General features: G+C 40.1%; 1 pseudogene; it reads right to left on the bottom strand.

Annotated features, from left to right (window-relative positions):
* Nucleotides 1–37,718: 37,718 nt before the first annotated feature.
* Nucleotides 37,719–65,071, bottom strand: LOC103659041 (annotated as a pseudogene).
* Between the last annotated feature and the right edge of the window lie 7,018 nt (nt 65,072–72,089).

Raw genomic sequence — 72,089 nt, 5'->3', positions numbered from 1 at the left:
GCGCCCGCTGGTAAATATTCTGGTTTCTTTCTTTTTCATGGCCGGTCAAACTCAAATTTAATGAGTTTCAGTGATCAGTTTTGTTTTGTTGGGGCCACCAAAAGGAGAAGTCGGTGGGGGGGGGGGAAGAGCACATAAGGGAGAATGAGTGAGCAAAGACACTACCGTGGAAATAATGAGAGTAAGGCTGTGAACGTTAACATGCGTCTTTTGTTTCTAATCCTCTGTCCTCTCTCACCCTGCCTACGCTTGTGGGATATTTATAATGAGGTTAGAAATCTTAGTCTCTTGTTTGTTAGGATGTAAACTTAAGATTTCCTCGTGCAATAGATAACTGCTGGATTGCTACAACTGGATTTCTGCTCAGCCTCAATGCTACAAGGAGACACACAGAGCTAGGGACAGCAAACAGCTTCTTCTCACGGACTCCTAGGTCACATGTGTCTTGGTGCCACTTTCTCGTTCACTGATGAAGGGTCCTAGTTATCAGTAGCACGCTCTTGCGCTTCCGACAGGATCTCACTGAACTCACAGATGGACGGCCTCACGTGGGTGTGGACGGTCACCTGAGGCTTACGCCTGGGCCGCCCAGAGGGGGCACACCCACTTTCCTCCAGAAGGCCACACGTCCTGGTGCCCATTCTAATCGCATGTAAATAACCAGGAGCTGTAGCCAGAACAGGGCTCCTCGAGCTTTTTTGAAAGGCCAGATAGGACATATTTTAGGTTTTGCAGGTAGTATCGTCTCTGTTGGAACTCTTCACCTTTGCCGTTGAAGCACAAAAACAGCGCTGGGTAATAGAGAAACAAGTGGGTATGGCTGCGTCCTGATAAAATTTATTTATGGACACTGACATTGGAATTTTATATAACTTTCACATCTCATAAAATATTCTTCTGAGTTTTTTCAGCCATTTACAAATGTAAAAACGGTTCTTGGTTTGTAGGTAGTACAGAAACGGGGTGGGCTGGGTTTGACCTGCAGATCGTAAACTGCTGGATGTGAACTAGAACGTTATTCCTTGCTCTGCTAAGGATGCATGCGCTGCGAATTAAGTGGCTTCAAACAGCAACTATTTATTTATCTAGTTTACCATTCATTGTTTGGCAGTTTGGGATGGGCTCAACTGGGTGGTTCTGGTTTTTTGTTTGTAGCTTGCATTTATTTTACTACCCCGTCGGAAAAGCTAGGCATCTCTTTTGTTGCTGTTGTTGTTTTCGTTTTTAAAAATTTTATTAATTTCTTGGGACGCCTGGGTGGCTCAGTCGGTTAAGCGTCTGCTGTTGGCTCAGGTCATGATCCCAGGGTCCTGGGATCGAGTCCTGCGTCAGGCTCTTTGCTTGGCAGGGAGCCTACTTCTCTCTCTGCTTGCCGCTCCCCCTGCTTGTGCTTGCTTGCTCTCTCTTTCTGACAAAAAAATAAATAAAATCTAAAAAAAATTTATTTCTTTTTAAAATTGTAAATCCAGTGTAGCTAACATACAGCATTATATTTGTTTCAGATGTATAATATAGTGATTCAACAATTCCACGTATCAATGGGGTGGTTCTCGACTAGTTTCATGCAAGCGTCTGTGGTCAGCTTTTGGTCATCTAGTTGATTCTGCTTGTTGGGGTTCCTGGCTGTTGGCTGAGTGACCAAGTTGACTGGGCAAGTGTCTTTCATCACCCCGCAGGCTAGTCTGTGCTCATTGACATGGTGGTTCTAAGAGCAGCCAAAACATGCAAACTGCATTGTATGAGGACTTTTCAAGGTTCTGTTGATTCCATTTTACTCTTGTCTCAAACAAGTCCCATGGCCAAGTCCAGTGTGGTAGGGGACTAAGGTTTGGATACAGGCAACTGTGACAAATTAGAGTTTATTAGTGCCACAACCTACCACCAAAGGCCTCTGCCCTGATGAATTCTATCTCTCCCACACATGAAATCTGTTCTCTCCCTCCTAAGCGGCCCTAAATTTCATCTAGTCATAACGTCAGGTTCAAAGTCTAGGACTTCCTGATATATAATCATGTCCGGAAGTGACTCTTTGGGTGCAACTTCTCTTGATCCCATGGCACTAAAAAGATGAGTTGCAACATACAGTGAGAAGAATATGATAATTATAGTAGAGGGAATCATTTGAAAGGGGAAGAATGGGAGACACTTAGCAGTTACTTGACCATAGACATTCTGAAACCTGGCCAGGCATCTGTTGGCAGACTCCCGTACTCCAGGGTCCTCCTCCTCGATGAGGGGGAGACTCTGCTTCCTGGGAGTATCTGTCCAGGGTATTGTTGTCCACAGCTCTCTGGGAGTGGTACCCTAGTCCATTGTTTGTCACAGTTTTGGGCTTGGTCCTCCCAGTTGTCATCCTTACTAGTAAGATACTGCTTGTGTGTGCAGCCGAACAACTTCCTTAGCCTTCTTCCTGCCTGTAGAGGGTTGGGGGCCCGGAGGCTTCTTTTTGTTTTGAGCTGACCTGGTCTCTTTCAATCCAAGATGGTAGTGCCTTTCCCAGTACAGTTAAATCCAACATGTGGAGAGCTTTCTATGACTCTGATTCTGGTCCAGAAACTATATCCACAAGCTGCTTTTTACTTGAGGGTGTCAGTCTGCTGGGGAAAATATCCTTACAGATTTTAAAAGCCGTTTTTTGTTTGCGTGTGTCTACTCTGCATGTCCTTCAACTTTTAGAGTTTCTAACAAAGGGACTTAATCTTTACCCTGAAGCCATTTATTACTTTGACAATTTTTCCTGACTGGGGAGATTGGAGATTAGGCACAGTTTACTCCCTAGCACGTCCAGGATCCTCTGTTTTTGCCCTCAGTTCTGCTTACAAACAGAATTTTTTGAGCTCATCTTTCCTAAGAAACCCATTGACAAGTTTAATTTTCTGTGAGGCACTCTCCCTATCCAAGTCCAGTTTGTTAGTTATAGGTAGCATGTTTACTAATTATTGCAGAACTACCTAACCAATGTCGCTATTTTTCCGGCCTGCCAAAGCAGTTTCCTTGTTGTTTGGTAGCGTCTGCCAACAGTAGGGTCCGTTTTCCCAGGCCTCAGAGTTTCTCTACAGCTTTTCCAGCCTCCACCAGCCATCAATTCCAAAGCCAATGCCTCCTATTTTTGGTTTTTGTTACAGAAACACCCCACTTCTGAGTATCAACTTCTTTCTCAGTTACAGTTGTTGCAAAATGAAGCATCCCAAAACTTAGGGGTTTAAAACAATCATTTGTGTCACTTATGACACATGTGTGTTGGGAAATTTGAGCTGAACTCAGGGCAGAGATTCCGTGGTCTTGGCGGGGCTCACTTATGTGTCTATGGTCTCTGACAATTAGAGAAGAGGCCTGACTTCCGATGTTGGCTCGCTACTGAGAGGGCCACAGGGGACAGGGCCAAATGTCTCTCATGATCAAGCTGGCCAACCTGGGCTTGCTCACATGGCGGTGCTGGCTGGGTCTCCAAGATCAGCCAGAGAAGGCAAGCTCCAATGTGCAAGCCCTTTTAAAGTCTCTCTCTGTCATGTTTGCTGTTGTCACATCGTTTAAAGCAAATCATACGGCCAAGTCCAGACCAGAGTGAATGTGGGAAGGAATTATCCAAAAGCTTACGTTGAGGGAGGTGATGAATTCAGAAAGGTGTGAACAAATCTGGGGCATTACTGCAACAATCTGCCAGCCCTTTGCTAAACAGAGTAGACTATGATCTGACACACAGAAAGCCCGCCAAGTTTCTAGAGGAGTTATTCTAGCAAAAGACCTGCCCGCTTGCCAAAAAACGTCACCAAGTTTGATCAAATTGCAAGTTTTGAGTGACTGGTTATGCAGCTAGCTGATACAAACAGGGGAAATCCAAGTTATGGCTCTAAATTTGGTAAATGGAACTTGCCCAGTATCAGGGCTCCCTAGATTTCTGACATGTGCTTTCAGAGCTTGAGCACCAAAAATGCACGTGATGGAAAGAAAAAACGGTTCTGATGGTAGGCAAACACGGGAAAATAACAAAATTTAATATCTAACATTTAGAGGGTGTTGATTATGTGCTGGACACTATGCTAGTAGTTTGTCATGGATTATGCCTTTATCTCTTTTAAAAACAGAGAAATTAGGAAAGAAAACCCCAGAAAAACTAGCATTAAGAGAATCTAAAAATTTATGGTTTAGATCTAGGGAGCTTGACCTGCTCTGTATAATGCAAAAGCATTACATTGTAGTGTTGCTAAGGATGAACGGATCTCTTTTCAAACATTGCTGGTTGGAGGTTGAAGTTTATAGTACAGCGTAGACTTTGGGGTTTTTGGTCACTTGTCCAGTTTCCTAGTTGCATATATATTACTGTTTGGGATCGTTTCATAGTTTCCATCTTTGTCATGATAGCAGCTCACACTGAAGTCTTTTCCCCTGGCCTTTACAAGTAGAACATCCTAGTATAATAATTGGCTCTCAGGAAGAGAGCGTATATTTTGATTTCCTTTGCATAGTTCCCATCTGTTCTTTATTGACCCCAAAGTTCAAAAGAAGGAAAAAAACACAGAGATTTTTCTAGAATAAAAGATTTGTTTTTCATGGTTATGGCAATTTAGAGTATTTTGGAACACCTGTATACACTTCGTCTAGATTTTCCCTTTATGAATATTTTCTCACATTTGTTTTATGTCTTCATGAATATGTATACATTATCTCAATTGATCTATCATGCTGAATTTTTGGAAAGTAAGTTGCAGACATCATGACTGTTCCTCCCTAAATACTTATAACATATGTCCTCACAGTCTCCTACATTAATTTAATACAGATTAATGATCAATTTTGTAATTGTAATTTAATTTAATATAGTCTAATCATCAAACTCAGGAACTTTAACATTAATACAACACAAATTACCTAATATACAGTCTGTGTTTGGATCTTTCCAGTTGTCCTAATAATGTCCTTTAGAAGAAAACAAATAAAACCTTTTATTTCCTATCCAGGCATCATTTCGGAATCACTCAGTGTTTCGTTATTGTGTCTCTTTAGTCTCCTTTAATCTGGACTAGCCGATCAAGATCTTTGTTTCTTCATGACATTTTGAAAAGAACAGGTCGGTTATTTTGTATGACATCCCTACATTTGTGTTTGTTTCCTCCTGATTAGATTCAGGTTATGCATTTTTGTCAGGAGTACTCACTGCGCTATGTTGTGTCCTCAAACCTGTCATGCCATGTCGCACAGCGTCAGTGGGTCCCATTATCGGTGACACTAACTTTACTGCTTTCTTCAGCAAGTGTCTGCTACTCTCTCTAGAGATATCATTCCCTTTGGTAATTAATAGGTAAACCAAGAGGAGATACTTAGAGTCTGTTCCCCAACTAACTTTCGCCCGGAGGTCATAATGTTTACCAATAATTTTTGCCTAAATTAATTATTACTCTGTTTGCTACCAAATTTTTTTTTTTAAATTTTGGTTAAGCAGCAATCTTTACCAGTGATTTTTTGTTTAAGTGTAAAAAGGGGATTATCCTAGGGGATTAATACATCTGTAAACAACTAGAAGGGTGCAATATTATTATAGGTGATTAATCTGGAAAGGCAAAAGCGGAGACCAACCCCTCTGAAGAACAAAGATACTGCAGCAAATGCTCTGTGTTTTTCATCAAGCAGCAGGATGGTAATAAGTGAGATATGAAGTAAGATGCGCACATGAACCGTTTCCCCTGCATAATCTCACACCGCTTTGCATTTATACACAATCATGCACAGTAATAATCAGGAAAATGTTTGGAATGCACACGCACAAAAAAGCTTGGCACCAATATAACAGAAGAGAAATAGGAAAACAAGGGAACAGGTGAGGCATTTAAGATTAGAAAATGTTTGTGTAAAATTTCTAAAGCAACTGATAAATTATGCTACTCCTAGTACTAGTTTTTCTTTCTCCATATCTGGCTAATTTTATTAATATACTATAGCTTCTGATTATTCTCAGTTGCATCTAGTGAATTTAAAAAAGAACAACCCTGCGATAAAGTATCTATCATGTCTTGCTGAATAAAATGTGTATTTTGTACGACCTGAGATTGAAGGCTTTCTAAGCTTCTTGGAGTTTTAAATCAGACAACCCCCCACTTCCTGTGGACACAGTTGCTTATTTGTCATTTTGAGTTTGATTTATCTCAAGCAGCAGCTAAAACTGTATTAAAATCTTCTGTTAAGCATGTAAAACTCTACATATAGAGAGCCAGTAAGTTAAACATCTCTAATAAAAGACAGCTGCGTTCTCATTGGAAGCTAAAATAGGATAGAAAGAGATTTGTTTCTGTGAAGGATGATATGAAAAGTACGAGAACCTAGGTGTCTTCTCTTTACAAAATGGCGCTGATATATAAGGCAATAAAAATATTTTTAATGATTTTTTTAAAGTGCACATAAAGTAACCAGGGAATCTGTGTATTCAGCTATTGATCAGTTTAGTGATGGGCTGAAAAAAATCAGTGAATTCACGAGTGCCCTCTGCTTTATTCATTATTTCGCCACGTTGTATTTTTTCCTTTTTGTTTGTATCTTTGAGAGTAACCCAGAATATGAAGTTATAGAATGTTGATGGTTTAATAATAATTGTTTCCATACAATTTCTGAGATTGTTTTCAGCCTCTCGACATTTTTGTGTTGCTCATTTATGAGTACATTTTTAATTTTTAAAATTATATTAGGTAATTTAAATATGAATATTGAATTTTAGCCTTAAAAATATGTAAAAAAAAAAAATGCAACCAAAGAGAATGGCCCATACATACTACAGTCAATATAAGATATCTAATTAGGTGTCTTGTAAATACTTCTTCATATTTATACCATAATGTACATGAAAGGAAACATGACTTCCTGTTAAGAAACTTCAGTCCAGATTAGGACAGCATGGTCTCTGGAATTCTGGTTTCATTTGCCTGATTATGGTGGTGCACTGAAATTCTAGGATTCATTCATTCATTCATTCATTCATTCATTCATTCATCTAGAGCATTTATTTAGTGCTGGCACATGGAGATTGTTCAATTAACAGTCATTATAATATTTTTCATTTTTTAAAAAAGATTTTATATATTTATTTGATAGAGCACAAGCAGGGGGGAGGCAGAGGGAGAAGCAGGCTCCGGCTGAGCAGGGAGCCAGTTGCAGGGCTTGATCCCAGGACCCTGGGATCATGACCTGAGCCGAAGGCAGACGTTTAACCCACTGAGCCACCCAAGTGCCCTTTAAAAGTGCCCTTTAAGGTTTTTTTTTTTTTTTTTTTTTTGAGAGAGAGAGTGGGAACAGGAAGGGGGGCAGAGTGGGGTGGGAAGTGGCAGAGGGAGAGAGAGAGAGAAAGCATCTCAAGCAGACTCTGCGCTGAATGTGGAGCCTGACTCTGGGCTGGATCTTATGACCCTGAGATCATGACCTGAGCTGAAATCAAGTGTTGGACATTTACCGACTAAGCCACCTGAGGGCCCCTGTTTTTAATGTTTTATTTATCTCCACACATGTCCACACACATATTGCTAACATGGACTCCTCGTAGACTGAGATTTAAATTCTATTTTTATAATATATGCAGTATGGTTTCATGTGTATGTCATGCTTTTAAGAAATCTTTGAGAGTGTTCTATGAGCTGGGCACTGTACCAGGCTCCAGAAATACATCCGCGGATAAGGTGGGTAGATTCTCAGCCTTCACAGAGCTTATATCTTTGTGGCAGAGATAGAAAGGAAGTAAACAACATAATCAGAAATTTTGATGAGTGCCACAAAGGAAAAGTGCCCAGAGTCATTGTTCTTGGCAATTAAGTGTGTGTGCACGTGCCCTTGTGTGTTTGTGTGTCTGTATATGAATGTATGTTTTCTGTATGTGTGTGTGTATGTGTTTAGGTATGTGACACCATAGGTGGAGTGGTCAGGGAAAGTCCTCCTTGGAGGGCATGATACAGTCGTGAAGAATGAGAAGAAATCAAACATGTAGAAAAGGCTTGGGACGTTATTCCAGAAACAGTCTTCAGAGTTTATTATGACTTTTAAGATAATTTTAAATTTGAAAATAACAAAAAGCTCGTCTAGTCCACCCAGGGCCCCCAGAGCTCAAGCTACTTGCCTGAAGTTGCATTAGCCAAGCCCAGAGCTCGGGGATGGCTGCCCTCCTTAAAACAGAGTCAATTAGATACGTAGAGACATAAAAGCAGAAAATGATCATGTGGGGTATTAAGGGAATGGAGTTGGAAGCTTAGAAAAACAGATCTCTTGCATCTTCACATTTTCCATTTCATCTAAACTCAGTGAAGAGTTTAAAATTGAATATAGGTAAGTTGGCTAAAAAACTATAATTCTGAGTCATCAACAGCATATCTGAAAGGAGCAACACAGCCCAGCCTGGCAGCTCCTATTTTTCAGATTAGAAATTAACTGCTATGTTGTCAGGATGAAATGGTATGTTTTATTATTGAAAAGGCAGCTCTATTAGCTACTTTGGGCCACAAGGGCCCATTTATTTAATTACTTCTCTAGGACACTAAGTGGATCCCTAGTGACCAGGCCAAATTATTGCACCTTAAACGGTGAGTGACACATTCACTTTGGTGGATAGTAGGTTTCCCTTCCTTTATTTTTTCACTAAATATAAGAAGAATTAGAGGAATCCATTTCTTTTCACCTCTCCTGAAGATAGTTTTAGAGCCAGAAGCACTTTTTATTCACTTTTATTTATTTTTATTTTTTATGTTTATTATTATTATTTTAAAGATTTATTCATTTATTTTAGAGAGAGAGGGAGAGAGAGAGAGAGTGAGTGGGGTGGGGGGAGAGGCAGACGGAGAGAGAGAATCCAAAGCAGACTCCCTACCGAGTGTGGAGCCCAACACCAGGCTCGATCCCATAACCCCAAGACCATGACTGAAACGACTGAGCCACCCATGCCCCACTAGTAGTATTTTTAAGTAAGCTCAACACTCTACGTGAGGATTGAACTTACAACCCTGAGATCAAGAGTCACATGCTCTACAGGCAGAGCCAGCCAGGTGCCCCCCTTCTTTAAATTCATGTTTAACAAAATAATATAATAGATACAGAAATGAAAAGTAAAATAAATCTTCTAACCAAGGAACACAGGACTTGTTTTAGATTCCTTTAAAAATTTTTCAAAATAGATTTTATTTTATAAAGCAGTTTTAGGTTCACAGTACAACTGGGGGGAAGGTACAGAGATTTCTCATAGATTCTGCCCCTTCCTCCAGGCTCCCCCACGGCCAACGTCTTCTGCCAGAGTCATCCATTTGCTATTGTTGATGAACCTACTTTGACACATGATTGTTACTGTAGGTCCAGAGTTTCAATTAGGGTTCACTCTTGGTGCTGTGCAGGCTGGGGGTTTTGGCAAATGTATCATGACATGTACCTACCATTAGAATATACTTAATAGTTTCACTGCCCTAAAATCCTCTGTGCTCTGCCTATTCATCCCTCCCTGTCCCATAACCTCTGGTATCCACTGACCTTTTTTACTGCCTCCAGGATTTTGCCTTTCCTACAAATGTCATAGAGTTGGAATCATATAGTACGTAGCCTTTTCAGATTGGCTTCTTTCCCTTAGCACTATACACTTAAGGTAACTCCATTTCTTTTCATGCCTTCATAGGTCATCTCTTTTTAGCATTATCTGTATTCCATTGTCTGGGTATAAAATTCCTTTTTTAGAGCTCAAAGCTTTTTTTTTTTTTTTTAAGGATTTTATTTATTTATATTTAGAGCACACAAATGAAGGGGGGACTTTGGGGGGAGAGAAGCGAAGGAGGAGGGAGAGGGGGAGAGAATCTGAAGCAGACTGCACGCCCAGCACTGAGCCCCACGGGGGTTCCATTCCACGACCAGGAGATCATGACCTGAGCTGAAACCAAGAGTTGAATGCTTACCTGACAGCCACCCGGGTGCCCCTAGAGCTCAAAACTTAATAGAGATTTTAAATGAAAAGATTTAAAACCAGAGAAGGAAAAAAAAGTTAAAATTATTATTTGAAGTTATTTTTTACAATACGGCATGAAAGAGTAGTCATATTCTTGTAATTCAATATGTAAGAATATATAAATATAAGTACTGTTTTGTGGAATGTTGTTCCTTTGTTGACAAAGTTAAGGAAATGCTAAAATCTCAATAGAGTCAACGAGGAAAGGACAAATAAAAGTTAAGACATCTAATAATGTAAATATAGGTCATGGGTAAATATCATAGTAGAAAAAAATCTATATCTTGAGGATATTTAGTTGTAGCAGCAGACAGCTTTTCAAGCAGATTTTTTTTTTCAGATTTTTTATGGGTGTGGTTGATATTTAAGCTTTGCTAGCCTAGCATCAAACACCTCTTACTGATGGATTATGAATTTCATCCTTTAATTTTTGACTTTTTTTTTTTTAAAGATTTTATTTATTTATTTGACAGAGATAGAGACAGCCAGTGAGAGAGGGAACACAAGCAGGGGGAGTGGGAGAGGAAGAAGCAGGCTCATAGCGGAGGAGCCTGATGTGGGGCTCGATCCCATAACGCCGGGATCATGCCCTGAGCCGAAGGCAGATGCTTAACGACTGAGCCACCCAGGCGCCCCTAATTTTTGACTCTTAATTTAACATGCTATAAAACAGTGACAATTCTAATCCTTTGAAGTGAATTTTCATTGGTACTCACTTTGTTTGGGATAAGAAAAGTTTTTCATAGCATCTTTCTTAAGAGATATGAAAGCTTTTCAGACCTTGCTAATTTCGAGAACTTTCCTAAATGGTAATTTGGAGATATTTATCACAATTCCTACCGGGTGAGTGAAAAAACATATACACAGACTGTAAGCCAAACTCTTGGAAGTTAATTCATAAATCAGCAGGGATAAGTGAAAACAGAAATTCTGTGTTTTCACTCTTGGGGTATCATGTTTTGCCTTATAAACTTTCCCTTGTTGATTTTAGTCATGTAGCAAATTGGCATGATTTGTACTTTATTACATCATAATGTATAACAACTTAGGTAACCGTATAAATTCTATTTCATTTTCTATCTTTAACCCCACTCCCCAATGGTGGAATGAAGGTGATTAGGTATAGTGCTTATGATTAAGAGGCCTGGTTTGGAAGCACAGACACGGGCTGAAGTCTTGACTCTGAAATTTACTGAGTGTGATCTTGGGAAGATAACTTCAATCTGTCTCATCTGTAAAAAAGAAATGAGAGAGAGAGAGAGAGAGATACATCTATATCATATAATACCTACATACTAAGAGTTTTTTAATGGCAATAAGACCAAATATTAACTAAGGTAGAAAGTTGTTCTTCTTGTTTTATCGATCATAGGTTCCTCCAACAATAGGAATTTAAACTTTACCTTAAATTATTTAAATGTGTATTTTCCTGTTATTTTTGGACTGAAAGAAAATTCCTTCTTGAGCTTTTTCTCTCATGTGCAGATTTTTGAGGTTTCATCTGTTATAATGGGACTGGCACATAAAAACACGTGGGGGTGGGGAAAAAACACCTTTGTGCTTCTAATATTATATTCAAGGAATCTAAGTTTTTGTATTGAAAAGGTGCCTTTGTTTGCTCATGATCATGGAATAATCAACATTTTAACTTGAGTATGTGTAGAAGCATCCAAAGTTTAGAACATACATGTTGTAACTTACATACTTGCTGCTTGATGGGCTCCAGCTAAAATTATGATTCAAGTAAAATGGGCCACAACTGTTAATTATTTTAAATATTGGAGTCAAACAGAAAGCCCTGGTCTATGTGACAAAAATTGTTGTGTTAATTCTGACACCACACTGGGTTTTTTTTTTTTTTTTTTAAGTTGGAAACAAAGCCTACCTCTGTACCACAAAACACACTGATGTTCTACTTATAATAATATATGAACCTAAAGGCAGGACTGACACCTTCCACTGTCATTGCCTACAAACGCAGTGACTGCTTCTTGAGCTGGTTTCATCATTCCTCTATAAATGAGTGCCCTCAGGATGCTGGTCTGTTGTACGTTGTCCAAAGGTTCTAGGAAGACACTTCACTGATGTGTTTCTTTAAAATACATCTTAGTTGTTTGATAACATAATTTAGATTTCATTGGTTGGAGAAGAGGAGCAGTCCGTTGTGGGGAGACCTCTTTGGGGACATGACGATTAAAACTGAGATGTAAAATTTGAAAAGAAATTAATCAGTCCAAGAACGAGGAGAAGAGCAATTCAGGCAGAGAGAATAGCATGGTTTATGACCCTGAGGCAGAAAAAGATTGACATATTTAAGGATATGGATAAAAGCCAGAAATACTGGCCCCTTTGACCAGGGCAAGACATGAGCCTGCCTGGTTCATGGTAGGCTATTTGCCTGGGCCTTGAAAAGCCATGATTTGGCTTATATGCGGACCTGCTTGGAAGAGGAAGATTTGTGTGCTTAGAAGACAATTGATACATGCTCTGTTCCATCGCATTTGACTCTGGGATTTCTGCTCGTAAGGGATTTCTTTTCTTTTCTTTTTTTAAAGATTTTATTTATTTATTTGACAGAGAGACAGCCAGCGAGAGGGAACACAAGCAGGGGGAGAGGGAGAGGAAGAAGCAGGCTCCCAGCGGAGGAGCCCAATGTGGGGCTCGATCCCAGAACACTGGGATCACGCCCTGAGCTGAAGGCAGACACTTAACGACTGAGCCACCCAGGCACCCCTCTTAAGGGATTTCTGCTTGGAATCGGACTGGCTTATGTGCCAGTCCCATTATAACAGAATGACTTTGTGATCCTAATAACCACTTCCTGGGGTCCACCAGTGATGCTTTTCTCTTTAGTGGCACAGGAATTTGAGGCACAGAATGAAAAGTTAGAGTACCGTGAAGAGGCCATTGATCCAACTGTAGGCTTCCTTCCTTTTGCATAAAGAACGACAGAAAAAAATCTCTCTTTGGAATAGCAGTTGAACTTGAGAGGAAACTTGTATTCAGTTCTTTGCGGTCTTCTAAATATTGCCAACCAGCCATGGCCTTGAACAGAGGCACAGATGATCTAGGTTGTGAGCATATCTGTGAAATCAAACACTGAACCGTGGAAGCCACATGCCCCCAGGAGGAAGTTAGGGCTCTATTATAGGGCACTCAACTCTTTCACAGTAAGGAAATGTAACTCCCAACCCAAACCCAAATACTGTCATGGAAGTTAGTCATAGATCATAGACTACAAATCCCAGAAAAAAGCTAAAAGATGGCAAAATCCAAATCCCCTCGTTTTGTAGATACGGAGTCCCAGAGAGGTGAAGTGACTATCTATGGATAGACATGAAATGACTTGCTTAAGGTCACACAGATAGTTAGAAATGAGCTAGGTTTAGAAGAAAGTGCCCTAATTTCTTTCTTTCTTTTTTTTTTTTTTTAAGATTTTATTTATTTATTTGAGAGAGAGCGAGCACACAGGTGCGGGGTGGGGGGGGGGAGGCAGAGGGAGAAGCAGGTTCCCTGCTGAGCAGGGAGCCTGACATGGGGATGGATCCCAGGATCTTGAGATCGTGACCTGAGCCGATGGCAGATGCTTAACCAATTGAGCTGCCCAGGTGCCCCTCAAGTGCCCTAATTTCTAATCCAATGCCTTTCTCACTAGGACTTACCCCCAAATAACCAAATTCTTATATCAACATTAAAAAAGAAAAAAAATATTTAATACAGAACAAAAAGATTCGTAAGATTATATCTAACCTCAGGTACATTGTTAAAAAGTTACCATTTTGAATACCTGCAATGCAGTTTGTAGCCACTGATGCCAGGCTCCAAATTTTGAAAGTACTGGCCATATCACAGTGATTGCCATGAGTATTTTCTCATAAAATAGAGGATTGCGTATGTTCTGTGACCAGATCTGTACCTTTCCTACGCACCGCACCTAGTCCTTTACTCCTCTTCACGCTCACTCTTATGCCTCTGGTCTCATCAATTTTCTCCTTTGAGAAGGAAAGAAATTCTGTCATTGTTTATCCTATGATGAATTTTGGACTCGTAATTCAGCCTTTTACTGATTTTAGAGATGTATGAACTCTTGAAATAAAACCCACATCCGGAAACTCCACAGAATCTAATTTCAAGAGAACTGGTTATATGGAAGTGTCTTAGCCTTATGGATCATTATGTGTAAAGAACATGGCCTAACCGTATTTTTCATCCAGCCGTTGTTTTTAAAATTTCGGAAATGGACCGGCCATCGGATATGTTTAGCAAACAAATACATTTAAGGTCAAGGAAGGAAATTGAAGCTGGATGATCTTGTTACACTTAGCAATCCATCTTTAGTCGGATTTAGTCCTATTATGTAGCCATTACATGTGCAGTTTTAATGAAGGGAGGACATCACTCACTTCCCAATTGGGCCCAGCGGGAAGATCTGCCCATTTGTTCCCACGGACCGGAGGGTGTATTTGAGGTACAAGCACTCGACAGTTGAGGGGGTTTGCTTCAAAGTGACTTTGACTCTGAACTTCTTCCTTCTGCTGCTTCTGTCCAGGGCAGGGGTTATTTGGAAGTAGTAAAACAAACACACCAGGAAACATGCTCGTGAATATGGTATTAATTAATATTTTCTAACTTCGTGTGGCAAATCCTGACTTCAGATAAATGCAAATCTCTACGCATCTCAGTGTCTTCAGCATATTTTATGCAAATAGTTGTTAAGAATAAAAATTCTAATTTCAAATGAAGAAAATTCATGACATGCATCTTGGCTTGTGGTTTAATCACTGTGTACCCAGGAAGGTATCGACAGTTGTCCCGTGGAAGCTATTAAAGTTGCTGTCCAAGGTTAAATGAAATTGCAGTTTATCAGAGCAGCATTGAGAAAATAAGGGAATCTGTTCATGGCTCTTGATTAATGCCAAGCGTGATCAACACAAGGGGGTTCATTAAGCTATACATCATGTGGGTAATTTCACATGTCATTGTGCTCGCTGTCTGCTTCGAGTGTGCACGGCCCCGAGTTTCAAAGTTGTATCTCTGATGCCCCCGAGTTCTCCCCGGAAGCATCCCTCTTCTTTTGCTGTACATTTTCCATGATGCATCCTTATTTTCTTTTTTGACATGGTAAGCATTTCATATACATTACTTAATATATTTTGGGACAAAAGTATATCTTGGCTTTTTAATGGGTTTCCTTCACACTATATATAATAAAAACTTATTAGGAAACTCTTTTGAATTTTCTTTTCCCTCAATCATATATATGCCTTGAAGTCTGATGTGACATGGAAAAAGCTTTTGAAACCATTAATTCAATCCATGTTATTTTTTAATATTCTAATTTATGTGTTGTAGTTAAAATATCACATGTTTCAGTGGTTTATTTTTCAATGACCTTAATTTTACTGGATGTGATGAAGGCTTTATCTGAAACTATAGGCACTGTGATTTTGGCTTCTAGTTTTACTTAACTTTTTCCTTTGTTACTTTACAAAATTAATGTTGCCAATGTTATTAATATTGAATGGAATTTGACAGCTTATTAAAGAAACAAATTTTGTGAAAGAATGAAAAATTATGATTTATCATTCCACATTATTTGTTATCTAATATATGGAATTCAATATAATCATGCTTTATCACTCTCACTTAAAAGTAGACTCTCCCAGTCACTGAAGATTTATGAGATGGAATGAACTAGAGGCCGAGATCTCAGCCTTAACATCAATGGTTGTTGCAAGGAAGGACATAGCAGAGGAAATATGACCACTGTTGAATGCAGTCTTAATATTCAAATTTTTGAGTAGGAATTTAGACAGTAAGTTCCATGTCATGTGTCTTTTAGAATCCTGTGAGTGCATATGCCAATTGGTAAAATGGGGAGGTATAATTAATAATTAATAATAATTAATAAATAATTATAATAAATAATATAATTAATAATAAAATGGGGAGAGTCCTAAAACTTCCTAAAATATCCCAGTATGACAATTGTATACTGATGACCATGGCTTGAACTTGGCTAATGTCCTATTAATTTGGAATCCTTCAGGGTTTGTTTAAAAATGGACTCCCATATGGTATCGTAATGCTTTTTAACAGTTAAGACCTAAATACACATATGAAAAAAACTTCCGTCACTGATGTGCAAAATACTGAGCTTTTTTGTTGGGGGTGATAACCTTGGGATCTCCCATTCTTGGGAGAAGATTAGAATGCCATTTAAGAGCTGGAGAAATCAAGTGCTAGCTTTTAAAGATACACCTGAATAATGGAATGTTATTTTCATGTCCATTTTTTTTTTGGGGGGGGTGGGTTCCTAATGCAATATCTACACTATCCTCAATGTGAACTGTCTGATTATTTAAACTGGGTGTTTGAAAATGTATTTTAATTGGGTCTAAGATCAAATTAGAATGGTATCTAGTGAATACCGAACATTTTCAAAAGCAACGCAACATAGAGTGTTTTCCTTCCTGGTATGTAAAGTAGGAAGGATGTGTTGTCACTCGCCAGCTTTCGTTCACAAGTTCCAGTCCCTGTGAGATGGTTCTCCCCTAAAAAATACTGCTAAGGTCATTCATATAGTCAAGGTCTTCTCGAACACTTAAAAAAAAAAAGTACTGACTGTTTTCTGCTTCCATTAATTGGCAAGGGTTTATTTACAAGACAATAATTAATTATACCTCTGGGAAGCTCAAGAGTCAACATGAATCAAAGCAGTCTTGGTAAGGAACATGGAAGTCTCACGTAATTAAGCAGGGCACTGGAGACCAATTGTTTATAGAATGATTTTGCTGGAGCTAATTGACACTAATTATTTAATCTGATTTTCTTCTTCCTAGTTACTCTTCTATAGAGTCACTGCTTTCTGCTAATGATGCGCAGGCAGCCCTCAAGGTGCTCTATGCCGCCGCTCAGGGTAGCCAGCCTTCTGTGTAGGAATGTGATATTGCTCAGATCCTTTCCTGGCAGGCTACAGAGTGTTGTATGAACAACCACGTAAGAAATCAACGGATGATCCATGGTGAAATCCTTCTCAGGCAGTCATTTGTATGGATGGCTGTTATCGCTCCCTCATATTAGAATAGTTCAGTTTTTACTCAGATTTGAGTTAAATTCATTAAAAAAAAAGTCTATGCCGTGAACTCACAGTTTCCACACAATATTTTTATGCATGAGATGAGGTGAAGACTGGAGTATGATTGAAAAGAAAAGCAGAACGTTTATGCAGCTGCTTAAATAAAAAGAAATATTCCAATTGAGCATATGGTGAAACTTAGGGTACCAATTACATGCAAACATGCTGCTTTCTAGACAGGACCTACGCTGATGGGTAAACGAAGGCTTGGGAGGCAGGCTGGCTAACTAGGAAGGGGGCAGCATGAATTGCATTTTCCAGGACCAGTGTCTCTGTGGTTTCTGCTCCTGGGCAGCTCCCTCCTCTGAACGTCCTTGTTCCCTGACAGCATTCCAAGTTAAGATAATCAAAGATGGGCATTAATTTCCTGGTTGTATATTTTGATTCATTAGCTTCTGAATCCTCCACCATATTTAGCTGTTGTATTTTGTGCAAGACGCAGGTTCTAACTAACCTTCTGTCTAAGAAATGAGGAGAAATGGAATCTCTGCCCCGTTTGTAGTACTGTGAAGGATTATAGGTTTATTTTTGGATCCCTGTTACCCATATCATCCTCTCTGGGTACACCTCCCATCCACCTTTCTGGTGATGTCCTAATCTAGTCCGTACTGGTCTCTTTCCTAAATCATTCTCTCCTCCCACTCTATTTTCTTTTCCTGTCATTAAAAGTTACATGTTCTGCAATGTATCCCTCAGTCTCCCCATCCTCTCTTTTCCAGAGTGACAGGTAGCTAAGGGGTCCGTGGTTGAGTTTAACATGCTCATTTCCCCATATCATTGCCTGTTTCGGATTTTATCAATACTTTGTTCATTGTAGAGTACCCTAAAGAACTTAGCATAGTGGGAGGATTTAGACATGAAAAGAAATATTTGGGGATATTGTGACGAGTGTAGCGGCAGCTTGTAGAATTCAGAGTGTGAGGACAGGCAGCCAATCTGAGGGTCAGTTAAAGCACCTAGAAGGTTGTGGAGTAGTCAGTCCCCCCGCCTGCAGCAAAGAATTCAGTCAGCATGGTTGAAATTCATCCCTGAGTTAAGTACCTAAATCAGCCAGAGACCTCAAAGGCAGTTCTTTTTTTAGAAAATATTATGAGATACAATAATTGCCCTTATTTTATGCCAGGCATGATTCTAATTGCTTTCCATGCTTTCCTCGGTGAATCTTCCCAAAAATCATATGCAGAAAACAATGTTTATGTATTTATTTATCTCCATTCTGCGGGTGAGGAAGCTGAGGCATTGAGGTTATGTAACTGGCCCACGTTCACATGACTGCTGAGTAGTGGAGATGAGCTTCAGCGGAAGTGCTCTGACCCCACAGCTGAGCTCCTAACCCTGGTAACCGAAGGGGACTGGCTGATGTTTTATTCCTGTGTCTTCGGTCAGCGTGGTTCTCAATCCTGGCTTTTCATTATGATCCCTGGAGGGGCATTTTAAAAGAAAACTTCATCTCTGGGGGGCGGGGCCTGGGAAGGGGCGCTTTTCCCAAGCACCCCCTGTGATTCTGATGTGCAGCCAACCCTTGAATTCCTGTTCCAGGCCCTGAAGTGGGAGCCGTTTTCCACCCACCTCCTGACTGCGCTTTGCCCACAGTTTCTCAAGGTTGTGAAAGCATGCCAACGGTCCTTTGGCAGGAAGCAGTTCCTCAGGTAGCCGTTCTCAGCACCGAAGAGTCAAACTCAATAGATCCCAGGTCTCTACATTTGTAAATAGATCAAATTGTGATAATGGTTGACCCAGACAGTTGCACACAGAGAGCTTCCTGAATGCCTCTTCCGTTCCACCACGGCTGTAATTTCAACATTTCTCCTATAGGTTATCTACATTTTAGATCTGACTGATTGTGTTTTGTTGTTTAGCATACTTTCTATTCCTTGTATTTCCTGTAAATGGTTTTTAAGATTTAGACTCTTGATGACATAAGGACTCCAATTATTTGCAAGCATGCTTCATAAATATTTGTTTTTCCTGTTGCAACGGAGGAGCATACATAATACCTAGTCCTTCTGCTTTTAAGGATGGTGAGAATGATCAGGGAAGTCAAATGTTGCCACTCTGAAACCTGCATTATCAAGTTTCCCATCAACCTTTTACCTAATGGCTTTTCGCCATTGAAGATTGTTGCAAGATTAGTTATCTCATCAGAAGTTGCAAAATGCTCATATCCTAAGTCCACCATTCCTTTTGCAATTACTAGCCACATTTCTTCTATAGATAGAACTTTTGCTCATCTGAAATCAATTTGTACGGTAAAATGCTTGATTTTTTTGCCTATCCATTTTCAGAGTAATGAATTTGGTGTCCTGATAATCTTGAAAGGAAATACGCTTTTTGTTGTTGTTAGCATTATAAACTTACAGCTTTCAATGCACTGTTGTGGTAATTCTTGATAATTACATTGTCCTATGTTCAGCTGGAAGAACCACCTCAAGTTGGGACTCTATTAGACACTGTATAGCAATCGGATAGCCTAGGCACATTCTTTGTTATTTCTGCTCTAGCCGCAGAATCAGCCCTGGCTCCCTTTCTGTGGGAAATGGTATTTAAAGGTCCTAATCTGGGCCTTAGGGGTGCTTATTGCTCCTGGCTTATCACTGGCTCTGAATCTTTTTGTTGGGCAGATATGATACAGTTTTAAGAAAGAGAAAAATAAATTATGAACATTCACTCATATTTCCAATCCCAAAACAAAATTACACATTTTTAAAAATTTAATACTCTTGATTTTATATTTGTATCTCTTTTCTCTTAACTGAAAATCTGGCTTCCCAATAGTGTTAACATAATCCATGATCATTTATTTGCTTTGTCCTTCTCTTTTTCTCTCCATTTGTATATGAATATGGATGTTTACATGTGTGTGAATATATATATGATGTTTTTACCAACAGCTCTTTGTAAGAGACTCTTAAACTGAAAGCAGTTTCCTATTTCACTGTGGTTCCTTTTGTCTTTTTGATCTGTACTGCTAGAACTGTATAGTCAAATTCTTTGTTTTAAAGTCATTTGAAATAATCTGGTTATGCCTCCAAATTAATAAATGGCTGTTTGCAATTTTAAAGGATTCCCCTTTTAAAAAATCATTTTAAATTATGTAAAACAGTTACATAGTTCCCGAGTCAAAACCGTAGAACAACTCAGAGAGGTCTGACTTTTGTCTTAGTCCTCTTCTTTTTCTTCCTTTCCCAGGTGGGTATTTTTGTTTTTTGGGTTATCCTTCCATGGTTTCTTTAGCAAATACACACACACACACACACACACACACACACACACACACGATAGAGTGCCCCTCTCTTCTTACACAGAGGTAGCCTGTAACGGGCATCTCCTTCCATCTCCTGCTCGTTTATCTAATGATATACCCGGGGCTCCTTTGCTCGCCTACCGTGTTTAGGGGTCTGTCTTGTCACTTGTCATAGGTGTATCGTATGGGTTTAGGGGTCTGTCTTGTCATTTGTCATAGGTGTATCGTGCGGGCGGCTACATCAGGTTGCTAGGTCTCCTAGTTCCTTTTTTTTCCTTTTAAGTTCTCAGTTTATTAATCCTCTCACGAAGACTCTGCAAGCCACCACAGAGAAAGTCACTGCAGAATCTTTACTCCTTCTGTTGTCCTATCTCCAGCTCACTTCTTGCCAGCACCAACAGTGGCTTTTGCAATCCCCCTGAGTTTCTTCATTCTGTTCTTGCATTCCTTTCACTGTTTTCTTGAGGTCCTTTTCTTCTCATACAGGCCATGTCTTGCAAGTCTATGTTTGGGTTCGTTTTTCTTTGCCCTATGCAAGGAATCCTAAATCATGCCCAAGCCAGTTGTCTTGCCACAACCAAATGGGTTCTGAATTCAAATACAAAGATGACATCTGGTGTGGTCTTGTACATTTTGGCTAGTTTTTCCCAAATTTCTGTTTTAGGTACTGTTGCCTTTCTGGAGTGCAGAACATCAATGACCATTAGTTTCCACTGAAGTGGTTGGCTGGTCATGAGCTTCCTGGTCCAGAGAGTTACTGTGGTGTTCGTGATGGCAGCTGAGTTTCGAGCAGCCGGGGAAGAAGAGGGCTCTCCTAGTCCTTTTTAGTTCCAACATGATTTCTTATAGTCGATTCTCTTAGCCTCTGGAGGACTCCAGTCTTTTTGGCCCACCGCCCCATTTCTTGTCCGTGTGGCCTTCAGCCCCTGGCCGTGCTTAGCATAGGCAGTCACTAAATGTTGGGTGACCATAATACAAACAACGATGAGGTCTCTTTCATTTTACTTACAGAGAATCCCTAAAGTTAAGACCCACCTTTTCTTTCTTGATTTGCCCCCTTGTTTTTCAGCCAGGTTGACCTTAAAATAATCTTATCTTTTCCTGCTCTAAATCTGCCTCTTTCTGAATCCACTTTCTCTTTGATCTCCCCTCCTCATGGGCCTAACATATCTGATCCTGCCTCCCCATAGTCCTGGATGGCAATAGATTTCAGGATGTGGAGATTTTTCTATCTTACAGGTTCTCTTACTTCTCCAGAATCACCCCTCTCAGGAACTCATCCATTCTCAGTTACAACAAAGGCTATCTTTAAAAAAAAATTCTTTTTGTTTACTTATACTCTACTTCATTCCAGAGGGGATTCTAGGCCCTTAACTGTGACTATATTAGTTATTTAGTGTCTGACCAGAGCATTGGAGAAAGGTTTTCAAGTATGGGCATAAAAACTCCTACGTATATACCAGACAAACCTTTCAGAAGCATTCTGATATTGAAATAAGTGCTAAAATATTGTGTGTGTTATTACTAAATTAAAAAGTCATGTTCAGGGGAAAAAAAGTCACGTTCAATAGCGCAGATAATCATAGCATGTGGCTTCTAAAATTTTACATGCCACTTTATAGGAATGTGATTCCTAAGGTTAATCAGAAGCTCCTGCAGGCTGTCTTTATCTTATCATGGTTGCTAATCCATCTGAGTTTGGGAGTGTGAATTATCTCAAAAGCTAAACTTTAACTGAATTCTCCAGTGGATTTATAGAAGACATTCTTGAGAGTAATTGAAATTTATAAAGAAGCTGTTTTTCTTTGGTGGATATAGAGAAATGAAAGGTGAAAATACATTTGCCTTATTTCCCTGGGCAAAGGGAATTTAAGAAATCACCAATTTAAGAATAATTGCTCACATTTTCTCCTAAGTTTTTTATTCTGGATATAAATGTAATACATGCTCAGATTATGAAATATAGATCTTTCCCTAAACAACTGTGATAAGCACTATTAATATTTTGATATATTTCTTTCCAGGATTTTTCTAAATATAAAACAAATTTCTGTAATTTAAAATGCAGTTGAAATTATATTACATGTAGTCTTTTCTATCCTTCTTTTCTTCACTTTCCATTATGTTTATTCAGCATGTTTAAGCCAAATCATTAAAAATTCTTTGTAATATAATTTTAATACTTTTATAGTATTCCATTGTACAGAAATTGCGAAATTTATGCAATTGTTCCTCTGTCATCTCACAATTTTTAAAAATATAAGCCGTTGTTTACATATTAGGTCATTTCCTCACGCTGTACTCCAGAAGTGAAATTACTGAGGACCAGCCTGCTCAGTGTTTGCTATGTCATCCCTACTCTTCATCAAGATGGTCCAGTCCGTCAGGAAGTAAAGGAGATAGAACTTTTGTCCTGATATCAATCACGATACGTAGAATGCCTGTCAAGAAGAGCTGTCATTAGTTAATGAGAGCATCCCTCAGCATGAGTAGATTTGAGCCCCAGCCCGTCCCAGATGGCTTGGCACGGAACAGTGCAAGGACACTGAGGAGAGGACGGGATCGCTGGGTTCTAGTCTCAGCTTTTCCACAGTCGGCTTGTATGACCTCAGCAGCATTAACACCCCTATGCCTCAGTGCCCTAGTCTACAGAGTGAGGGAAATGTACTATATTTACTAAAGATTCTGCTAGTTCCCAGATTCCCTGATTTTATGTTTGGAAGTTTAAGGTGACCTACACAGGTCCAAAGGCTACTGTCTAAAGATGTGGCCGGTTGGCTTCCTCTTGTCGGTATGCCATCAAAGCCATCCTTTATTAGCAAATGAGGAGAGCACAGCTTGACTTGTACTTTGGCTCAGTCCTACTTGTTCTAGTTCATGCAGCTTATTTGAGGAAGTACCAAGTTACCTGACAGTCCTGTTAGAGTCTGCCTCTTACCCCCTGGCAAAGCCTTTGATTTACATATCACAGTCTTCAAGAAAAGTTCTAGAGGCAATTATCTGGAAGTTTCTGCTCACTAATAACTCAGACCTTTCATCTGCCAATGTAAGGAGACATGCAGATCAGGAGTGTCAACTCTCCACTAAAGCCCACTACTTGTCATCCGTCCTCTGACAAATGACACCTAGTAGAAAAAAGACAAATTTACTTTAAGAAGTTGAAAATGTCCCTTGAAGCCTGAGGTAGAGGAATAAAGTATTAATTTGCCATTGATCTTCAGCCTAAGGTAAGGGTTTACAGAGCGGCAGTTGTAGCCAACTTATCACGTGGCTATGACACTGGGGAACTGCCAACAACATCTCTTCTAAGAACAAGAGCAGTACTCACCAAGCCATCCACGCTCACCCTCAAATGGAAAGGAATGGCCGCTGACAGAAGGATCTCAGAGCACAGATTGTTACACGGCAGTGGTTCTCAAATTTTAGCATGCACGAGAGCCATGTGTGAAAACAGGAATTGCTGGACCTTATCTCCAGTGCTTGATTTAGTGGGTCTAGGATGGGGCACAAGAATTTGTATTTCTTGCAAATTCCCAGATAGGCTGATAGTGCTGGTCCAAAGACCACACTTTGAGAATCAGTGGCCTCCTGGATTTGAAGCACACTTCATTGTAATTACACTGGTTCCTTCCATTTGAATGGAAGGTGAGGTTGCGATACCGATGTGAGATCCTTTTATAAGGAGAGGTGAAGGGTAGTAGCTACAGGTGGGGCTGTCTACAGAGGCTAACCCACGGAGAGTCCAGGTAGTAAAATAGAGAATATGGAAGCTAGAGTGTAACGGCTGAGGGTGTTCCTAGCGGAATTTGGCTGTCAGAGATGAGTAGCTAAGCCTAGAGAAGAAGCCACATGGTAAGGAGCTTAACTGGCAGCAAAATTGCCTCTTTACAGAATAACAATCCAGAGATCAGTTACACATTGAACTAGTCAATTATCAGCTTCTATCGGTTTACACCTTTCTCGATCAGTAAGATTACACCTAGTTTTCTCTGAAAATAGGAATAATAGTGATAGATTACTAATAGAGTAGGCTATTATGGAATATTGGCTAATAGGAAACATCTCCTTTTCTTGCATTTTTTTTCCACAGAAGAATTTTTCACATTTAAATGATCTGCATCTTCAAGTACTTGCCACTTACAAAGGGAGTTCGATATACCACAGCTCCCAGGAATCTGGACAGGAAGAACTCTACTTTATAGTTATTGTCTCCTAGAGGCACTCCTTCTTGTCCAAGTTTCAGCCAGAGAATCAATGGGGAGCAAACCAGGATCAATTTTAATTGATTGTTCAGGTTTTTAAATAATTGGCATTCTTCCTTAATGCTTGACAGAATAACAACTAGATTCTGATGCCCTGTAATTTTAACTCCCATTTTAAATGCATATTACTGTATAGCAACTATTGTACCTACAAACAGCACACTGCCCTCACGGTATGTCAGAGGAAATAGCTGAGCAGAATAAAGGAGAAATGGGGCAAAATTCACACATACACAAACACGTAGGCTCCAGCTGTCACGGTTTTGGTCAAGATGTCCATTTCTGAAAACAAACTTTTACAAATGTTAAATTGATATGCTTTCATTTCCTCCTAAACTCACATTTGTGAACTTCTCCAAGATTATGTCAAGAGATTAATCGTTCCAAAACAGGAGAGAACAGGATTAGGAAGAGTCTTGAAAACCAGGTTTGAGGGCGCATGGGTGGCTCAGTCGTTAAGCATCTGCGTTTGGCTCAGGGCGTGATCCCAGAGTCCTGGGATCAAGCCCCATATCAGGCTCCTCCACTGGGAGCCTGCTTCTTCCTCTCCCACTCCCCCTGCCTGTGTTCCCTCTCTCGCTGGCTGTCTCTCTTTCCATCAAATAAATAAATAAAATCTTAAAAAAAAATAACTTAAAAAAAAAAAACAGGTTTGGACACTAGCACACATTGGAAATCTAGCAGATGTGGAAGGCAACCCACCTAACGCCTATTCCCCCCTTCTCATCTTGCTAATAGAATCTAGACATTGGGGCAGCCATTGTCCCTAGCCTCAAGGGAGACAGAACATTAGTATTTATATTTATTATATATCATATACATTATTATATATTAATATTTGTAAAAGCTCAGCAGCAGCTATGGATGAGAATACTTGGTTTAAAGTTTGAAATCACTGAATTTTAAAACAAATTGCTTATAATTCCCCTTCACACTTTTTTGATATAAGAATATTTAAAGACAAAATAAGGAAACTATGGGGGCGCCTGGGTGGCACAGCGGTTGAGCGTCTGCCTTTGGCTCAGGGCGTGATCCCGGCGATCTGGGATCGAGCCCCACATCAGGCTCTTCCGCTATGAGCCTGCTTCTTCCTCTCCCACTCCCCCTGCTTGTGTTCCCTCTCTTGCTGGCTGTCTCTATCTCTGTCAAATAAATAAATAAATAAAATCTTTTTTAAAAAATAAGGAAACTATGATTCCCCTGTACTTGTGGTGTATAGAATTAGAAAACATGTGGACCTGCCTAAATATTCATTTTTGAGCCCTGTCATAGCTATTTTCCATACACTCTCATTGAATTCTTACAACACTATGGAAAAGTACAATTAATATGCCCATTTTATAGATGAGAATATTGAGGCTAGGCTGGGAGGTAGTCAGTGGAGTCAAATCCAGATGTTTTGGGCTCCAAGCTTCATAATCTTTCCACTCTACTGCTTTTCAAAGGTTTCTCTTGGGGTCCCTGGCTGGCACAGTCAGAAGAACATATGACTCTTGATCTCAGGACTGTGAGTTAGAATTCTACGATGGGTGTAGAGACTAGTTAAATAAATATTAAAAAAAAAAAAAAGCTGTCTCTTTTCATTTACTTCCCAGTAGCTGGTTCCTATTCCTTGCTTATCTAGTACAAATCCAAGACAGTAACTTGGCATTTCTGACTCTCCACTCCAATGCTCTGGCTCCTAAATTTAGGATTCAGTCCAGTCATGACCCAGTCCTTTTGGACTACTTTTTAGGATCCAGACTGTGTCTCTAAGTTCAAGTCCTGCTGCCCACACCCTTCTACTCCTAGGAGCCTTCCAGTGCCGCCAGTCCTGGAGGAACAACAGAGATTGCTTTGAGCTTCTTGATAATGCACTTTTAGAAGATGCTTTCCACTTGTGCAAATATTTGCTGTGAATCCTCAGGAGTTAAATTCCTCTGCACATTATGTCTCAGTCGACTTTGGGATGGTAATGATCAGAATTAGCTATCTACCCTCCGCTGTCTGGATAAAAATCAGGTGTCAATTTTAGTGATACCTTTCTTGTAATGAACTGTAACTGTTTTGTTTTTAAGATTTTATTTATTTATTTTAAAGAAAGCATGCAAGCAGGGGGAGGAGCAGAGGGAGAGGGAGAGAGAGAATCCCAAGCAGACTCTATGCCGAGCGTGGAGCCTGACGAGGGGCTCGATCTCGTGATCCTGAGAACAGGAGTCGGATGTTTAACCACCTAAGCCACTGAGGTGTCCCCGAACTGTAACTGTTAATGCATCTTGCAAGAGAGCCTAAGGTCTGAATTCCTTCTTTCACCACCAGTGGCCAAACAGCCTTAAGTAATTTGTCATCGTTAGTGTTTTGCTTGGCTGTCAACCAAATATTCTTTACCCGTAATCAGTGTATATTTTTTTGGAAGAAAATTCTTGAGCCTATATAAACTGACTTGATTTATTTTGTTTCTGATATTTCTCTTACTTTACTCCTGTTTCAGTCTGTTGCATCTAAGCTGTTGAATTCGATTAAGAAGGCCCATTTTTCCAAATGACCAAAGTAGTTGTGAAAAATATCACTGTTAACTTTCTGAATAATATAGCACCTCAATTCATGTTGGTTCGCACTCACTGAACATGCCATTTTTTTTACTGTGTAAATATGACAGAGGTATATTGATCTCATCTCTTAAGTGCTTAATCAAACTCTATTAATACTGTTGGCCATAAACCATCAGAAAGACGTGGCTTTGAAATGTTTGCATCTATGAATCAAACTTAAATGAAATAATTTATCATAAGACTATTTTTCCAGGGCCTAAGGGGAGTTGATCCTAGATTTTTCGTGCTGTGTTATTAACTTGCATGTTGGCTTTGTCTAATTCTATGAAAAGTATGCTGATTTATTAGAATGCTCATTCTACGGTAAACTGTAATTGGATGCTCTTGAAAGAATGAGTTTCATTGATCTAGTCAATGACCACAGATATTACTGAAGTAAACCTCTTAACAGTGTTGGGGCGTATTTTGGCCATGATCAATGTTTCTGAATCTTCCCTTGTATTTTTGTTGTTGTTGTTGTTTTGTTTTATTTAGCACTATCTACACTGATTTAAATCTGCAGCAACTGTTAAGGGCTAAATTTATCTTGACACAAAGTTTCATTACTTTTCTGGAGCTGCAAACTTTTCTTTGTTTATTATAGATTAAAAATCTTCCCTGACAGCTTTGAAAATAATCTATTTGTACTTATGTCAATATGCATCAATGGTTGACAGTAAGTGAAAAATTAAAAACATTGCCCTTAAACAATTAAACTGAGTTTCTTTCTTTTTCTCCTTCCTCCTTTCCTCCCTCCCTCTCCTTCCTTCCTCCCTCCCTCTCCTTCCTTCCTTCCTTCCTTCCTTCCTTCCTTCCTTCCTTCCTTCCTTCCTTCCTAAAGATTGCAAGTGTCTACCTTGGTGGTTTCTAAAGAAATTCTGAATTTTCTAAAAACAAAAGGTCAATTTCAACAGGTTTGAGTCTTTTCTGTATGCCAGTGAGTAGAAATTGACAAGTAATGTGCTAGAGGATTAATAATGAGCCTGATCTTGACACAGCCAGAGAACTAGCTTTTATCATGGGATGTGCTGGCTTTGCAAGTAACTTTCCATCCTATTTAACAAAATGAAGCCTGAAGAAAAAAATCAGGAACGGGTTCCAAACTACATGTGAGCTGTTTATCAGTTTTCTGAATTAGACATCATGGAAAATGTAGAATATACAGTTTAGTGATATTTTATTAGAATTACAGGACAAGAGGGGAAAAGAAAAAACCACAGCAGATACATGCACGGTACACTTTGTGGTTAGAGTAGATGTTACTTGAGAATGTTTGATTTTTATGACCCTCATTTTAATGTCTACAATAAAGTTACATTTTTCTCTGGGTGTAAGGAAAATAAGGATACTATGTTTATGTGGCTTTCTTTAAAAATATAGTACAAGCAGGCTATACAAGCACATACTATAAAATTTAGAAAGTAGAGGGGCGCCTGGGTGGCACAGTCGTTAGCGTCTGCCTTCAGCTCAGGGCGTGATCCTGGCGTTCTGGGATTGAGCCCCACATCAGGCTCTTCTGCTGGGAGCCTGCTTCTTCCTCTCCCACTCCCCCTACTTGTGTTCCCTCTCTTGCTGGCTGTCTCTCTTTGTCAAATAAATAAATAAATAAAATCTTAAAAAAAAGAAAGAAAGAAAGTAGCAAAGGGATTTGAGATAAAAAGTAAGCCTTCCCTCAACTACCCAGTAGCCAGCTATGTACCTAATCGCTTCTCTGCAAGTATACTTCTAGAGACACATTCCATGAACTTACAACTATGTGTGTCTTTGTATGTGTGCACGTATACACAAATGATAGCACACTGCATGGTGTTCTCTACCTTGAGTTTGTTTTTAATTTAACAATGCTTTTTAAAAAGTTTTCCATATCATTACATGCCGTTGTCTCATACTTTCAAAAAACTGCATAGTAATTCATTCTATGGGTGTACCATAATGTATTTTACCAAACCTCCATTGATGGACATTTAGGTCTTTTCCAATTCCTTGTTGTGCTGAATAACATTGTAACAAATATCCTCTTACATAGATTATTTCTTACACATGCAAGTATATCTGTAGGTTATATTTGTGAGTGGAATTGTTGGGTCAAAGGGCATGTTTAAGGAAAATTTGGGCAAGCATTGCCAGAGTGATGTTTTAATCTTTAACAGTTGGTTCAGCACAGGGTCTGATCCGTCAGAATAGATGTCAGCTGTATGGCAACTGGTCAAGGCTGGATATCAGATGAGAACTCTGTCAAACCCCCTCCAAAGATGTAATTGATTGGTTTCCTTTAAATCATGTTTATGAGAATAGATACCATGCTCTTCCGTTATTATTTCCACTTATAGAAAATCTAAATCTCTAAAAATCTCACTGGTTTTTATATGACCATTATTGCCAAGAAAATGTTACCTGGAGACCACTGCAGTGGTAAATTGCCATATTCAAACTACATATTAAGTGTAGTAAGTATTCATAACAAAGACAAATTCAGCATTGCCTGTCAACGTTAATGCCATGCAGGGGTCCCTGCCCACGTGACTGAGTAGGTGACTAGAGCAAAGGGTCTATCTGCTCACCATTAGAAGGTAAGCTTCACGGGGGCAGAAAGTTGTTTTTTTTCCTACGACATTATCTTCAACACCGAGAGAAATGCCTGGTGGTAGAGAGCAAAATTGTATTTCCCTATTGATTAAATAAATGGACATTGAACTGAGAATCAGGGAGATAGAGACTCTTCCCTACAAGAGCAGTGAAAGCTTGTGGAATATTCACATAGTGACACTTTTCTGCTTGTATATTTTCTGTTTCCTAACTTTTTGAAATTGGTCACTTATTTTTTTTTAATATTTTATTTTTATGTTTTTATTTTGAGAGAAGGAGACAGCAGAGCAAGAGAGAGCACGAGCAGTGGGGAGGGGCAAAGCGAGAGGGAGAAGCAGGCTCCCCACTGAGCAGGGAGCCAGATGTGGAGTTTGATCCTGGGACCCAAGGATCATGACCTGAGCCAAAGGCAGATGCTTAACCGACTGAGCCACCCAGGTGTCCTGAAATTGGTCACTTACTAAAGATATACCCTGAAGTCAAAATTGTTGAAGCAAAGCCTAGATTTCACCATTAGGTCTTTTAATTCAGCTCCTTGAGGAAGAGTATCTATGTTTGAATATTCTTAGACCATGATTATTGCTAAAATTTGCACATTTTATAATGTGGTAATTGTATCTAGCTGGTGGATGTCTTTTGTTTTGGAGGGCTGGGGTGTAGATACTTTCGAATGTAGAATTTAACACCTGAAGTAGTAATTATGTGTACTTAGAAATTACAGGGTAGAAATTGGAAATTGGAATGGAAAAGGCAGGTTATAGAAAATAATATGCAATATATAGATGTATGTGTTGAGTACTGTGGGGACACATAGCAAAAAATGCTTGTGATACCTTAAAACAAAGTTGCTGAGTTTCTTAATTCTCTCCCACCTCCCTTCCACCTCCAATTCATGAGAAACAATGAAATAAAGTCAGGTAGCAAAATGATGCCTCAAACACCACAGTAGTAACGCGGAATTTAGTGCTGTCTCATAAATTTAAATTGTCTAGGAAAAGCATGCTCTAGAAATATTGTTTCACAAATAATACAATGTCTTCAAAACAAACAATTATTTGGACTTCTTCAGTCTTTCTCCCACATAAATGTAATACTGTATTATAAACACAGGGACTTGAGATGACTAAAAAAACAGCCCAGAATTTCACATGAATGGAAATTAGCTAAATGTAGTAGTGAGTCTCTACAGAAACTTTATTTATTTATTTATTTATTTATTTATTTATTTATTTTTAATGATTTTTTATTATATTATGTTAGTCACCATACAGTATATCCCCGGTTTCCGATGTAAGGCTCGATGATTCATTAGTTGCGTATAACACCCAGTGCACCATGCAATACGTGCCCTCCTTACTACCCATCACCGGTCTATCCCATTCCCCCACCCCCCTCCCCTCTGAGGCCCTTAGTTTATTTCTCTTAGTCCATAGTCTCTCATGTTTCATTCCCCCTTCTGATTACCCCCCTTTCTTTATCCCTTTCTTCTCCTACTGATCTTCCTAGTTCTTATGTTCCATAGATGAGAGAAATCATATGATAGTTGTTTTTCTCTGCTTGACTTATTTCACTTAGCATTATCTCCTCCAGTGCTGTCCATGTTGCAGCAAATGTTGAGAACTTGTTCTTTTTGATGGCTGAGTAATATTCCATTGTATATATGGACCACAGCTTCTTAATCCATTCATCTGTTGAAGGGCATCTCGGCTCCTTCCACGATTTAGCTATTGTGGACAATGCTGCTATGAACATTGGGGTGCATATGGCCCTTCTCTTTACTACGTCTCTATAGAAACTTTAAAAGAGTGTGAGTGCTATGCAGTTTTCTGGAAAGGCTCTCACTGTAAGCTTCACGAGGAGTGGGTTTATTTGGTTCACCATCATGATCTAGGACCTGACACATAGTAGGTACTCAACAATTATTTGCTGAATGAGTAGGAAGAATGCTCTGTGTGAGGCTCAGGAGGTTCTCAGCAAAAGCAACAAGTGGTCAGCATTTGTTAAAGTGTTGAGCTTCATACAGAAAAGAGTTTGAATGTTGAGTTATTAAATAATGGTCATGAAATCACTCCTGGATCCCATTAAGCCCCAGGCTGAGGGGTGAGCCGTTAATTTTCATAGCTGTACTAAATAGTTACATGGCGTATCAGTCAAGGTGATATATCCCTCTAAATCCCTTGGAAAGCACCCAAGGCCAGAAGCCAGATATCATTATAAACTTGGCTTGGAAAACTGCTCATAAAGTGGGTCCTGGAATTTTTTTTCCCAGTGTAAAGAAAATAATGTAATAACGGGATGGTGTCTCTTCCCCTTTTCCTTTGAAAATGCTTTTAGTATTACGATCTATTCAATCAAGGATTTAGGGGTATTCTAATAATAAATGTTTCTGTGTTTTATATTCAGTACTTACTAAAGTGGATACTTGCTGCGTTGTGTTATCAGATCAAAATCTCTATCAATCAAAGGGGGAGAAGAGAGGAGCTTATTGGGTTTTGTAAAGATCGTTTTATCAGGAAAACTGAAAATTACTAAAGTTTTATTTGAGGGTAGTAAATGGGAAGATTTTCCGTGTAAGGATTGAATGTAGTTAAATAATAATGGAAGAATGTTGAACAGATAAGGCTTCAACAGATAAGGCTTTCGAATTTTACAGAGAGCTTTAGTTATAATATGCAATTAAGCGTATTGGAAAAGCTATTGAAAAGAAAGCATAGTTCCACATTGTTAAAGAAATGAAGCCTGGAAGCAATATTCACAATTAACATCAGGTTAGTTCATCATCCCTTGATTTACAGCGATACAACAATGTAGTGTGGCACACATTTTTCAAAATCCAATTGCTCATCTATTTCAGGGCGAAATGAATTGGAACACTATTAGAACTTCATCTTGGTGGCTGACCTAAAGTGGAAATGCACGCAGCAGTGCTATCAAGCTGACATTACTTCTGGGGACTACATCAGGTTTCTAGGATTGTTTTTCATCATGAGTGTCCCTCATGGCCTTTTTATTCCTGGAAAGGGTGGAATTCCCTTTGAAGTAAAAGTGAGTTCTGCACGTGAGGTAAATGTGAGTCTCACCGTGGATGTGGTAGGATAAGGAGGGATTAGGATGAACGTAAATTACTCTTCCAACCCTTTTCGTGCACCTGTTCTTCCACCCAAAAACATCCTGCTGAAGCCCTTCTCTCCCCTCCCCTCCCCTCCTCCTCGTCCCTGCTCCTGCCCCCCACGCCCCAACCAAATAAAGCTTTTTGGTGAATCCATTTTCCACTTGTTAGTCAAGAGATGATTTAGCAGGTTTCCAAGGATTTTTGCAGAATGTGTTGAGAAAAATATTGAATTTCCCACATACAGTTTCCTTTGGGGCCGTGTGGTCAAGACGCAGCTGTGTTAACTGGTGAACTCTGCTGATGGACTGAAATCTCCTTGGAATACTGCATCCAAACTTGACTTGATCTCCCCAACCTAAGATTCCTGCTTTGTGTGAGTCTAAACTGTGAAAAGTAAAGGAAGAAACACTTAACAACCGGCCTGCTCATGCCTTCATAGATATTTTTTTAATGGCATCCATGCACACTCCTTTAATAAGCTGAAAGAACTAGATAGGCTCATCATAGCAATTTCTCTTCACAGCTGCTGCACAGATGTAACTTGCTTTGAGAAAACCTAATTTAGGGGTGCCTGGGTGCCTCAGTCAGTTGAGGATCGACTCTTGGTTTCAGCTCAGGTCATGATCTCAAGGCCGTGAGATGGAGCCTCATGTGGGGCTCCATGCTCAACACAGAGTCTGCTTGTCCCCTTCTCTCCCCCTCTGCCCCTCTCACCACTCTCTCTCTCTCTCTCTAAGATAAATAAAATCTTTAAAAAAAAAGCAAGGAAAACCTAATGTATGGAAATCCAAATTTAACCTGAACTTTACAAAAGAATGACCCTTGAGAGTCTATGAGAAACTAATAATCCAAAGAACCTTAACCATTTGCTTAGTTCTGAAGGCTTTTCTATATTTAAAAATGTCTAAGCGTGCTCTGGAAGGCGGGCGGTGGGGGGGGGTTGTTTCAGTTTGTTGAACAGAGTGCTTGTGGCCACAAGTGAATGTGTGGATTTTCCACACACTGATGGGAGTCCAACACTTCTTATAGGATGCCATTGGTCATTCTGGGGGAAATGGCAGTTGTGAGGATTTGAGAATGAGCTAGAAATAAATGCCCTGGGTTGGACCTTGGACCCGAAGGGATTCCACAGACTTGCCTACTATGTAACAAGAGAAATGGTAGTACTTCCTTGATAGGTCAAGGTAGCTCTTAGGAGTCCCGGAAGCTGGAAAGGTGACTCCCTGGGGGTCTTTGCTAAAGGAAGACCCTGAAGCTTAGGATATGATTGATAACATAATGTATGATTTCTCACTTCCTGTGTAAAGCAAAATACACATCACTCTTGAATAATAATATACTGAGCTCCTACTCTGGGCCAAGCACCATGTCAAAACCTTACTGAATTAGTTTCCTCGGGCTGCTATAACCAAATACCACAAACTGGGAGGCTTGAAACAGCAAAATTTATGTTTTTATAGTTCTAGAGGCTAGAAGCCCCAAACCAAGGTGTTGGCAGGGCCGAGTTCCCACCCAAGCCTCTAGGGGCAGATCCTTCCTGGGCCTCTTCCGGCTCCTGGTAGCCGCAGGCATTTTGGTTTGCGGCAGCATAACACCAGTCTCTGCCTCCGTCTTCACAGAGAATTCTTCCGTCTGTGTGTCTTCTCCTCTTATAAGGACACCAATCACATTGGTTAAAGACCCACCTTCATTCATCATCTTAATTTGGTTATATTTGCAAAGACCCTGTTTTTCCAAATTTGGTCACATTTACAGTTACCAGGAGTTAGGACTTCAACATTTATGGGGAACACAGTTCAACTCCCAGCATTTACAGATCCCTGCTTTCATCCTTGCAACAATCCTGGGAAGAAGTCACTGTTATTACCCTCCTTTTGCAGTTGAAGAAACAGACTCAGGGAAATGGTATTATCGCGTGAGGTCACTGAGCTAGATTCGCGCTAGGATTCCATAATTGCTACTGAGGCCTGCTGACTCCTGCACCCACACATTTAATTCTGATGGAAGTGAGTTAATCTTTTTCATCTGTCTATGTGATAATTATAGCTAGAGCTTTATTTAGTAGGAATCAAGAGAAGGGACTTCCATCACCCATTTCTTAATTCTCCTTCAAGATCTTCTTGAACTGCTTGAAGGACATCATGTCATAAACCTTATTGGCAGTGGGGGACAAAGGGGTCATTCCAAAGTATCTGATGGTCACATTCATGTGGTTCGAATAGTCTCATCAATCTCCCAGTTAAAGCTACCAAAATTTTCCTGGCTCAGGTTTCTTATATGCGATTGTGTGTGTGTGTGTGTGTGTGTGTGTGTGTGTACGCACGTGTGTAGTTGAGATCAGAGCAACACAGCTAGAATTTTTTAGATGTTCAGTGGCAATGTGGTGCTACCAAGTATTTTTGGAAGTAGAGAAGTAATTGCTTTTTTTCCCCTCTCTCATGATTTATCCATGTTAACAAAAATAAAGATGGCTTGATGAGTTCAAAGAGAATCAAAATATTATTCACAGAAATTTTCCAGCTGTTTGGAAAAATCATACACTTTTCTTTCTTGGGCAATAGAAAAAACTCCTTGCCAGAGAAATGATTGAGTACATGGTAAAAGGGAGATTTGATTTCCCAGCCTGGTCACAAGTTATTTAACCCCTCCTGACGCCAGTTTCTCATTCATAAAATGTGGAAATGAGTAAAGATAATTAAGATACTTTCAATGTCAAATTATTGCTCTGAAAAGCTTTCATACAGTGTTGACATTTAAAAAAATGTTAGCTACAATTAATCATGAAAGCAAATAAACAATTTAGAATAAACACCCACCATTTTTCTGATTTGCTAATTGTTTGTTGTATTGGCGATGAAAATTTTTGGTTAATAATTATGTATTTAATGTCACTGATGAATGTATATGTAGAGTTTCTATGGCTGTGGGTCCTTTTACTCTTTGAAACACATAGTATAGATAATCTGTTGAAGTATCTCAGATCTAGAAACTTCCATGTACCTGGGGTAGGTTCCCTGATCGGCTGGTCCCACGCAGTGCCCGGGGTGTGGGCTTCTGCCTCAACACTATCCCGCCCCCTCTCTCCTGTAGGATGCTTGCGAGTTGTACCCTGCTCAGGTGGCACGGAGCCCAGCAAAGGCTCAGGGCAGGGTTACAAGTCCTTCTGCTGGGCAATGCCCGATGTATGTGGGCAGCTGGGAGAACGGGTCCATACCCCACAATAGTGAAAACTTCTGGTGAGGACAGGTGCCATTCCCCAAGGAGAGCCTGAGGGAATGGCTGCAGGACGGCATCCACATGGCGCTGAGAGAGCTCGTCCGCGCCTCTGGCCATAGAGCTCCGTCCAGGACGGCGGGCCCAGGTAGGCCCCCTCTGAACAACATCCCTTCTCCTCCAGTCCTCCAAATTCGTGCTCTAATTCCCAGTTCCTGCCAAGGTCTGGCTGGAGGAGGATGACCTTTAATAACAAACATACCCATGAAGCCACATAACAAGGGTCCATCGAGGTAGTGCTATGGACTCAATGATTGCCTCCCACCCTGAATTCATAGCGTGAAACCGTATTCCCCAGTGGGATGGTATTTGTAGATGGGCCTTTGGGAGGTAAATAGGTGATGAGAGTAAAGTCCTCCTGCTGGAATTAGTGCCCTTATAAAAAAGGACATGGGAGAGCTTACCTTCTCTCTCTGTCCTCTGCCGGGCATGGAGACAATGAGAAGATGGCAGCTCAGGAACAGGGCTCTCACCATAACCTGAATCTGCAAGACCTTGATTTTGGACCTCCCAGCCTCCAGAAATGTGAGAAATTCATGTTTATTGCTTAAGCAATAAAGTTGATGGCATTTTTTTTACAGAAGCTCTCACTAACATAGGTAGGTATTCCTATGTCCCTTGTGTTAGTAAATGAACAGATGTTAAACTCTGTCCCCTCACCTGTCTAAAGCAGCATCAGTAAAGTACACTTTTACTGACTAGTTTTCTTGCTGCGTAGGGCCCTACGAGGCAGTGAACTGAGATATAAAAGATGTGTTACTTTATTTATTTACTTGTTTGTTTTCTTTCATAATTGAGATTTTATTGAGATGAGGGTTAGTACATAGATATTTCGATTTATACACTTCTGAAAATTTGTGCTGGAAATTTTAGAAGTCCTATAGTTGTGATTCTTTTCTAAAGTTATTCCAGTGACTTTCTAGCTCAAAATTTATAGGCAGCTCTTCTTTAAGAGGATATTGAGTGCCAATATCTTCAAATATTGATTAGCTGTTACATTATAGGTCCCACTAATTCACAATATAATATATACACCACATGCCCCAAATTTCAGTCGTTCACGGCACAGAAAAAAAGTTATTAGAAAAATGGGACCACCATGACCAATGAATGATGGGACAGAGGACACACAGTTCGGCTAGGGAGAGCCAAGACCAAGGAGTGGTTTTCTTTTGGGAACACTTCCTCAAAAACCACATGGGAATAGAATTGACCTAACATGTTCGAGACATATTAAACGCGCAACTGCGACTCCAAATTGCCTGTCAGTATGCTTTGTGTTACCAGTGTAGAAACTAGCCCTTCTCCAGTCTACAGAGTGTTAAACCAACACTCAAGACAGTCAACCCCTGGAATAATTCAGTATCTCACTGTTTTCTGGTTGTACCAAAACATAAACAGCAGGCAAATGATTTGCCTCTTAATAAAAGCGCTTACACTTAAAAAATAGGATGAGGTTAGATGTCCTCCTTATTAAAAGTGTTTCCACTGAAAAACACCCGCTTACAAAATAATTGGTAACAATATTCCTCTGGATTGTTCAGGAAGGGAGACAGCACTGATAAGACCTGATAGGTGATATTAATCAGATCTGGCTTCTTTCTCTGCAGCTTTGTCAGGGGCTGGACTCTTCTTTTTACTTCCTCCTTTTTCTGCAGCTTGACCTTGAGTTTCTTGGCTAGACACTTCATCTGTTTTCCCTTTGCTCTCTTCTTCCCTTTTGTTTCACTCTTTTGTCTGAAGATTTAACCTTTCCCGCTGCCATTTTTGGTTTCTTTTCCACTTTTGGAGGAGCAGGTTTAGCTGACAACTTTGCCAACGTCTTGAGTTCCTCCGTCACGGCCCCTTTGGCTGCGCTGACCTTCCTCCTGGGCCTGTGGGCAGTGGGGAGGGCACGTGCCAGATGCCTGGTGCCCGGAGCCTCGGTGAAGCTGGGCTGCCTGGAGGCTGCTGCTCTTCCTGCTACCTCGCCCTTTGCCCTCCAGTTTATTTAATAATGCCTGTTCATTCATTCATTTGTCCGGTCAGCATGTTTATTGAGCGATCATTTGCTGTGAATCACAATTCTAGGTGTGCAATGGTAAGGAGCAAACCAAAGGAAATATCTCTTGCTCTCATGGAGCTTACAGTCTCTTTTGTTTAAAAAAAGGCTGTGTCAATGTATAACTGAAAGTTGAATTATGAAACACATTTTCCAGTATTTATTTTTATTTGAACTTTTCACATTCACTAGATTTAAAAGGTATGCCATATTTGTTTATCCCTCTATTTCATCTTTTGTATTTGTGACTATTGTTATTTATTTTTGGATTATGGGATCCTTATAAATAGGGATTTGTTTTTTCTAGCTCTCTTTGGTGGAAGCCTTATTGTAACAAATGTATCTTATTCAACACTAGTTAATGATTTTTTTTTTTTTCATTTAGATCCACACAATTTTAGCCTTGGAAGACACCTTAACTGATCATCTAATTTAATCTTCCAATATACAAGTATAGGTGAGACAATGGACGCTCTAGGTGATAGAATTGTTTTGTGTAATAAAAGGTTAGAAAGAGTTGTGGTCATTATTATTGTTGCCAGGTACACATAGCTAATTTTGTCAAAATGGCCTGGAATCTAGTTCTTCTGAATTATTTAATTAAATATATAATCTAGTAACTATTGAAAAATTGGTGTTTAAAGAACTTTAACTTCAGACAGATGTCATGAATTTAAGGTCTGTTATTTCCTACCTGCACAATCTTTGCTCATTTCTTAATTTCTCTGAGCTTTGTTTTTATCACTGGAGAGAAGAATATACATGGGTGGCTCAGTCGGTTAAGTGTCTGCCTTTGGCTCAGGTCATGATCCTGGGGTCCTGGGATTGAGCCCCATATCAGGCTCCCTGCTCAGTGGTGAGTCTCTCTCACTCTTTCTCTCAAAATAAATAAAATCTTTAAAAAATATGCATTCTTCTGTGGGTTTTTATTAGGCTTAAATAAAATATGACATACAAAGTACTTGCCATATAATAACTCAAAACACAGCTTCTGATTGTAAGGCTGGCCTGTCTTCAATATGGCTGCCAAATCCTGGAGACAGAACATGAAGAGGTGAACAGTACCTGAGGTGGGTTTAATATATTCTCCAGCTCTGTCTTAGAGACAACCAGAAATACCACTTCCATCCTCAAACTAAGAAATCTGGCATTTGCATGTCATAGGGAGGAGGCAGTCTAACCCGGATTCCATAAGAACTCAAATGACTAATTTGAATATTAATGATAAATACTTGGTTTTTTATGTTGTTGCTCCTCAGGAAGGTGAGTTGGATCGTACTGATTACAGGACGATTACTCCTTAAGCCTGCCATCAGCGGTTCATGCAAGCATCTTTCACCACATGACAGAGATCATACTCCTGTCCTCTGGTAGAGCAAAAGGTGAGTGTAATAAGCATTACTTGAAACTATGAAGATAACATTTTTCTTTCTTTTCACTGGGAAGTTTCATTATCTTAGACCTTTAATCTCTGCAATTGTTTGCTGTCTTTTAAATAAACAGTATCTGGGGAAGAGAAGCATAGAAGCTTTTATGTTTAATAGCGCCTGATTACCCAGGCCTTTATTTGGTGGTGGGACTTTGGCTGTGAGGAGTAAGAGGTATACTTGTCAAATGAAATATAAGTTTTATTCTGTTATCTTTTTCTACCCTGATCACTTAACCACATCAATGGCTATTTCTGAGAAGGGAAGTATTTAAAAAATAAAGATAAGGTCAAATATGCCTGAATAAACAAGGTATATCCATGCAGTGGAATACAAAATGATTTGAGACCTACTTGTGATAGAATACTTGACAAACTATTAACATGCATTAATTTCTCAATTCGAATGTTAGTGAAAATTTTTAATCAAATTGTTATTAATATAAAATTTCAAAATGCTACTATAATTTAGGAAAAATATATTTTAAGAATGGGTGGGAGAGATGCTCATCACGTTCAGTATAGTGGTTCCCATAGGGGATGAAGGGAACTGTAATTGAGAAATGGGACAGAGTCTTCAGTATACTTTTTTTGCATTTAAAAAATATGCAATAAAAAGTACCTTAAAATATGATTGGAAGTAATAGCCCTAGGATAAAAAAAGGGAGGTGTTCAGACTAGACTACTTATTGGTCATTTTTTCTGTTATTTAGACTAGCATTGTCCCATAGAACTTGCTTCAGTGAAGGAAATGTCCTATCTCGACGATGCCCAATCAGGTAGCCACTAGCCACATACAGCTACTAAGCACTTGAGATATGGCTAGTGTGACAGAGGAACAGAATTTAATTTTAATTAATCTCAATTTTAAAGTAATCTAAATTTTAATGTGGCCAGTGGCTACCATATTGGACAGTACAGATCACAAAGAACATTATAAGACTTACATTTGACTTCATTTTGGTAAGACCCTATCTTGTTCTTCATGATGAATGTGGATGTGCATATTTGAAGAAAAAACAATAATCTCTTGCTAATACCAAGTATGGCAAAGGGCAACTGAAAGTTATTGGGATACTGGGGGAGGGTAGAAAAAGAAACCTTCCTGACTGTTTACATTTGTGAAGTAGAATGAGTAGAAAGGTCACCAAACGGTTCCATTGGGTGTCTATAGAAAAGAAAGAATCAAAAGCCCTCCAAGTACTCATGGGGGTGCTTCGGATTTGGTAACAGATTTGATAACTGAAGACTTAATTTCCCCAGTGACTCAACTGATACAGGAGGTTTTATCTTTTCCAGAAAATTAAGAGTAAATTGGCTGGCTCAATAGACTTCCTGACTCTGGTTAGATAAGTATTTGCTGTTTATTAAGTTGTTTATGTAGTGCAATAATACAAGGGATTTAATAAAGATAAGACTTCAGATAAATGTCAACACACTTCCCACTCTGCAGCTGGTCCATTTCAAGCAGTTAAAATAAATTAAAAGATAAAATACCACTCACAAAAAAATTGATCATTGTCCAAGGGAAATGTTTAAAATTGAAAGAAATCTCCCACTTTCGGTGCACAAACGCATATGCATATGTGTACGAAATGACCCCCTCTGTAATCTTTACTGAGAAGGAAAGGGACAGGAAGCTGCGTTTTGTAGGTATTTGCTATAATGAGATAAAATTAAAAAGTACTTACAGTATTAATAACCAGTATTATTTATAGTGCAGTTAATGGAGATCTTTGAATTAGAATAAATACTATTAATTATGTTATTTATCTATCTTTACATACATCAAGGCATAGCTAGTGAAAGCTTACTAGGGTGTATGATGTAGATGCTGTTACTGGAATTTAACATAAAGTGGATCTGAATTTTACCCAACCGTCTCTGTTTACACGGCTTTGAAAAAAAATTATGCTTTTCTTGTAGTTTCTGTAGACATAATCTGACGTGTGAAAAATATAGTACAAAGGGTGATAACAGACATGTATCTTTATGGTGGTCAAATCATTATTTCTGTTGCTTTCCAGGTTAAGGTGGATGAGATCCCTTTCCTCTATTCTCTCAAATTACCTGGGGCAAATCTCTACCATTTCAGTATGCCCTTGCCAATTTTTGCCATCCAAAGCCTATCTCATATAGGCCTATCTCATATCTCTTGGCATATAGTACTTGTTCAAAAGAGCGTTTAAAACACTGTTCAGTTTAGAAATGGCAGTCGAGTAGGCCTACGGTGAGCTGAATTCTGAGTCACTGAATTTTCTTATTAGACACACAACAGGAGATATTGGATTGAAGCATGAAGCATGAGGCTTATGACATCAAGTTCTTGGTTTGAGCGGGAGAAAATTATTCATCATAGTTCTAGATTACTCTACTTGAAAATTATGTGGAATATTTAATATTTATAGTATTGTACAGCGTGTTTTTCAAATGCTTGACACGCGGAGACACTGGACATGGTCCAGTGTCTGGGATTAGATGTCCACCTGCCCTATCAACGGGGAAGTTGGGCTTTTGAACAAGGGCACTAGATTGTTTAATGACCACAAATTCCTCCTCCCCCTTTGCAGTATAACTTTGCTGTTCCTTCCTTCCAGAAATGGAGTCTTTTTCTCTACACCTTGAATCTGGGCTGATCTTGTGATTTATTTGACTGGCAGAATGTGCCAGAAGTGACATTGTGTGTTCTTGAAAGGATTTGCAGTGTCTGCCTTGCATTCCTGGAATGCTACCCTGAGACCTCCACAGGAACAGACTTGCTTATTGAAAGATGGGAAGCCGTTTGGTGAACTGAGGCTCCCCAGGTAACTTGTCTCTACCGATATTCTTGTCTCTGAGTATCAGACTTGGGAGCAAAGTTACCTTAGGTCTTCCCATCTCTCTCATCTTCTAGCCGGCTTGGCCACATGAGTGAGCCTGGCAAAATCAGCACAGGAGTTGTTGTTTGATTAAAGCAGTCCACCGAGTTTTGTGGTAATTTGTTGTACAGCAAAGGGTAACTCGAGAAACAGCTTCTCAAGAGAGATTGTTGAGATAGCGTATAGAAAGATAAAGAATAAGGGTGCATTATTTTTCTAGGCCCTTTTGTGTTTGGGAAGGATCTGAATTCCCTGATACAGAGTGACGTGAGTAACTTAGTAGTCAATGACAGATAGTGTAATCAGTACACTGATTACAGTGTTTAAAATTACAAGATCAATGTCCATACATCATTCCCCACTTGTCCATTTTGTTCTTGCAAATGTATTTTGTACAACATATTTTTTTAGTGGTAGAAATTAAAGTTCTTTGGGAATTATAAGAATGAAGTCACGTGATGAATGGCAATAAGAGCGATTGGGATTTCCAGGGATTTTATAGGTAGGAATGACCCTTCTCTATATCCTGACTTACACATATATTGTTCCCTTGTGTATTTGTTAACCACGAGAAAGTAAGTGTGCCTGGAATGCTTGGAATACATTTCTGTCTACCCATACTTCTTGTCATTTTTCTGTGGTTTTCTTTTGTGCTTCTGGTGGTGGTTGTTTCAAATTGCTTTGGGCCTCTAAGCATAAAGTGTAAAGTTTTTTCCCAAGTGAAAAAATTTAGAAAAGATTGAAAAAAAAAGGTGGAGGAAAGATGAAGAAGTAGTCACAAAAATCACTCTTTAGTGCATCTTGCTAGGAAGCTGCAGGCTACAGAAAGGTTAAAAGTTGACTGGTGAACCATAAGCAGTTTTAAAATATGCTCATATTAATCAATATTTCTCCAAATACCGTAACAGTGCACAATTTCGGCAACAAGAGTAAGTATCTTTTCACCAAGTTGTAGGCAACTGAAAATGCTTCTCGATAAAACATTTTCCAATCTTGGCTCAGAGAAATAATAATCTTATAAAAATATAGTGTTTAGAAGGTTGGAAGAAAGAGCAGAAGATTGCAAAACTAGGCACAAGAAGTCTACCAGCTGTTAGAAAGTTCAAAAAGTCAATAAACGGAGCTAAATACTAGTCTTCTAAAATCATTTTTCAGGTAAGATAAATAGGGTCCTTTTCACCTTAAATTCTCATTTGACAGTATCCCAGCACATGTCTTGACTATTAATACACTTGGGTAGCCTCAGGGAGACTTTCAAAAAGTGGTTCTTAAGATACTGATATTCTTGTCTCTAGACTCATGAGTCATTTGGACACAAGCGTTGAATTTAAGAGGTACTCACTCCTCACCGTTGAGGAGCTGGTAGAAAAAAGCACAATTATTATATTGAAGATTCAATAAACATTCTTTCATTTTCAAAGTAGATTCTCACAACACTATTCTCAAATCTTTCATGACTAGGTCTTCCGTGAGGAAGAAATAACATGTCTTCGATTTGTCCCTAGACCTGTGGTTCTGGTCATCACTGTGTACCCCTCCCCAAATAAAAAGCCAGGGAAGTAAAATACACAGCTGCCACAGGTATGCTGCCATGGGAGGCAGTAAGAAATCTTGCTCACTAGAACATGGATTCTGTTCATCTTTTTTCACATGAAGATTTCTGTGGCATTGAGATTGTTTTAATGGAATTTGTTGTTAGGAGAATTCACTTTTTAAAGATGGATGTGGGATGTTGACTTTTTTGGGAAATGGCTGAGATGTTCCTCAGTCTTGGTTTAGTTAGGGAAGGTTAGCTGAAACTGAGGCAGGGAGTAGGTTTTCTAAATATCTGGGTCTAATCGTATTTCCTTTTCAAGAGGGGCATAGGTGTGTGTGTGTGTGAGTGTGAGTGTACTTGCGTGGGTACGCACACTGATGTGCTTGCACGTGGTGAGCTTTACAGAACCAGTTCTTCTGTACTAACTAAACATTACATAATATGTTAGCATTCTATGCCTTGCATGTCCACTGTGGATATGGCGCTCCACGGAGGGTGGCCAAGGAAGCATTCTTAGCTTCCCCTCCTGGATCTTATCGTATACTGGGTTTATGTTGCCTGTTCTTGGTGTTTACATTAAATTACTTGCATCCCAAGAATAGTGTTCCTTCTTAGGAGGTACATATAGTTTTCATCAGTCACTAACTATATGGTAACGTGGAAATGCTGTATCTGTGACCCGTTCATAGGCTGTTGGTGCATCGTTTCCTTTGGCACAAAAAGAATAAGGTAGTGTACAAACCAATATTTAATGAATGAACAGAGAGAACAGAATATCCTGTTAAACTAGTACATAATTTGTGCATGTTACTGACAAATGATTTGTCAATTTATGCCAGAGTAGGTAAGAGGGAAATTATTTTTTTAAATCTTTTGAAACAAATAAGAGAAAATTATATTAGGTCTCTAATATTGCCATTAGGAAAAAAATTTTGGCACACAACCATGGCATTTTAATTAGTTTTTTATTTCCTATTGTAATGACTCTTGTTTTGTGTCCACGGATTTTGTGCTGGCTGGTTAAGTGACTCAAGAAACAGTTTTGTGGTGGTATAATAGTTTTGTTTAATCTATAATATACATAATGTACCAGGCAATGTCCAATTTAATGAAATATACTTTATGGGTGAAAGAACCCATGTAATATCCTAAGGTACCTTAGTCAAATTTATGATGGCCAATTCATGGGCAGGCACAGCATTACCCAATTAGCAACCTTGGCTTTATGAATCAATTGCATTATGTATTTTTAGATTTCAGTGTCTCTTGTGGTCAATCATCTTTCAACATTGAGTATTCAAATGCAATTTCAAAATGAAGGAGCCAGAATCATTGAATAGCTTAGGTACTTGGCCAGTTGTTTTATGGTGCTGGTTATTGAGAAAGTTAATACGTCTCTGTTGATGGCAATCATAGATTTCTAACAATGCTATCATCAAATTAAATATTATAGAAGTTAGCTAATTTGTTTGAAATATTATTAGGCAGTAATTGTCAGATATATAAACCAAAGAAAAGGAGAATATTTCAATCCAATTGTTTTATTAATCATCTCCTTGTGGGGTTTCCCAAGTATCTATTATATTTGATGAAGAGAATGATGCATTTTATTCAGTAGAAAGCTGAGCTATGCCCACATGTCATTCAACCCAGCTTAACTGTACAAATTAAAAAAAAAACTAAGATAAAAGTTAATATAGAAAGAGGGGTAACAGAGACCTTTGAACAGAATAGCTCTGTGTCAATTCAGCAACAACTCTATTATCTAAAACAAGCTTATCTTAGGATCAATTTATCTATTGAACAGTTTAGAACTCAATCCCTTGTTGAGTGGCTTTGTAATTATTTGAGTGTTTTCTCTCTCCATCTCTATGGCCTTCTTAGAGTTAAAAACAGAGAAACATAACTTACTGATTTAGGTAATTCTGCTTAACTTTATGACTTTAATGATAGAATTGTTTTATACAATTATGGGTATCTTATTTTTAAAAATACCTACTGTGCTTTTCAACATATTAGGAGATTTTTAAAGTCCAAAGACCCATTCTTCAAAGTTTAACTTTAACAGGGTCTATTTAAGGTGGGCTACATATTTAGAGAAATTTTCCCAATACAGAGCTTTCAAGAATGCTGAATAAAATTCTTAAATATTATAAATGCACGACTGAACCCCATTGGAACATAAGGGAAATTCTTGAAAGACCAGAAACAAGGAGAAGTGAGAATGCAGAGCTAAGCAAGCATGGAAACCCTAGAATGTGGGTTACATCTGCAGGGGGACAGGAAGCAAAGTTGCAGCTGGAATAGTGTGGGAGTTTGTTTGGAGACGGGTAAAGAAGGGACATGAAAAAGATGCTCAGAGAGTGACCTGGAACTGCTCCCCACCCCCAAAGGTGAGAGTGTGCAGATAACTTGTCCATGTTGACCTTAGCTCTGGGCAAAGAGCTAATTTAAAAAAAAAAAATTTTTTTTTAAATTCTCCTTTGTGGATTGATCCTTAAAGCCAGTTCACCTATGAGTTTGGGTCCAGAATCCATACTAGTGTACTATTACAGAGAAAAACAAAACCAAATTGGACTGATAATAAAGTTGAAAGGAATCCAGGCTGAGCTGGTCCGTGCTCCCTGGAAGAGGCAAATAGGAATACATTTGGAGCAACACCATTTAAATGAAGAGGCTGAAGTGATCAGCTTTGAAGGTGGAAGAAGAGTTCATAAATCAAGGAATGCAGGCAGCCTTTCACTGGAAGAGATAAGAAAATGAATTCTTCCCCAGAGCCTCCAGAAAGAAGGCAGCATTCCTCACACCCTGAGTTTGGCCCCATAACACTTATTTCAGTCTTCTGACTTGCACAACTCTAAGATAATAAATTTTACTGTTTGAAGCCACTAAGATTTTGGTACTTTGTCACGGCACCAATAGGAAACATATATGGTGATTAGATAAATTGGCTTCTGGAGAAGTGGTTTTAAGTAGGGAGCTGATATTAGAACCACCAGAAAACAGGGAAAGGGATTTGTATTGGGATTGCGAAATTGAAGTATCTGTTTAGAACTTGAAATATCTGTTTAGAGCATTGCCTTTAGGAAGTACCACTGATTCTTCTCACTCGCTTGGAGGGCATATTCTTTCCATTTTGTGCATACAGAATACCAGGCTCGAATTTTAAGACTCTGCCAATGTGTGAGACACATGTAGAGTGATAAATCCAGAGTTACACAACCGAGAATTGGCTGCCTACTCACAACATGTGATTTTATTTCCTGACAATCAAAATGTTTTAAATTGTTCACCAGAACTTTGATCTTCAGTGTTGAAAAGTGTTTTCCAAAGCAGGTGTAACAAAGGGTATTTAGGGAAACTGAGCCCCAAAATGTGATTTTGTACCTGACTTTTAAAGTACATACCAGTGACACAGAGTAAGACAAAATGCAACAATAAATAAAAGTGTTGCAATATGAGAAGTCATATTTGAGTCCCTGACCCAAGACACCGTAACTCAGTTAGTTGTAGTAGTAAGTGTCTGTCCCCATAACCAGCCACTTTGCCATAAGATACAAGACCACAGATGTACCAAGACGCCTCTCTGGCAATTTTTATACATCGATGCAAAAGTGTGTTAAGCTGCCCTTCCTGTTTTTCAGGTGAAAGTCCTGATGCCTGAGCCTGACTGCTGGCTACACGCATCCTGAATTAAGATTCTCTGTGGTGAAGGCTGGTGAAAAAGTAAATCTCTCTCCCAGTCAATACAATTGCACGCTATGATTCTACCTAAACAATATTTCCACCTATCAGAAGATCACGTAGTATCATTTCCTTGTAGTGTTTTCTAAATATTTTTTATTTACGTAGATCTTGAACTTGGGATATATGAACATCTCTGTGTTAAGGGGCACCTGGGTGGCTCCTTTGGTTGAGTGCCCAACTCTTGATTTTGGCTCGGGTTCGGATCTCAGGGTTGTGAGAACCAGCCCTGTGTTAGATTCCGCACTGGACACGGAGTCTGCTTAAGATTCTCTCTCCCTCTCTCTCTGCCCCTCCCCCACCTCTTAAAAAAAAAAAGGAGAAAATGTGTAAAGAGAATTTGAGCTATCTCAAGACTTAGTCTATAAAAAATTTGGTTGAAAAAGCTAATTTCAAAAATCAATATTGCGGAATCCCAAGAATTTGGGTTTTCCATGTAAAATCTGCTTCTGGTTTGTCTTTCCATCCCCATGGAGTGTGTACTACAATGCCTGATCATGATAAGCATTCCATATTTGCTCCCAATATACAGCCACTATGCCCACAGTTGCTGGTTTTAATTCGGAGTCTTCTTTGAGATTCCTGAGTAGCTGGCTTATGGGAGTTGCCAGGATGCTTCCTTAGGAAGTCTCAGGAAGACAAGAGTAGGAATATAAATTGGAGAAGAACGGGACATTTCTCACTCCTCTGCCTCTTCACACTCCATTGTTCTATATCCCACGGAGCGGTGGGTTGGAAAGGAATGGTTGACTTGGACCATCTTGTGAGGATGAGTGAGATCACAGCAAGAACAGGGCTGGGGTGGCAAAATAGCCGAACAGGTATGTGCTGAAACATTAATGCAGCTACAGTTTAAGAAATATGGACAATTATTTCATTCACTACTAGGAACAATACTTAAGTGCAAAAGAACTTTTAATATGAGGCAATATGTTCATGCTAAGACGTCTTAGCAAGCAGTTATGTGCATAATTAGCAATATAATCTTCTCTACCAAAGTAACCTTCCTTCTCTTAAAAATATAATCCAGACCACAGAGCCTGACCCTTCCTTCTATGAGTATTTTAATATTCAGGTGAGCATAATAGAAATGTGAAAAGTGAGGTGCTTGGGTGGGTCAGTCAGTTAAGCATCTGACTCTCCTTTTTTCAAAAGATTTTATTTATTTATTTGAGAGAGAGAGAGAGAGAGAGCGCGCGCGCGCGCACGAGCAGGGGGAGGGGCAGAGGGAGAGGCAGACTCCCTGCTGAGTAGGGAGCCTGACCCCAGGACCCTGAGATCATGACTTGAGCTGAAGGCAGACTCTTAACCGACTGAGCCAACTGAGGCACCCAGGGGCCCCAAGTGTCTGACTCTTGGTGTCAGCTCAGGTCATGATCTCATGGGTCCTGAGATCGAGCCCCACGTCAGGCTTCGTGCTCAGTGGGAGGGTCTGCTGAGATTCTCTCTCTACTCTCCCTCTGCCCTTCCCCCCACTCACAGGCACGTGCGCTCTCCCTCTCTCTAAAAATAAATAAATCTTAAAAAAAAAAAAAAGAAATGTGAAAAAGATACTACAACCTGAAATGAATGTTGATCAAAAGACCCAAAATATTTCTGAGAATGACTGGAATTTATATTTAAAGAGGCGGCGGTGCCTGGCTGGCTCAGTTGGTAGAGCACGTGAGTCCTGATATTGAAATTCTGAGTTTGAGCCCTGCATTGTATGTAGAGATTACTTAAAAATAAAAATTAAAAAAATATTTAAAAAAATCTTAAAAAAATAATTCCTTACAAGGGACTTTGGAAGAGGAAAACTGTAGCCACATCATAAAAGACCACCCCTTTATTACCCAATTCACTGTGGTCTTTATATCCATCAAACTGTAAAATTGAAGGTTAAAAAAAAGTAGCCAGAAAATTAGTCAAATTAATGAGTGTAATTTTTCTATTATCCAATAACAAAAAATGTGCATCCCACACGTCAATATTTATCCCACATGATTTCCTTGATCAGTAAATTTGCAACAATCTAGAATGATCTAGAAAGTAGTTAGACTGTGTCTCGCTCTTATGCAATTTTTGTATGGCTGTGTGCCTGAGTCAGAAAAGGAAACGGAATTTGTGTCTGTAGGTGTTCCTGAGAGAGGGGCATGGCCTGCTTTCATAGTAAGTGATGCGTGTAAGTAAGTACATAGTAAGTAAGTACATGGAGAAGTAGCTGTATAGTATATTGCTGCTTTTCCCAGCCGGCCCTTGTGGCACTTGGACTCCAGGCATTTTATAATAAAATGTTCATGGAACGTACAGATGTCTGAGTCTTGCAGTCTCTGTGTAATTGTGATATAGGTGAACGTGACTGTGAGGTTCCACCCAACCTTCACGTGAGGGATTAACTCATGAAGATTGCAGTAAAAAGTGCTTACAGGGGCGCCTGGGTGGCACAGCGGTTAAGCGTCTGCCTTCGGCTCAGGGCGTGATCCCGGCGTTATGGGATCGAGCCCCACATCAGGCTCCTTTGCTGGGAGCCTGCTTCTTCCTCTCCCACTCCCCCTGCTTGTGTTCCCTCTCTCGCTGGCTGTCTCTATCTCTATCGAATAAATAAATAAAATCTTTAAAAAAAAAAAGTGCTTACAAAATTAGGCTCTAAGCACTTGGGAATCTTTGTCTCAGGACAACACCTTTGTGGTCTTATTGTCCTGGTGGGCAGGCAGAGTTCCCTTATGTCCATGTCTAGCAGAAATGTCCCTGAAGTTCATTTTAGAATGATTTTTTTTTTCTTATTGGAACCTCCATCATCAGAGTCACAGGCCAGGGCTCCCCAAACCTGAAGCATCTTAGAAACAGCTTTCAGGTCACCCTGGAGCCACTTTTTGAAAGTGTTTTGTCACCTTTTCTGCTTGGGCTCCTTTCCCATCCCATTACCTAGTCGTCTTTCTCTTTTTGAATGCTTTTGGGTTCCTCACAGATTTTCGAGTGTGCTGTCCAAACCAGGATGCTTTCCTCCCTCTGACTAATGGGGAGGAGAGAAGAAGAATTATGTCTGAGCCTTGCCGACTCTACTCCTATTGATTTGTGCTGGTATCATATTGACTTGTATCACAATAGCCCTGAATTGCTGATTCACATTCAGCTTGTGGCTGTCCCCTAGCTCTCTGTCTGCTTTATTTGTCCATACTTGCTTTTCCCTGTTATGTATGTGTTAGAGCTGGTAATTTTTCCAGGGTGTATTACTCTGTACTTGCCCTACTAAATAGTTTTTAGCTGTTCCTCATAATCTAATCAGGTATTATTTTCTTTTTACAGCAAAATATGCATATGTTTTGTAAAGCACTAGTATCTCTCTGGGTTGTCAGCAGACTGATCTGAACACATAGCTGATTTTGCATAGCTTTTTATCAAAACCGCATAATGTCCAATCACACGTACATGTCAAATATCACCGTTCGTAACGTGTTGTACATACGTAGTGCTTGGAGAGTAGATCCTGGATAAATATTTATTGATAGTTAATGACCACAGACTGTTGCACACAGAAAGCCTTCCCAGAGCTTGGAGAAATCACTGATTTTTTTTAAAAAAAAGCATGCATTGGCCTGTCTTTCTTTCCTGTTTACATTTAAACAATAAGGTTGAGAAACTACAAGGCAGAGGGCTTCTGTTGTTCTCAGTGAATAACAGAGGTGGTGTTTGGGTAGCATGCTCACAAGGTTGGTGGAAATTAACTTCACACCAGGAACTCCGTATTGAAATAGATTGTTTAAGAATAATTCTTCTCTTTGAGAAGGGTGAGGGATTAATCTGCAGAGATGTTCATGCTAGAGCTGTGCATGTGTTGAAATTTGTCAGGGGGAAGATAAATGGGCCCTTCTTGAAAAGTAAATCGCACCATGGCTAATCCCTTGGGAAAGCTGGAGAATTGTTATGGTAGCAAAAGCAACCTCAGAAAAGGAGGCACCGTCACTGTTTACTTAGGAAGGAGAAAGATGGGAGAAGACATGATTGGAAAATGAGATGAAAGCATACTTGACTTTTAAACTGTGTTTATTAAAATATATGCACAGGATGTAATTATATCTGTGTGTGGATTCTTTGGGGAATCATTTGTGTGGTTTAAAATCAGAGTCGTACTTTGGGGTGATATTAAAAATATTTAATAGCCGTGTGTCCAGGCACTGACCATTCAGAACGGATGTCATGGAGGTACCTGGAGCCGTGTCTTGGAGACCCCAGTCCAGGGCCAGATGTTAACCCTTTCGTTGCTGACTCAAGAGAAGGTGGGAGGAGGAGGGAAAGTCACTTAGGGGGCTCAGAGCAAGTGTGTATTTTCTAACATGTATAGAAGATACTAATATTTTAGCAAATACTATGACTGCAGTGTATTTTCTAATATGTATAGAAGATACTAATATTTTAGCAAATACTGTGACTACAGTTTACAGGTAAACTGTAAAACTCTCAACCCTCATTCCAACAGAAAATTATCTAGTAGACTGAAAAAGATTTAAATTTCCTCAAAGAGGAAAGTCACGAAATGTCCATGAAATTTGAATATCGGGTAACAACAAATACTTTTTTTAGTGTTAAGTATGTCCCAGGAAATATTTGGGATATATTTATACATTACTTGTTCATCCGATATTCAGATTTCAAACTGGGAGCCCTGTATTCTATGTGGCAACCCTAAGTAGGATATAGTTAGCAGGAAACGCATCAGTATCCTGTGGAAGATGTTAAATGAAAGAGAGGAGAAAGGTATGCTACAGGCGGCCTGGCACACTGGGCACCTGAACATACTTGGCAGAGAGTTGCTTTGGAATTCCAGACATATGGCACGAAATCTTAGCTGTAGAGCTACGGAACCGTAGGATACAAAGGTTGCACATAATAAAATGCTTTTGAAATTATACTGAGAGAAGATAAGGTGGCACTTGGATTTAAAAAGTTGCATTTCCCAACTAGGAGAAGCTAATTCAGTCATCATCAAATAGCATCCATCAAGGGCTGTCTATATGATACTGTGCCAAGTGTTCTCAGAAAACTATCATGGCAGATGGCCTTTGTCAGCCTGTAACGTAGACATCTATACTGAAATGGAATCATAAAGGAAATAACTTGAAGAAATGTTGATCAAGAATCCATAATCTCTCTCATTCACCTGAAATGGGGAGGAGAAAAATTAGTCTGATTTATAGGAGAGGGTTTTATAAATTGTTCTAAAATACAGTTTTATTACATAAAAACCTTGGTATATACAACTATATTGTAGGTTCAGAAATATATGCCCCTGAGCAGGGCTTTTCAACCTTAGCACTATTGACATTGTGTATGAGTAATTTTTTCTCGTGAGGAGTTTCCTGTGCCTTGTGGGTATTACTGGCATCCCTGGCTTCTTCCCATTAAAGCCAGTTACATGCCCTTTCCTAGTCGTGTCAGTCAAAACTGCCTCTAGACATTGCCAAATATTCCCTGGGGGACAAAATTGCCCTGAGTTGAGAGCTACCATTCCAGGAAACTACGGGAGGGAGATCCCGAGCAATGTGGGTGGGTGGGTGGGTGGGTGGAGGTCTCCCTAAACTCACAAATGTGTCCACAAAAGAGTTAGTTTTAAACATCTGCTATGCACACAAAGCCCTCATATTCAGTCACCACCAATGGTATTAAAAATACTGACACCTGGCCCCACCTGAGACTCCGGTTTATGTGGTCTGGAGGAAGGCTTGGGCAGCCTGATGTTTACAAAATGCCTCAGGGGTGCCTGGGTGGCTCTGTGGGTTGGGCGTCTGACTCTTGGATTCAGCTCAGGTCGTGATCTCAAGGACGTGAGATCAAGCCTTGTGTCGGTCTCCGCACTCAGCTCAGAGTCTGCTTAAGAGTCTCTTTCTTCCTCTGCCCTTCCCTCCCCTGCTCTCTCACCCCCCCCCCCATAAATAGATCTTTTTAAAAAATGCCTCAGGTGGTTCCGTGTTGAGAATTACGCTATGGAGCAGTGGTCCTCAAACCTTCGTGAGCATCAGAACGACAGGAAAGCCTGTAAACACACATTGCTGGGCCTCTATACTGGCCTCAGAACTTGCGTTTCTCAGGTTCCCAGATGCTGCTGATGTTGCTGGTGTTCGCATCACACTTGGAGAACTGCTAGTTTAGAGACACGCTCCCTGCCTCTCTTCAGCCTTTCACTTCCACCTCTCAAGGGAAGGAAGTATGGCGAACCAGGACACGCGGGACTGGCGAGCGATAGAGGAGGAGGAAGCCCATGTCTTCCCATCCCTGTTAAGACCTTTTTTGAATCCTTCCCTCTGTAGGCTGGGTACATTCAGGTGTTCTCTGTAGTACAGCAAAGCCATCTGCTCCTACCCCAGTACCTGGTGGTGAGTTTCGCTAAATTCTAGACTGTGTTCCAAGAATCCAACAGTGCTCACATGTCTAAGCATTGTTCTCCAGAGCTTGACCAGGCGTGAAGCTATTTGATCTTCATGTGCCAGAATCCCTTATTTATCTCTTAATCGGTTCTGACCTTGGATGGGAAGGAGAATAATTGGTTAGACCTCTCTCTTTACTGAGCATGCCCTAATTCAGTCACTTGGACTTCTGTCTTGTTCTTCAGCATTGGAGAGGGAAGGTGGGACCAGAGGGTACATGTAGAACCTCTTTGCGGTGTCCTCATGCAACTCTTGACAAAACATAATTGTGAGAAGCATAATAAAAGTACATAAAATGTTAGGAAGTATAAATCTTAGGATTTGGTTGTGGCAAGGTTAAGTCTGTAAATGTACATTCACATAGAAACTTGTGAGAACTCCCTGGAATGGCCAATCAATATCAAGGCTGAGTTCACTGTACTCCTCCCTTCTTGACTCTCCTCTCGACTGAGCCAGGTCTGCAAACATCACTTGGTTGCAGCAGTTGGGATTCTGGCTCTTACTTGCGTCTCTAACTCACTCTCTTGTTAATCTGTCTTATATTTTGTTTCCCCACTATTGCTTGCCAGGTGATATTATAATTCCAATTAATCAGGTTAAAAGTTGGCCTGGAAGAGGGTCATGAGAACCCACTGAAATTTGTTCACAGAGCACTGCAGTGGTCTTTAAGGGGATTGCCTGCTAAAGTGCTATACATATTAGAGCTACACATAAATATTCATATATTCATTGATGATGGATTGCATGAATAGAATAATGGACAAAGGTGGTTAGGAGAGCTAGTCTATTAGAAAAATTTAAAATACAACCCTACTGTCCTACAAGTAGAACTTGAAAATTGCTATGCCAAGGGTATTTCTTATCCTCAGCCTTGTCATTCTATGCAAATTCTAGAAGACCCAAGGGGAATGCTAACCCTGCTTCTCCACGAGAGAAACTAATTCAGTATAAGTTCTCTTCCTCCACGAGCAATCCCTAAAAGTGAAGCATAAGACATAAACAGCATATCTTAAAAAATAGTAAAGCTGAACATTTATGTGGTTTGAGCAATGTACATAATCATTTATAAACATAGAAGAATCATGGCCAGTAATAATAATTTGAGCCCTAGATTGTTATTTATATGAGTGTTTCTTTCTTTTGCTTGTATTAAATTCCACCTAGGTCTAATTTCTAGAAGTTCCTCTGGACTTCTGAATAGTCAGATAGACCCATCTTGGTAGGAGAAGGAAATTTATGGAGGGATTCAGCCCAAATTCTACCTCTAGGCAAGATCTCCCCAGGTTTCAAGAAAAACAGCTGTTCAGCCTTTTCTCCAAGTTCTATCAGAAGTGGGTCCTTCATCCACCCTTGTTATCTGGCTGTAGTCCTTAGTCACCCTTACTGGCAGGTCTCTTTCTTCTGGCTAGCCTGTGGCATTTATATCCATTTTCTCTGCCACATGGTGCGTAATTGCTCACTACACATACCCTTTCCCCTTCTCTGCCTGACAGGCAGGTCCACCTATTGTTTGTTTCCTGGGATATGGTTTCTACTATTTTTCACAGGTGACTATCAGTCTGAAATCTCCAGAGAGGCAGAACAGTTAGAGGGAGATGAGGGAAAGAGAGAAAGATTTACTGTAAGGAATTGGGTCGTGTGATTATGGAGGCTGAAAAGTGCCAAGTTGGTAAGCTGGAGATCCAGGAGAGCTGATAGTGTGATTAATTCTAGTCCATATCTGAGTCCAAAGGCAGAAGACTAATGTCCTAACTCAAAGATAGTCAAGCAAGAGAAAGAATTCTTTCTTTCTCAGTCCTTTGTTCTATTCAGTGCTCCAAAGAATTGGATGAAGCCCACTGACACTGGGGAGGGCAATCTGCTCCACTTAGACTGTGATTCAAGTGTTAACTTCATCCGGAAGCACCGTCAGAAATACATAGAGAAATAATGTTTAACCAAATATCTGGTCCCATCAAATTGACACATAAAATTAACCATTACAATGACACATCCCAACAATTGAACTAGGATGCTCTTTATCTCTGAATCTCAAATATTTCCATGATCCTTTTTTTTTTTTTTTTTATGTAAGCTCTAGACCCGCCACGGGGCTCAAACTCACGAGTCACATGCTCTGCCTACTGAGCCTACCAGGCACCCCTCCTTAGTAGGGAGACTAGCACTGGTCACAGCATGTAATGACAGCTGGACTCAGCCTAGAGGCAAGGAGGTCTGTTTCCCAGCCTTGAGGTGGCAGATCCCTCCTAATATAACTTGCCACCAAATTGTGATGCCACGAAATTGTTCTCTCTGCCGTGAACACAGAAGGAAACGGTTTTTGCTCCTTGCTCCTGGCAGCCGTAGAGACAGCCACTAGTCTGAATTCAATCCTCTGCAAGCCTGAGGATTTCCCTTTTCTTCTGATGGCCTTCAAAGACCTGTATGTTTCAGATCTGGGCCTATGATGCAATTTGGGCACTGTTGCAAATAACAGTAATGATCCTGCAGGTTCCCTTTAGTGAATGCCTCCTAAATGCCAGGCCTTTTGCATCATTATCTCACTCAGGGCCCCTACCGTGTTGCATGGTTGATATTTATTTTCTCACTTTCAGAGATGAGAAAAGTGACTCTCAGGTGAATAACTTATGTCAGGCAAGTGAAGGTTCTTTGAAATCATACCCAGTCCCAACTCCAAAGCCTGTGCTTTTTTCATTGCCGGCACAAACCCCAGACTCGGGTAAACACAAAGACACACATTGGGTGGCCTAGTTTAGGCCAGTCCTCTGAAAGGATTCTGGATTATATGAACTATGATGATGGATCTTATTGAATCCTGGGACCTGCTCCAGACTCCAGCCCAGGATTATAATTGGAGAGTCAGTTTCCAGGGATGGAAATGTCTAATTGATGTTGGCATCCTCTACAACATCTGACAAAGTGCACTCTACAAATAGGCGATCAAAAGATATCGATTGATTCATTGATGGGGAAGCGTGCAGGCCTGATGCAGCAAATACTATCTCCTCTGATTCTGCTTGTGCCTCAAGTTAGATGAGTCGTCTTGGCATTTCATTTTTTGGGGGGAATTGGCAAGATATTCAGGGTACTTACATTCCAGTCCTGGTACTGCCAACCTCAGTCTGGCTACATAACGCTCAAAATCTTGGTTTCCTCTTTTTTGAAGGAGAAGGTGGAACTGGACATGCCCCTTTCATCAGAACCACTCTCTAGTTGAATGACACGGTGAGGTTTTAACAGTTGGTAGTAGTTCCCAAGTTACACGGTGACTAAGGGGAAGAAGACAGGAGCTAGTGTCTCCAGCCTGCCACCTCTGGCAGGGCTTAGGTCACCTACAAAATTAGATCAGGATGTTCACAGACCATTGACCTGCTGGTGGATGAAGATTTTTTTTTTTTTTTTAAAGATTTTATTTTTATTTATTTGAAGAGATAGAGACAGCCAGCGAGAGAGGGAACACAGGCAGGGGGAGTGGGAGAGGAAGAAGCAGGCTCCCAGCAGAGGAGCCCGATGTGGGGCTCGATCCCATCACGCCAGGATCACGCCCTGAGCCGAAGGCAGACGCTTAACGACTGCGCCACCCAGGCGCCCCTGGTGGATGAAGATTTAAAGAGGAAGTTTTGAGGCCTGAGCTGGAGGCAAAAATGACAACAGGTCAGTTCAAGTCACTGTGCCAATGGGCTAAGCAAGAGGGGCAGGGTTTCTGCTTCAAAGAATGTAGTTGCTGCCACCCCAGATTCCTGCCTTGGAGTTTCCACAAAGCCTTTCACCAGCTATGGCAGCTTCCTTGACAAGGGCCTTGACTGAGCCTTGCAAGTTCAACCCCGGGGCTGTCAGACCTGTGTTTATATTCTCACTCTATCGCTTACCAACAGTGAGGTGTGGGGCCTTAGTTTCTTCATCAGAAGGCGGCGAATAATTATAATTGTAATTATAAAATAAATATTTTCTCCTACCTAGAATTATTGTGAGGATACAATGAGATAATAAATAGTAGGTACTCGGCACCATGCTGGGCTCACCGTAAGCCTATGATACGATGTGTAGCTATGACGAGGGGGTGCTGTGGGGTGGTCACCACTGGTGCCTCTACCTTCTGACAGAAGTCACACAACCAAGGAACCAGAACACTGATTTCTCCCTGTTTCTTCAGCACTTTTGTGCATTGACCTGTTTGAAAACTGGTGCCAAACTCAGGAAGGGGGAGGCATCCTGTGGGGTTTGAGTTTAGGATCTCAACATTAGAATTATTCGTTCCTTCCTTTACCCATCCTTAACGCAATCGATAAACTTCTCTAATACACCAGCTTTGTGCTACTTACTATACTCAGGAATTAAAAATGAAGATATAGTTGACCCTTGAATAGCATGGTTGTTTGGGGTGCTGACCCCCATGTATTTTAAATTTGACCCCCCAGAACTTTACTACTAATAGCCTACTGTTGACCAGAAAGATTTCCTAATAACATTAACAGTTGATTAACATACATGTTTTATATATTACTTGTATTATATACTGTATTATTATAATAAATTGAGTTAGAGAAAAGAAAATGTTATTAAGAAAATCTTAAGGAAGAGAAAATACATTTACAGTGGTAAAAAAAAAAAATCCGTGTATAAGTGGACCTATTCAGTTTAAACCCATGGTATTCAAGGGTCAGTTACATTAACTCTGCCATCTAACTGCTTATTTCTAATTTTTCCGATATCTGGCATAGTGGGTTATTAGTTACTTCTCAAGTGAAGCAATTGATTCCAGGTGTTATGAATTGAGTTGTGTATCCCCAAAAAGATGTGCTGAAGTCCTAACCCCAGTACATCAGAACATGACTTCATTTGTAAATAGAGTCTTTGCAGACTTAACCAGGTTACGATGAGGTCATTACTGTGGGTTCTAATACAACATGGCTTGTCATTACGAAAAGGAGAAATTTGGACGGAGATACACACACACAGGGAGAACGCTGTGTAAAGAGAGGATTGGAGTGATGCATCTAACAAGCCAGGGGTGCCAAAGATCACCAGCAAAGCCCCAGAAGCCAGGAGGAGGCAAGGCAGAATGCCCCTGCAGGGTTGAGAGGAGCACAGCCCTGCCGACAACCTGATTTCAGACTTCTGGTCTCAAGAACTGCGACACAATAATCTCTGTTATTTTAAGCCACTCTGTTTGTGGTACTTTGTCTGGCAGTCCTAGGACACTAATACACTAGGATAGGAGATAGATATGACTAAGGAAAATACAATGATATGTGTGCCTGAATAAAAATATACACAAAGAAATAGGTGCCTATAAAGTCATGTTGCAAAGCTCTAGTGACTGAGGAGAGAAAAGGACTTAAAAGTGAGATAAAATCTAAGTTTGGTCTTCTGGTGGCCTTTGTGTCAAATCTGTCAGGATGAATACTGATTTATGGCTTCATCTCTGATTTAGAGTACCCCAAATACTCTGGCCAGGAATGGTGTCGGTGACACGCACATTGAAAATCAGAAGTGACACCTGAGTCATTTAAAAATATTTAAAGCATAAATATATTTCCAGTTGTTTTATACATATTAAATATTTTCAGTTATTGTCTATTCTCTGTTTTTCAAGCCCTGAAGTTGGTCTAAGTTTGGTTAGAATATTTGAATATCCATATTTCCTCATATTTGCGTACCAGGTTACAAAAAGTAGATCCACACGAAGTCCTTGGACCAATCTTTAAGATGGTCAATATATTTTTGTATGTTCAGACCAGTTCTCCTTGTTGATTCCCTCAAACTGGGGCCCAGGTTGGGTATCCATTATCCTCCCCCCCCATTTACTCTGTCTGTGCCTACTCAGACATCAGTCTGGAAAGATTAAGGGAGGCTTTCTTTGCAGGCTTTGGTAGCCTTGATTTCTGAGTTTTTATAGGCAGGACAAGACCATCTTCTAAACAAATTTCTTACATACCTTGAGGTTTCCCATCTTGCTTTTCTGTACGACTCTGTTTCAGGGTCCACATTCCTATATACGCAGCTCCACAAACTGACGGAGCACAAAAAGTCAGGGACACAGGGACAGAGGATTCAGGATAAGTGAGTATTTTTTTTTTTTAAAGATTTTATTTATTTATTTATTTGACAGAGAGAGAGAGAGAGAGAGAGAGAGAGACAGCCAGCGAGAGAGGGAACACAAGCAGGGGGAGTGGGAGAGGAAGAAGCAGGCTCCCGGCGGGGGAGCCTGATGCGGGGCTCGATCCCAGAACGCCGGGATCACGCCCTGAGCCGAAGGCAGATGCTTAACGACAGAGCCACCCAGGTGCGCCAGGATAAATGAGTATTCTAAGGAAAATGATTATATGTACAGAAAGTTACACATTGTGACAGGTGAATTTTGCCTTTAGGTTTAACTGGTTTGAAATTGATTTGATTAACTATGACATATGACGAGCATTTTACACACATTGCAAAAATAAATAGTTACTTTGGGGTGGAAATATTTGCCTCAGCATATTTTTGGGGGGGGATAGAAAGCATGGACTTTATTTTTAAACACATTCTACCATTTTCTCATATGTTTTTCTGTGAGTCTGGGGAAGAAAGTTAACGACACAAATGCAAGTTATTTTTATTGACTCTTAGGTTATGGTGGAACTAGATGAATAGAGCTTAAAGTCAAGTGTTGCTAGGTATATCCAGGCCACTTGGCACCTCAACAGGTAAGCACTTTTTCTCAGAGAGAACTGCGCTGTATTGATCTTATTCTGCTCCACTGTTGGGCAATCATATGAAATTTTAAGCATCTCTTTAGAATTCCTAGCTTTTTGAGGGCCAATTTCTACTCAAGGTTTTTATAGCTGATCTCTTATGACATCTATCATTCCAAGCATTTGAGCATCCATATTAACACTCGTATGTTTCTCTGCCATGCATTTTTTCTCCATTTGTTTGTCCAAGCTTATCCAGATTGTACATTTCTTAAGGTCAATGAGAGAGAGAGAGTGTGTGTGTGTGAGAGAGAGATTTCCTTTGTCTCTCTGGGCTTTGTCCACAGGGCATGCGCAACTCATGTTGTTATGGTGAAAATAAAGCCCAGAAATAAGCATACAGCTCTCTCTGCCAAAGACGTCGTGTCTTTCCTTCTCTTTCTTCTTGCCCCACACTGACCCAAAGATTCTAGATGCCTGCTCTCATGAAATCTATGAAATTACTTTCTGTCTCACCCTCTTTTCTCTCCGAAGGAATACGTGTTTTGCCTTTTTTATCCCTTGACTCATCACAGAAGCAGAGAAATGCTTGACTCTTTGTGAAGTCACCTCCAGCCCACCACACCAAGTCCTCTCACAGCATTAGCATGTGGGCAGGGCACTAAAGAGAGGAGGGAAGGAGAGGCGTACTGGGGGAAGAAGTTGGAGGGACATTCTGCCTAGTACCCCGAGTGTCCAAATATTATCTCCCAATGAAATCAGCCATGAGACAGAACAGAGTTCTGATTTAGATATGCCACTGCCTCATTGGTGACCCTGAGTTGCTTGCTTGCTATGTAGGAGCTTTAGTTTCCTAATCTGTAAAATGGAAAAAATAATATATCCTGCTTACCTCGTGCATGTATGCGTACAAATGCAAGGTGGAATGATTTTGGGGCAGTGTGGCAATCATGAACCAATCTTTAAGATGGTCAGTATATTTTTGTATGTTCAGACCATTTTTCCTTGTTGACTCCCTCAAACTGTGGCCCAGGATGGGCGTCCTTTACCCCCCATTGAGTCTTCTGGGACTAGGATGGGTCCAGTTCCTCCTGGGAGAAGAAGGGCCATGAAGGATTTAACAGGCATCTGCTCTAAGAGCAGAACACATGTTCATCAAGTCTGCCCTTCATGAAATGATTTGGTAGAATATATTGAAATTAAATAAATAATGTATTATGAAATTTTACCAAATTTGAGAAATAGCTCCTGGGGGGCATCTCTAGGACAATTTCCTGAGGAGGTCAATCTTGTGGAACTTTGTCTGAGGAAAGAACCTATTTGCAGCAACTGTTCGGTTGAACCATACAAAATTACAATATCTGACCTTTTTTGACCCACAAAAATTGGGTCAAAATGACAATTTTGTGTGGTTCGACCTAATTCATCTTAAACTACCACGTTCTGCTGTGGATTGTGGAGTCATACTCTGGTTCCAGGGCTCTGGAGCAGTGATGAGACTAAAATCTGCTGAAGAGAACTTCTAGCTGTTACCAAAAAATTGTTTCCTCCAATTTTGCAAATCTTCCATATGTCTTTCTTTAATTTAAAAACAAAGCCATGAAGTGTAGCTGCTACGTGTCTGGCAGAAATCTGTTTATGCCTGGAATTGGTAAATATCAAGATGCCTCTTAACACTGACTGGCAAAAGCTGCAAAAGTAAAATATGTAAACAAAAAAGAACTCAGTGGCTAGGCGGGTGCGTAATCCAAAGAGTATTAATTTGCATAATAAATAGTTCAATACTCAGGAGATTATAAAATAGCAATTACTGTTGAGTTGCTCTATTAGGGCTTGCTAACAAAAAAGACATTTAAAATGCAATGGTTTGCTTTTTACAAAGAAGTTCTCCTAAAATCTTTATTTTGAAACACGATTTTATTATTTTTTAGAGAGGTTTTACATACTTGGCACACTTCTTCAGTAGAGAAGCAGAAATATCCTAGTCAAAAAAAAAATAATAATAGTGAAAAGTAATCTATGGTTAAAAAAAGATAACGAGCCATTAATATTTTTTTATCTGTTAAAATAAAAAGTACCTGCTGGGGAGTATGTTTCCCCGCGGGACAAGAGTAGGGGAGACCAGTGGGGAAGTGTAGATTCAGACCGTTCAGTAGTAGGCGGTACACTCAGGCAGGGGGTCGAAACAGAAGTCATTACGTTTGAAAAAACCACAGCCTACTTATGCTAATAGAAAGGTAGGCTCCTTCTAAAATACCATCTGTGTTTTTTAAAATGACTCAAATGTTCCAGGTATTGTGTATCCAAGTGCAGTTTCCATTTGCTTGACATACTGTAAGCATTTACTATTGGAAAAGAAATAGAGCTTTTTCAGTTAGTGTATTTTTGAAATAAATGTCACCATTTAAATGCCCTTACATAGAATTCTTAATTTTTCAATAACATTGGGTTTAGAGATTTATATGCATACATTAAACCATTTGATTAAATGTGCATGTACATGTATAAACCTGTTTTTAAAAATCTTTGTTTCCTGCTATGAAGAGGATGTGGTGACATCAAGGAAAGGTTCTGTTTACACCCGTTTATCGGGGAAGATCCCTATTGAAATGAAGATCTTGGTATTGGGGTGGCTTGATTTGTTGGGCTAGTGGTTGCCCCAGCAAGGTTGCAGGCTGGAAGGATGAGAAATGAGACCAAAAAAATGAACATTCATTGCACACCTGTTAGGTGCTAGGAATTGTGCTGAACAGTGGAAAGCTCAGTGTTCTACACTGAGATGACATTACACCTCAAAGTTAGAGACATCATTATAGTGCTCTCCAGTAGCCCCAGGGTTTAAAAGCTCCCAGAGTGCTACACAAAGGGACAATTTATTTGTGTGTGGAAGAAGCCTCCTCTAAGTAAGACTCCATAGTTATTCCCCCATCTCATAAGGAGATGAATTTCTAATAAAATTTTATTTTTGTATTTAATAATATTTATCAAATATTTTTGAAATATGCGTATTGTTTTGTTAAATCGTGTACTACCAATACTTAAGAAAAAAAACTCTACCCAGAAGAATGTTTTTTAATACTTAGGACCACATGATAACAGGATATTTTTAAGTTAAAAAATTCAATTTATATGCCTTTTTTTGTGGTTGCAGAGAAGTATGATAACATAATCAATAGAGTGCTTTCAAATATTAAAGACTTATTGTAGTCAGATAAAATTGTGTGAGAAAACAGGAATGGAAACAATTTCTATGAGACAAAGGAATCATATAAAATTTGCAACTATTTGAGAAGCCTTGGTTGAATCTCTTTTTCAGTGGATGATGGTGGGTGTAAAATCACTATGGCGTTTATGTCCCATTGAATTCATTGAAAAGAGTGATGTTAAGTTGTATTTTAAAATGTCAATATTACCTCCTTTACAACTATTTTCACTTATGATTAATTTAAGATGTCAACTTGAAATGTATGAGGGACACATAGTTTTTTCAAATTTATGGGCATTTTCTCCCGCCTCCTTGTATGTGTAGCCTCAAAGAAGACACCCCTGAACGCTGGCACTTTAAAAGAAGTTTAGAATTCAGTTTATTTTCTTTTGACTATTAAAAAAAAAAAAAGTCGCCCAACTTCAATTTTTGGTACATCGCAAGGTAGATTAAAGATATTCGTGATTTCATTCCCCATCGTCCCCACCAATTCCTGTACTTTTTCTCTGTTTGCTCCTTGCCTTCCCATAGCACTCGAAGTCGGTGTCCAGCACAGTGACGGCATTGTCAGTGTTTAAGATCTGTATTTGAGAACTTGAATCAAATGTTTATCTCTTCATGGCCTGAAAACCTTTTTTTTTCCTAGGATAACTTACGTGCTGGGAAGCTCAGCTCATGTTACTAAATACGTCTTTTTTTTTTTTTTTTTAAGATTTTATTTATTTATTCGACAGAGATAGAGACAGCCAGCGAGAGAGGGAACACAAGCAGGGGGAGTGGGAGAGGAAGAAGCAGGCTCATAGCGGAGGAGCCTGATGTGGGGCTCGATCCCATAACGCCGGGATCACGCCCTGAGCCGAAGGCAGACACTTAACCGCTGTGCCACCCAGGCGCCCCACTACATACGTCTTTGAGAGAGTTCTGAGTGATGTTCCGGTCTCATGTGTTACGCAAACCGAGTGTCCTGTTCTTCTACCGCCACGCATCTTGGCTTTCTCTTGACGATGAGGCATCTCCTTTTCTTTACTAGGATGGGCTTTTCCTCCATTGTCGCCCATGGGGAAAAAGATCTGGAGACGCCACTGGTTTTGTTATGGCTTCTTTGTCTTCCAGATGTCGATAAGATCTCAGCCGCTGTCAGAATCATCTTTACGTGATTACATTGACTCTGTATTAGAAGATAACTCGCATTTGGTCTCTGTGTCCTTTTGAAGTTCCAAATGTAGAAGTTTTGATACTTCCAGATCTTCATTCTAGATCCCATTTGCTAACATTTCACATTTCGTTATTTAAAATTACTGTACTTACTAAACTGATAAAAATTAAATATAAATGCGAAGTCATCAGATCCATAAAGTAGTTGCCACGTGTGATCTAACCTGTTCAGAATTACAGCTCTGCTTTCTTGCCAAAAGGGAAATCTAGGATGCTTGGAGTCATCAGCTAATCATCACTCTCCCGTGAAATAGATCTCACTGATTCCATTAGTGATTGAGCACATCCCGTGTCTCATGCAGGAACTCCTGGGTTCTGAATAGGAGGGTGATCCGGTAACATAATACAAAGGGCATAAACAGGAAAGGGCCAGCAGGTGTCAGAGACAAGTTTTCATTTGGCCCTGCTAACAAGCTACTGTTCCCCGCTTTACCCCGCAGAATACTGTGTGAATACACACAGCAGTAGACTGAGGCAGGGTTGAGAGTTGTGTGGGTGAGCTGGTGACCTATATGAGATGCTCAAATAGTGAAATCATTTGCACCAGTCGGTAAACCACCACGGGCCCAGCCCCAAGTGCTGCCACCCCACGTCTTTGCCTGAGCTGCCTCTGCTTCTGTCTGGAGCCCTAGACCCACCCAAGGGTCCGGGCATTCACTAGTTAGCCCCTGGCAGGGCAGCAGGCCTCACCTCCAGCACCTTGATCAGCCTGTGTTCCGATCGGTGTGCACCTAGACCATCTAGTTGCTACATATTTAAAATATTATCCCTGGTTAAAAGTATCATTTCAGACTCCCGAACTTAATTTTTGGCCCTCTGCCATTTCCTTTCTTTGCAGAAGTATTGGCCCAATTTCTCACAGTTTGAGAAGAGGAATAAACCCTGGGTTGATAGCGTATATTTGATTTATGCACATTTTAGTGCATTTGCTACTTGTTCCTCGGTTCTGTGTTTTATGACGGCGGTGTCACTGTTTCCCTACACCATAATTTCCTGGTGCACTTCACTGCTCCTTCATCGCGCAAGAAACTGTAAGGGTCAGTGATCTTCGGCACCACCACTTCCATTTCCTCATTACAAAAATTGACCTTCTTTCTGTTGTTTGAAAGGGCTCAGGCCACTGTCATTCAGATTTCGGGACTGTTGAACAGTAATAACAGTATAGGGGGAACAGGCAACTACCGCAGCAGCTGGGCATTGTACTCTCTTCCTGGAATCCATTTTGGATTTCTTAGTCTAGCCAGCAGGTGCTGTTTGCTGCCTTTCTCCCGCATTATATTTTACAGTAATTCCCTACTTGTCATTAAATCATTTAGTTGTATTTAAGCGTCGTGCTCTACTCTGTGAATATTTGCCAAGGTTCTTGTGCTTTTTGGCAATTTCACGTTCATCACTCAACTCGGTATGTACAACCAGCATCACAGAAAAATAAACGAGTTAGTAATCCCTGTGAAACTACCGACGGCCTTCTCATTGTCTATGACTTCGGTGACTGGGTGTGTGTGGAAGGGGGACTAACATGAAACATGTTCAGACAAAAAGAAAAGCATGAGCCAAGATTAAACCCAGACCTCTTGTCTTTTCGTGTAGGGTGCTTGGTCTAGTCCTTTTTTCATTGCGTGTCTACTGTCCACGTTCTAGGTGTCTGGTTGCTCTCTGAAGGGGAATTTTATAAATCGGAAGTGCAATACTGAAATTCAAAATGATCATTATTAACTTAAAAACAAGAACGTCTGTTAGGTGAACATTTATCTTAATAGTGCAAATGAGTTTTCTGATAAAATCCGGCATTTGTCCCTTAGACGTATCGTTCCGTTCAATGAGAAGAAGACAACTCACTATTTGTGTCGTTAAAGGAACCTGCCCTATTTCTCCCATTCGGCCAAATGAAAAGCAGAAGCGTGTGGCTTAAGGCTGTTCTTTTAAAAATATGAATTCCTTAGATTTTAGCATCATGGAATCAGGAGCTATGATGTTCTTTGTTTCCATTTTTTTAAAAAAACACTTACTGAGTGTCTGCAGAAGGTAACACAGTAAGAGACCAACTCTCTGCCCTTGAAGGATTTATGGAAGATGTTTATGTTTTGCAATCTCTTTTTCTTTAAGTGTTAATTTAAAATCTATTTTGACTGGAACACACTAGCTTTGAGATTTAATGAAATCAGAAATAATTACGTCTCCATGATAGAATGTTGTACGTTTAAAAGCCAGTGGATGGTGCAGCAGGCTGTGGGCAGCAAGCTGTGATACTAAGTGAAAGACAATTCAACCAAAAATTCGTGCGGAAAGAATTCCTTCTATAACTTTCTGAGCCTTTAGCTGAAGGCTTAGAAAAAAATGGTGTTCCAACAATCAATTGCAACCTGTATTTGCAGGTAACTAATTTCATTTCAGGTTCTCTTTGTAAAAAATCTTACGGTTTGATGATGAAACAAAACCGAAACGTTTGATCTATGATGTCATAAAAATATGTGAGGTTTTAAAACATAATCTACCAGTTTCTAAACATGTTGTATTAATATATTAGTTCCTTTTTTTATCTAAAAATATTAAATAATGCCTAACAGAGTTTATTTTAATGGCACCCGGTGTAATGACTTGGTCATGATTATTCAAATATTCCCTCTAGCCAAGAAACCTCTTTTATATATGCATTTTCTCCAGCTTGTGGGAAAGTGCATGAGAGCTCAGCTTAGGCAATTCTGAGCACCATTAGCATCTCTTATTTGAAATGGGGCTTTAGAATACAAAAATATAATAATTTCCCTGCATAAAAAAAAAAAAGAGAATTAATTATGCAACCTGAGGAGAGAAATAAGGAGCAAGCAGGTGTAACACCGGCTCAGGAGGAGACAGGCACGTGTTCAAATGTAACCCAAGCCTCTCTGTTATTAAGGAAGAAAAAAGAAGTCAGACATTTCCTATTTCTAGGAGAGCAGTTCCATTTAGCGGGAAAAGGAAATCCAGCACATCTCTGCATCCAGAGTTTGTGCTTGGCCTCCCCCGAGCCCCAGATGACCTTTAGGAGGGGAATGTGGAGTCGCCGGCACAACATGGGGATATTATGGTTTCCCCAAAATGGAGGAATTAACTGCATTAAACCAAAGGCACTTAAAAAATGGAAATACAGATTAATTTTTTTTTCCTGTCATGCATGCCCAGAAATTTAAAGTAAGAGGAAGAAATACTTTGGGTCATATTATCAATTCTCTTGACATAGCGACTTTTGTCTAGAGCTAGGAATAAACCGTAAGAAATATCTTCTGTTTTCTATTTCCGCTGGATGGAAAGAGCACCCAACCCCCACCAGCCACAGAGGTTAGAAAGTTGCCTTATTTTTATGTCCATTCTAAAAAGAGCAATCACCACCCCCACCCTTCTTTTAGAACTGCTCATACCTTCCTTACCCAAAGAGGACATTGCCCAGGGGAAAGAATTTAGTCAGTTTGCTTTCTTATCACACAAACTCGAGTACTTGGTTCTTCATATTTGCTAGCTCTGACCAAAAGTATGTATTCATTGCCATAAAACAGCGATTCTCAAATCTTTGTTAATGTGTAAATTGAAGAGAACAAAAGACCTTATGCCATCCTGTCCTTTACCACTATTAAAATATTTCTCTAGGATGGAAAAGAATAATACTGCCTCTGATGGCGCATGCCCATAGATGAGGTGATTCCTGTTTTTTGCCAATAATGATGGCAACATTAGTAGTACAAGGGCTCTCATAGAAGACAGTCTAAAGTCAAGTCATACTTAACCACCACTGTTCCAAAATAAATATTTTGCATTTGTAGATTCAACCCTTGGGTCACTGGCACGCTGCATGATTTTGTAGGAAAGCAATGCCACTTTAAATAAAAACCTCCCCCTGCAAAACCAACAAAAAAAATCAGAAATGCTACCTTCGGATGGATCCATCCAAGCGTGACTACAATTGGAGTAAACACTGATAATTTGAATATTCAAAGAAGGGAAAAGGAGCAGATGAAGGGAACATTCATGAGTGATTTGGGGGGGTGCACGTGCATCATGTCATCTTATTTAATCACCCCAACAAACTTAATGAAGTTTCAGACAAGAAGCTGAATGTTCGAGCTATTCAGAATGTTGCCCCAGGAAGTGGCAGTTGAATCCATTTCCGTTTATATATAATTGCCTCCCCCTCCCCAACAGCGTGCTTATCTGGTACCTCTGGGGGAGGGGGCACTGGAAATAAGCAGAAAATGCAGGATTGCCATATCAAAGGTATTTAGAAAATGACAAAAAATGAAAAATTGAAAACACTTTTCTCCCTTTCCCACCTTTAAAAAAAAAAAGGCAAGAGTCCCAGGTTTACCCTCCCAGAGCTGATGAGCCCTCTGTCCAATAACTTGCACCTTTGTGAATGTGATTCCTTCATCCCGTGAACACAGACAAACATTTCTAGCCAATCTAATGTGTGCTGGGGGAAATAAGAACAACCGGTTCCCTGCCTTTCAGGGCTCGTGGTCAGTCTGATGAAGGCAACAGGCACAGGCAGGAGGAATTCCATCATAGCGACTGTGAGACAGATCAAAATCACAGAGCCACGTGCTTTGGGTGAATGCAGAAATCATGGGGGGGGGGGGCTCGTGCTCATCGCTCAGTGACCTGGCGGCTGTCCCACCTCGGCACGGCTTCACTGGGTAACTTGGGCACCATCCACTGTTTGCACACCTCGTTTTAATTTCAACTTTATTCTTCCTCTCATTCATATGTCACAGGAATATTGCACAAATTGAGGAGCTGTCTGTAAGTGCTTTGAGCCTCTTTGAAGGAACAAATACGAAAAGTGGCATCTTATGACAGAACCCTACTTTGGGGGGGCGCTGGGGTGGCTCAGTCGGTTGCGTCTCTGCCTTTGGTTCAGGTCATGATTCCAGGGTCCTGGGATCGAGCCCCGCGTTGTTGGTCTCTCTGCTCAGCTGGGAGTCTGCTTCTCCCTCCCCCTGCTTGTGCGCGAGCTCTCTCTCTCTCTCTGAAATAAATATTTTTTTTTAAAAAAAGAACCCTACTTTGGGAAGGTGTGAGAAAGAAGGAGGGATGCTCTACAATTATAATTATGAGGTCCTAGGAAGCGCATGCTTTCCTTTTATATGTAAATAATAAGGAAAACAGTCTCCTTTAAGAGAATCCAGCAAAGTGGATTTGTGGTTTGGATTCAGATTTTCATGGAAAATGCAAATGAGAAATCCATTGTATGAACAGGTCAAAAACAAGCAATTGTTTTTCTCCTCCTAAACCAGAGTTTAGAATAGATCCCTTTTCATTGTTTTGTCCTGAGGGAAACTGGTTCGAGCTGAACCAGACCTGAAGCGCCACTAGTTCCAAAATAGAATTTTCTCATTAATCGATTCAACCCTTACTCTGTAGACTTACTCTCATGGGCCACTGGGAAACTGTCCAGTTGATATCTGGAGAAGTCTGAGCTGTTGAGCATATTAATGACATTGCTTTCTACTTTGAGATGTGAGAGCAGAAATATGGGCGTCAGGCAAAGGGTCAGCTTTCCTACTGAGAAAACTGGATTGGAAAATGTCCCTTGCCCCCAAAGGCAAAAGAGGCTTCTTCATCCTCTCCTTTCATTACTACCCAAACAGGCCCACGAACAAACCAGTAAACAAATAAAAACACTGGGGAGTAGAGGGCTTTGGTTCACAAAATGCAAATTTCCCTCCTGTCAGAGTATATAATTCTGTGTTTCTGCCCCGTGCTCATTTGCACCCCGCCCCGAAGGAGAGGCTGCTGACTTGACTGAGAAAGCTGGAAAGAGGTTCACTTGCACACAGGTGGCCTGTGCTCCCTTTGGCAGTTTTGCTGGGAACTTGCCTGGTAGCAGGTTGTGCCCATTCCCCTCTCTTTGCTTGTTAAGCCCACGGGGGATGGTGCGTGCCACCCACGTTCTCCAGGCTCGCCTTAATGCCCATAAAGCTGCTGCTTTCAGCCCTGATGGCCTCGTCTGTCTTCCAAATGGTTCCCAACTTGAAGAAACCAAGAGTGAGTAACTGGCGCTTCCTTCAAAAATTCCAGCAGCCTCCAGGAGACACCAAGGCCACATTCCACCGGGCAGAGAAGTTCCCAGATACGTCAGAAATGGGAAAATGTCAGTTAACCTCATAACAATTCTTAAGCCCTGTGACCGATCAAAGCTAGTCTTTGCCCTACATGCTGTTTCCCTCTTGAAAATGCTCTCCACGGATGTCCCAAGAGAATTGTAGTGAAGGCCCAGCACCTCAACCCTCTGGCTTTCAACCCCAAAAGAAGAGCAGGTAGGTTTTGGTAAAGGCCCAGTTCCAAGCGCCTCCCCAAATCGCCTTCATCTTTTCTCTCGCCAGATTCCATTATTTGCCCGTGTCTTTTGAATAGGGTAACCCAATACACTGTAAGAAATCCAGAAAAAGCCTTGGTCTGGAAGCCATGACAGGACATACCGTAACTACAGTTGGCAGCCAGCACTCAGCTCCCAACTCGCCACAAAGAACATATGAACTCTTTGTGCCTGACACTTTACACAATATGCTCCCTGGCTTTAAGAAAACATTATTTCATGTTCTTGCTCTAATCAGTCTTGTCTGCCAGCCTCGAGCACGGAGAGGTTCATTGTCACATGCGGCTGTCATGTGTCCCATCTCCCGGCTCCCTCTGCCTTCAATATCTTTGTGGTATTTAGTGAAAGTAATTTTCAGTTGGAAATCTTCTGCCCTTTCAGTAACAGCAAGTATAGCACTTCATCAATGGCCAAAGAATTCTGAGCTATCTGGGATGTATCAGGACAGTTGATAAAACCTCATGGAGCAACCTATGATAGTACATCCCATCATAAATTAAAA

Source organism: Ursus maritimus, unplaced genomic scaffold, assembly GCF_017311325.1.
Source record: "Ursus maritimus isolate PB19 unplaced genomic scaffold, ASM1731132v1 scaffold_3, whole genome shotgun sequence".
Classification (NCBI taxonomy): domain Eukaryota; kingdom Metazoa; phylum Chordata; class Mammalia; order Carnivora; family Ursidae; genus Ursus; species Ursus maritimus.
Note: the sequence above shows the minus strand (reverse complement) of the source record. Positions and strands in the feature narration are given on the sequence as shown.